This window comes from Pristiophorus japonicus, chromosome 2 (genome assembly GCF_044704955.1).
Source record: "Pristiophorus japonicus isolate sPriJap1 chromosome 2, sPriJap1.hap1, whole genome shotgun sequence".
Taxonomy (NCBI): domain Eukaryota; kingdom Metazoa; phylum Chordata; class Chondrichthyes; family Pristiophoridae; genus Pristiophorus; species Pristiophorus japonicus.
In genome coordinates, this window is record NC_091978.1 from 294,353,598 (window position 1) to 294,425,686 (window position 72,089).

Genomic DNA, 72,089 nt, shown 5'->3' on the forward strand with positions numbered 1-72,089 from the left:
GAAAGGAAGGTGAGGTGCATGGCCGCAGGTGTTGTCTTGGTCATAGTATTTTTGTGTTGTTGCTGCTATTTTATTGGGAGGTTTGAGGGAAGGGGGGAGGGAGTAACTTGTTTTTTTGCATTTGTGTTCGATGTTTATGAAGTGTTTTTGGAAATGTTAAACATTTAATGAATGCTATAAATGTTATAAATTTGGTGTGGGATGGGGTGTTTTTTACAGTTATAATTATGATTTTATACAAATGTTCTCATTAAATGTTTTTTATTTAACATAACCTTGTTACGCATTGTCTCAGATAGCTGCACCGTTACACACTGGTGATTCCTTAACATGAAAGGGGATAATTCAACGTCACTTGAATCAACTTAAACTTTAACTGTCACCAAGGTAATGCACACTATTCATGTTTGAGCTGCAGACACAGCAGAGTTACAGCTTTGTAAATACAACCAACGTTATTTCAAGCAAAGCGTTCATTTATGAGCTGCTGATGTAAGAGTCTTGCAATTATGTAGCCACCACGGGCCCTTTCCTGCGGTCTAGAGGGGGGCGGGGGCATGGTTTCACCGTCAGCCTGATTGTCTGGCCCGAGGTCAGCGTCCATCTCCTCGTCCTCCTCTTCCTCTCTCTCCTGGACTGGCAGTCCCTTCTGGCAATTCTTGCCCCCTCCTGATAGCCAAGTTGTGCAGTATGCAGCACACCACCACGAATTGAGCTACCTGCTCTGGGTGGTATTATAACTCATGAGTGGTCCAGGCATCTAAAGTGCTGCTTAGGCACTGCAAAGGTATTCTCGACGATATTGCGTGTGGCTCTGTGGCTCTCATTGTATCGCTTCTTGGCTTCTGTGTGAGTATTACGCAGGGGTTTCATCAGCCAGGTGGCTAGGCCATATCCTTTGTCACCAAGCATCCAGCACTGACCTTGTGGCTGACTGATAAACATGTCAGATACAGCACTCTTGTGCAGAATGTGAGCAGCATGGATGCTGCCCAGAAATTTTGCATTTACTGCCATTATAGTTTGCTGGTGGTCGACGAGTTGCACATTCAGGGAGTGAAATCCCTTGCGGTTCCTAAAAACCTCAGCATTCTGAAAAGGTGCCCGCATGGTGATGTGTGTACAATCTATTGCTCCCTGCACCTTGGGGAAGTTTGCAATTCTGGAGAATCCTAGAGCCCTCTCCCTCTGTGCTTCCCTGGTCATAGGGAAGATGATAAAATCCATCCTGCGTGCGTAAAGGGCTTCAGTGACCTGTCGAATGCAGCAATGTGTGGCATGCTGCGATATAGTGCAAATGTCGCCAGCTGAGGCCTGAAAGGAACCTAATGCGTACAAGGCAAGTGCTGCGGTAACCTTTGACTGAAATTACGTATAACGCCCATTTAGCCACAAAATGGAAATTAACAGGCATTTTTCGGGAACTTATCGTCGAGCGTTACTTTCCCCATGTGCTTCATGTCGGGAAATGCAGCAACGTATGTCATGCTGCGATATACGTTTTTTGGGCGGAATCATCAGAATGGGCAAAATCAACGCCCATAATATCGCCCAACGTTACTTTCCACACGGAATTAACGCTGAGATTCAATAATACCGCCCGCCCATGTTTTTTTGTTGTAAAGAGCACATTTGGCGAAACTAATGCCCAGGAGATCGCCCACCCTCCCTTTCACCACCTCACACACATATCGCCCACAATATCGCTCGCCCCAAAAAACGCCCAGAAAAAGTGGAACTATTCTGAACTAAAGCCAGCGGTGTGGCTGCCATTTTAAAAATCGCAGGTCGCTTCATTCAAAAGGCTGCTTCAACTTTGGGGAAGTTTGCATTGTCTCTGGAGTTCTTCTCAGGTGAAGTGACCATCTCAACAGACATATTTTCAGACTCTGGACTATTGGGGGTTTACTCTAGCTGTATTTTAGTGAGGAAATTATTGCTTCTGATCAATCGCTATTATACTTTCATTGCAATGGGGCCAGCCATTTCTCAGCCTGCATCGATTAATACGCAGATGCTGCAGAGTGCAGATGGTTCAATGTGTGATGCACATCATTATGTTCCCAATTTAAGACATGCAAGAATGAGGAGGAGGGTCAGACCACACACACCCCACACGTACAGGGAAAAGAGGTCTTACCTCGACGTGTCCAACCACACCAGCCTTCGGAGACTGCGCTTCCACAAGGTGGTGATCAATGAAATATGTGAGCTGATCAGGCCACATATGCAGCCTGCCATCAGGACATCAGTGTCGGTCGAAGTCAAGGTCACCGCGGCATTGTTTTTCTACGTGTCCGGTTCCTTTCGGGCCTCCACGGTCGAGATTTCCCTCTGTCTCACCATGCCACACATCGCTGCATTAGACAGGTCACAGAGGCCCTGTACGGAGAGGATGGACTTTATCAGCTTCCCCATGACCACGGAGGCTCAGACTGACAGGGCTGGAGCATTCTACCGCATTGCTAAGTTCCCCAGGGTGCAGGGAGCTATACAGTGCACGCACATCGCCATACGGCCACCTTCTCAGGACCTGGAGCGTTTTCAGAACAGAAAAGGATTTCACTCCCTGAAAGTCCAACTAGTTGTTGACCACAACCAGATCATCATGGCAGTGAATGCCAAATGTCTGGGCACCTTGCCAAATGTCTGAGGCTCACATCCTGCGTGAGAGCGCTGTCTCTGACATCTTTAAGAGTCAGCCACAATGACAATGCTGGATGCTTGGTGATAACCGATATGGCCTAGCCACCTGGCTGATGACCCCCCCCTGAGTGACACCCACACCGAGGCCGAGAAGCGCTACAACCAGAGCCACAGAGACACATGCAATGTGGTCCAGAAAACAATAACTGTGCTTAAGCAGCGCTTCAGATGTCTGGACCACTCAGGATGGGAGCTACAACACAACCCTGAGCATGTAGATATATTTGTGGTTATATGCTCCATACTGCACAATCTGGATATCAGGAGGGGCCAAGAATTGCCAGAAAGTACTGATGCTCCACCTCAGGAGAGAGAGGAAGAGGACAATGAGGGGCTGGGCACTGACCTCGGGCCAGACAATCAGGCTGGCTATGCAACCATACCCATGATTTCCACCCCCCCCCCAAGACCACAGGAAAGGGCCCGTGGTGGCTACATAGCTGCAAGACTCTTAAGTGAGGAGCTGATATCTGAACAATTTGACTGAAAGAACGTTGTTATGAGTGACAACGCTGACACACTGCTGTGTGTGTGCAGCTCAGACATCAATGGTGCCTATCACCTTGGTGCCAGTTAAAGTTGACATTGATTGAAGTTAAGTTTTATTTAACCCCTTCATGTTAAGGAATCACCAGTGTGTAATGGTCCAGCTGAGATAATGCACAACAAGGTTATGTTCAATAAAAAAAAATTTATACCAACATTGGTCTGAAATCATAAGTACCACAGGCAAAAACACACAACCCCTGCCCACACCCAACTTTTTCCACCATTGACATCAATCATGTCCAGCAACACAGAATACAAAGGCAAAGCAGGAGTGTGGTCCCCTCCCCCCATACATTACAACAAATTGCATACACCCAGATGGAGATATAACACAGCCATCACCTGCGTACATGCACCTCACTTTCCTTCCCCCCTCCCCTTCTCCCCACCTCTATCCCTTCCCCTCCTCACTACACGCGCCTGGCCGAGGAGCTCCTCAGCAGGTGCCTCATTGGGGGGGGGGGGGGGATGAAGGCAGAGGCGGTGGTTGCACGGGTACAGGAGCGAGGGGTGCCAAGGGGACAACATTCTCTGATGCAGAAGCAGGATCTTGATCCTTCCTCTCATCTGTCATTCGCAGTGGTGATGCGGAATCTAGGCATGGAGTGCTGCGCTCTGAGAACACTGGGAGGCCTGTGCCAGCAGTGTTCCTGGCTATCGCATCCAGGGCCTCCGCCATCCATGGAATGTACTCAGTCATGGTAGCCAGCTATTGGGATATACCCCCCAATGCTTCGATGAGCTGGTTACCAATGTCTACAGTCCTCCTGGACAACTGTACCATCTCTCCCCAGTCACTTGGCACTCGTGGACCAGACCTGCCGTGTCCACGAGGCCTCCGCCGGGTCGGCGCCGTCCTAGGGACAAATGGGGTGCTCTGTGATGAGCTACTTGGGGTCGGTAGCTCCAGAGTGGAGGCGGGAATGACTGGAGGACCACTAGATGGCCTTGGGGTCGAATGGCTTCTGGATGCAGGTTCCTCGAAGTCTGCGCTCTCATCCATAGAGAACAGACCCAGCAGACTGATGAGTGAAAATTGGAGCTCCAGATGTCCAATCGTCTGGAGAGTCCGGCCCTGCACCCCCACCTTCTGGCCTCTATGGCCTTGCCTGGGGCCGCACTGCTGGCTGAGCTGCAAAACACAAATGAGGTTTAGAAGAGAAGGGGGTGCTAGAGTGACAAGGTGAGTCCAGCGCTACACACAGTATATGCATGACAAAAGCACTACCGCTAACAAAATCATCATAGACATCACATTTCATGACCATCAACACAATTTACATTGCAAAGATTTTCATTAGGCCAGCATTATTTCTTGGACAATTTTAGAAATCATATGGTTGTTCGGATATGAGTGGGTGTGACATCTATTGACTTTACATCACGCAATGGTGTAAACTTTACTCATGTGGCATCACTTCAGGGTCTGCAGATGCTTCTGTAGCTATCAGGGTATGCTTCCCAAGAGTGTGAGCACCCACTCCTCCATCTCAGTAATGTCGCTGGGGATTGGTGGCCCCCCCCCCCCACCTGTTCGCCTCTGCACAGACCTCATTGTCGATAGCTTCTTCTGTAAAAGGTGACAGGATGACATGGCATGAGATCAGTGCATGATATCATTGCTGGGTACTGTCAGAGACTGATACAACACAGAATAAGTATGATTACATTTGTCGGTTATGATATTTATCATTCTTTATGTTGTGTATGCATGCCTGTTTAATGTGTGATGTCTGTAACACTATTATGCCACATTGAATGTACCCTTATACTGTACACACCTTACCGTTGCACCAGAGGGTGCTGCTGCTGGAGACCTACGGGTTGCCTGCACACGGCAGGTAACCCAGTATAAAAAGGGAACTTACAGCTTGTTGTTGGCACTCAGGAACTGCAAATAAAGGACTACAGGTCTGCACAGTTTAAGTATCATACACTGCCTCATGGATTCATTACTAAAGGTGCCTACATACACTACAACTGGTGACGAGAATACGAGGTCACGAACTACACGCTCAACATGTCTAACCTCAGCAACTTTCAGCAATTTACAGAGGGGGAAGATTGGGATGCTTTTGTGGAAAGATTGGAACACTTCTTTCTAGCCAACGACCTGGACGGGGACACACCGGCCACACTACCGAACAAACGCAGGGCCATCTTGCTTAGCAGTTGTGGGCCCACCATCTACGGTCTCATCAGGGACTTACTAGCCCCGGAGAAGACAACCACCAAGAGCAACTTGTAACAATCATACAGGAACAACTAAAACCGAAAGAAAGCATCCTCACAGCCAGGCACCAGTTCTACACTTACCCGCGACCTGAGGGCCAAGAAATTGCCAAGTATGTTGCACACTTAAGAAGACTAGCTGCACCGTGTGATTTTGGCAATCACCTTATGAAGCACTAAGGGACATATTGGTCATCGGAATCGGCCACGAAGGCCTCCTACACAAATTGCTCTCGGCTGACATCACAGTCACCCTGCAGAAAGCAATTCAAGTGAGCCAGACCTACATGGTTTCGGCCGGCGACTCCAGGCGAATACTGACCCAGGACTCTAAAAAGGCGTGCGCAGTGCACCGCATGGATACTTCTAAAGGCAGAAATGCTGCCCAGAGTCCCGCAACTCTGAGTCCACCACATGGGGCAAACCGGATGGCCCTTGCTGGTGCTGTGGAGGAAACCACAGGGTCCACCAGTGCCGCTACAAAGACTATGCATGCAAAGGCTGCAAAGAGAAAGGGCACCTTCAGAGAATGTGCAGAAAAGGCTGTACTCACTGTGTCTCTGATGAGTTGGCTGATCACCGGGGCTCCGACACAGATGACGATGAAGCTGCTCTAACCCTGGGAGAGGAGTATGGAATCTTTACCTGCTCCACCGGAAGTTCTCCGTGGATGATGGAAGTGGACATCGATGGGGTCCCAGTCTCCATGGAGATCGACACAGGGGCGAGCCAGTCTGTGATGAGCTAAATGACCTCTGAAAAAATTTGGATGAATCCATCCACTCAACCAAAACTGTCTCCTGTCCAGTCAAAGCTGCTCACCTATACCAAAGGTAAAATTCAAATCGTTGGCAGTGTAGACGTCCAGGTCTCCCAGGGTGGCGTGTTGAACAAACTTCCCCTGTGGAATGTAGCCGCCGATGGTCCCATGCTGCTGGGCAGGAATTGGATGAACCGGGTCCACATCAGGCAAAGTGGCCCTTTGGAAGAAAAGACCACAGCTCTCCTGCAGGAAAGCCAGAAAATGGCTGCAGCACCAGCAGCACAACACTTGTAATCAAAATGGCCTCCGCCATGCCACGAGTGAACATGGAGGAGCATCATATGACTCTCAGTGGCCAATCGGATTTGAAGGCTCCCTTAAAGGAGACCGGTAACCAACGAAATTTAAAGGGGAAGTTTCAACTATTTGAGTACACGGACTTTAAAGCTAAAGATGCGATTAAAGGATGCAAGTATGAAAATGTATGCAATGTAACAATGAATTGTGATGCTGGTTTAATTAATGTGACTAATGACATGAATGTAGGCATCAGTAAGGTTAAGAACAAGTTTATTATGCTTATCAGTAATGATAGAGATTGTGAAATGTAACCATGTCTGTTGAAACCAGGACACCCAAAAGTGATGCAAATGCTAGAATGTATAATGCAGGCTTGACTATGTGTGATCAGAGCCAAGGTGTCATGTATACCGGTAGGACACTGCCAAAGGACATTGGGTCCTACAGGGACCATGCTGATGCCAATGGAATCCCCCTGTGGGAGACCCCCAGGTCCAATAGGCTACCTGACCATGTAGCCTGGACCTTTGGTACGAATGTGATGCCCCTTGCAGGACACACACACTGCCAGTGGGAGCAGACCCACTACAGGGACAGTGGTCAATGGGCAGCCCAGCCACCACCAATGGCAACCTGCACCAGACCAACCCTACAGCCCCTGGCCATCAGGGCGAACACCAGGAGCATGAGGCCAATACCCTCCAGCTTCCCTGGCAAACCCTGGGATGACCTGACCCTCATCCCAATTGGTGGACAAGGAGCCCACCCAGTCTTGTGGCCCTGCCCACCACCCCACAAATCACAGTGTATACACACCACCCACTGCTGCCGTGGCTACCTCCCCGAGGGATCCCACAACAGTGACACCTACTTGGTTTGTGTGTGAGGGAGGGGAAACGCACGAGGTCAGCCTCAAGCACAAGGGTCACACCTGGCAACCACACAACCCTCACCACAACCTCCCATAGTCCACCACTGATCACCTCCCCTGGTCATGACAATAAGGATATGAAAAATGCTCAGGGGGGAGTATTGTTGTGTATGTATGCCGTTTACTGTGTGATGTCTGTAACACTTATGCCACATTGAATGCACCCTTATACTGTACACACCTTACCGGTACACTAGAGGGTGCTGCTGCTGGAGACCTAGGGGTTGCCTGTGTACGGCAGGTAACCCAGTATAAAAGGGAACTCACAGCTTGTTGTCGGCACTCAGAAGCTGCAAATAAAGGACTACAGGTCTGCACAGTTTAAGTATCAAACATTGCCTCGTGGAGTCATTACTAAAGGTGCCTACATACACTATACTTTTAGGTAAAGACGCGCAATGTGACATTAGGCTTTGAGTAAAACATTCCCGGTAAAAGATCTCACATCTGCTGATAGTTGCTCATGACTGTTGCAAATCAAATTATATAAATACATAAGTACATGTAAATAAATGTAATATTTACTCTTGCGGATTCCACAAGGTCGTTCCATCGTTTGCGGCATTGGTTGCCCTCACGCACCTCATTGATCACAGACGAGACCACCTCTGCTATCTCGGTCCATATCTTCTGGTAAGCCTTTGGGGTGGGCTTCCCACACCTTCCTTGTGTCAAATCAACCCAAAGTAACTCGACCTCTTGCAGGAGGGAAGCACTTGCCTCGTCGGAGAACCTCCTGGCTCTTTTGCGCCCTCCAATGTGCTCCTCTCCCACCTCACTGCTCTCTCCAGCATCAGTCTCCACAGCATGCTGTGATGCCTCCTCCTCTCCCTCCATTATAGGCCAAATATCTGGCTGGTAACAGCTAATTTGTTTCCTCGATTTGCTGTAAAGCTCTAAACTTTCCCTCCTTCCTCCCAAAGTAGCCACACCACACTCACACACGCCTTCAGTCCCTCTCTCTGTCTCCTCTTCTGTGCATGTCATGATGACACTTGACCTCCTGAATCACAGGAATCGAGCATTGCCCTGCCATTGCTTAGGATGACGACACTTTGCGGCAGAAGGTCAGCGAGATTTAACGCTACCGCCCATTTCATATCGCTCGTGGTAACGCCCAATTTCAAAATTGGAGACTAGGTGCTTTGAGAATGGGCAAGAAGCCAGCGATCTGAAAATCCATTTTTATCACCCACACCGGAAATAACGCACATTTTTGACAATAAGCACAAAAGTGTAAAATCTAGCCCATAGTCTTAGAATAAGGGGCTGTCCATTTAAAACTGCGATGAGGAGAAATTTCCTCTGAGAGTTGTAAATCTATGGAATTCTCTGCCCCAGAGAGCTGTGGAGGCGGAGTTATTGAATATATTTAAGGAGGAGATCGACAGATTTTTGAGCGATGAGTGTAAGGGTTATGTGGAGTGGAGCTGAGTCCATGAACAGATCAGCCATGATCTTATTGAATGGGGGAGCAGATTCGAGGGGCCAAATGGCCTACTCCTGCTCCTATTTCTTATGTTCTAATAGCAATCTAACATGGTGCTCTCTACCAACTGGCTTTTACACTCCTTGAATGCTGCATTGCATTCTTCTGACCACTTCCAATGGACCTGTTTTTTCAACAGCTCATTCAGTGGATGTAACACCGCAGCCAAATTTGGTCAGAACTTCCCATAATCGTTCAAAAGATCCAAAAATGATCAAAGTTCAGTGACATTCGAGAGTGTGCATTTCTAATTGCATCCAGCTTTCTCTTCATTGGATGTAAACCATATTTGTCTACTCTGTGCCCTGATTACTCCACTGAGTTTTGAAATAACTCACACTTGTGAACAGTCACTCATACTCTGTGCTTCTCTAGCCATTTAAGCACTTAATTTAATATGTTATTATGGATTTGCCTGTTTGGTGCTGAAATTAGTATCTTATCTAAATAACATACTACCCCTTCAATGCCTTGCAAAATTTGGTTCAGCACTCCTTGGAATATGGCACATGTGGAAGACATTCCAAATGTTAGCCTATTAAATTGAGATAAGTATTTATAGTCAAGCATGACTTGGACTCCTCATCTAGTTCATGTTGTAAGTAGGCATTTGAGAGATCTAACTTTGAGAAGGTCTGACCACCTGTCAGCATTATGAACAAATCTTCTACATTTGGCAATATATTATTAGGTAGATTATGGTTACTTTATAATCACCATGTAACCTTACCATCTCACAACAACAATGGGTGTAGCCCAATTACATAGATCTATCTTAGAGATAAAGTTCTCAGTCTCTAGTCTTTTGAGTTCTTGCTCAACTCTCTCCTTGTGTGCATATGGTACAGGAAGTTGCTTGCAGTTTGAGGATGTTTCCAGTAGAGTGGATAAGGGAGAACCAGTTGATGTGGTATATTTGGACTTTCAGAAGGCGTTCGACAAGGTCCCACACAAGAGATTGATGTGCAAAGTTAGAGCACATGGGATTGGGGGTAGTGTACTGACATGGATTGAGAACTGGTTGTCAGACAGGAAGCAAAGAGTAGGAGTAAATGGGTACTTTTCAGAATGGCAGGCAGTGACTAGTGGGGTACCGCAAGGTTCTGTGCTGGGGCCCCAGCTGTTTACACTGTACATTAATGATTTAGATGAGGGGATTAAATGTAGTATCTCCAAATTTGCGGATGACACTAAGTTGGGTGGCAGTGTGAGCTGCGAGGAGGATGCTGTGAGGCTGCAGAGCGACTTGGATAGGTTAGGTGAGTGGGCAAATGCATGGCAGATGAAGTATAATGTGGATAAATGTGAGGTTATCCACTTTGGTGGTAAAAACAGAGAGACAGACTATTATCTGAATGGTGACAGATTAGGAAAAGGGGAGGTGCAAAGAGACCTGGGTGTCATGGTACATCAGTCATTGAAGGTTGGCATGCAGGTGCAGCAGGCGGTTAAGAAAGCAAATGGCATGTTGGCCTTCATAGCAAGGGGATTTGAGTACAGGGGCAGGGAGGTGTTGCTACAGTTGTACAGGGCATTGGTGAGGCCACACCTGGAGTATTGTGTACAGTTTTGGTCTCCTAACCTGAGGAAGGACATTCTTGCTATTGAGGGAGTGCAGCGAAGGTTCACCAGACTGATTCCCGGGATGGCGGGACTGACCTATCAAGAAAGACTGGATCAACTGGGCTTGTATTCACTGGAGTTCAGAAGAATGAGAGGGGACCTCATAGAAACATATAAAATTCTGACGGGGTTAGACAGGTTAGATGCAGGAAGAATGTTCCCAATGTTGGGGAAGTCCAGAACCAGGGGTCACAGTCTAAGGATAAGGGGTAAGCCATTTAGGACCGAGATGCGGAGGAACTTCTTCACCCAGAGAGTGGTGAACCTGTGGAATTCTCTACCACAGAAAGTTGTTGAGGCCAATTCATTAAATATATTCAAAAAGGAGTTAGATGAGGTCCTTACTGCTAGGGGGATCAAGGGGTATGGCGAGAAAGCAGGAATGGGGTACTGAAGTTGAATGTTCAGCCATGAACTCATTGAATGGCGGTGCAGGCTAGAAGGGCCGAATGGCCTACTCCTGCACCTATTTTCTATGTTTCTATGTTTCTATGTAAACTGGTCTAGTGTTCTTTTGTATCCGGACACTTGCTTTGGATCTACTACTACTACTACATTGATCCTTGTATTTCACTGGTACAGTGATACAACCTACCACAGGAATGTTCTCTCCTGAGCAGCCTCACAGCTCTATCTTTGACTTCTCCAATGGGAAATCACGCAATTTGTTGAGATATAGCGAATCCGATATTACACTCATGGATGCGCCAGTGTCAATTTCCATAGCTATCCTTGTTCTTGCAACATCTACTTGGATGACAATACTTTCAAATCACTGTTAGATACCCTCGTGCTCCTGATGACGTGTAGCTCTTCATCATCTTGCTTTTCTTCCATGCTTTGTAGCCTCTGGGGATTTCAACTTATAGCCTTGAAAGTTGGTTTACCCTTCAGCTGGCATGCTTTCACAAGCGGCCCAGTTTTCCTGCAGAAGAAACACTCTGCCTTCACATATAGACAACTTTGAGCAATGTGTTGTCCCAGGCACCGATAGCACAACTTCAATGCTCTGTTACCTTGGCCAGTTGCTGAGGCCTTGGAGCCCAACTGCCTTTTCCTTTTAACCTGCAGGCAATTCACCTCGGTTGTCTTATGACTCAAAATTCTTGGGAATATTGGTCAACCTTATCCATTGACCTCACTGCCTGACAAGCTAAATCAAAAGTCAAGTTAGGAGTTGTCAACAACTTTTTTCTGATTGCTTCATTTTACATCTCACAAACAAAGCGTAATACTCGGTCCTGAAAGTGAACCTGTGGAATTCTCTACCACAGAAAGTTGTTGGAGCCAGTTCATTCAATATATTCAAAAGGGAGTTAGATGTGGCCCTTACAGCTAAAGGGATCAAGGGATATGGAGAGAAAGCAGGAATGGGGTGTTAAAGTTGCATGATCAGCCATGATCATATTGAATAGTGGTGCAGGCTCGAAGGGCCGAATGGCCTACTCCTCTACCTATTTTCTACATTTGTATTTTTCCATGTTTCCGAAATGACAGTGAATGTAGCATTAAAATAGCTAGCCAATGTACTCACTGATACTTTCATCAATGAATTGATCTTGTGTTCCAAAATGATAACTTTCAGCAATTTCCTGGGGCTCAGGACTATAGTGTTGTTCTATCTCCGTAAGTGATGTGTTCTTCAGCTTGATGGGAACAAGCACATTTTTCAGGCTTTCATACACCTCATGGCCTGCTTCAGCTAAGAAAATAGCCCATTTTCTTTCTAAAACCACCCGGTTACTGTTTTCATCATCGGGGATTTCAATGATACAATTTGCAGTGAAAACCATTTCCAGCCACTCCACATACACTCTGAAAGTCTCTCGGTCATGTTGAAATGCACCCAAGCACCCTATTATTCCCATAGGCATGGCCATGTGGACTCTGGAAGTTCAGCTAAGTGTGCTTGCAATTTACCTTGGATTTTTAGCTGTTCTGTAACACAAAGGACCTCTCTAGTCATCCACCAACAAAAATTTCAGCTCGGGTATCTAGGAATCCGATCCTTCATCACCAATGCAGTATCTTCCTAACGACCTCATAACACGCAGACTTTACAAGATGGCTCTTAACACAGGAACTTGTCAGGTGACCTGTCACCTGATGCCTTTATCGTATTTACAGCAACGACTGCATTACCACAGTAGTCGACTAGGTGGGGCAGTAGTCCACTAGATGGAGCTATATATTACAATGAGAAGCATCCAGGAGTTCCCACAGAACTGAGCTGCCCTGCCATGCCTGTATTTAATAGACTATGAACTAACTTGCCAGAAACAAACTTTAAGCTGAACAAAAAATACTCACCAATCAGCTCCCTTGTGCCGGCATCTCCAATCAGGTCAATGCTGTTCTCCCGCTGTTTTATCCTCCGCCACTGCTGGAGTCTCCAATCAGGTCGGCGCATGTCTGACCATTCACTACAACTCACTAAGCCACATCCGAAAGGTGCACAAAAATCTGTCCAAGAACACAAAAGTGCTCAACATAAAGATTTCAATGTTTAACAATACACTAGCAGAAAGTCTACATGAACATTTATTAAAACCCAAGTGCCTAACCTTGTGTGTTGTTAGTTAGTATGATTGGAACAGGATAAGGGAGAGAGTGTGAGGGGTCGCTAGTGAGAGAGAGATGGGTGGAGGTGCAAGGTAAGTTGGTGTGAATAAGGATGTGCAGGAGTAGGGTAGGGAAGGCAGAGTGATGGGGATGTGATGAATGGCACAGCAGGATCAGGGTGAATGTGGCTTTGCAATAATGTTTTGTGATCTACTGAGATCATTGAAAGGTTTGCCCCACTGCAGCCAGGTCCTCCTGACAAAATCCCTGCTTGTGCCCTCTTATGCATTATGTAACCAGGATGCTGTCCACCCCCAACTCACATCCATTGGCGAAATTGCGGCCTGTGTGTCCTGGATAGCAGCAGTGGGCTTCCTTTTTGTGGAGCAGTCCTTGCTTGGAATTTAGCCTGCATAACTAATGAGCTATGTCACAGGAAAGCAGATTAGGGTGATAGCAGGGTTGGGGCAATGAACAAAAGTCCCACCCTGACCTTGTCCTATGGTAAAGGTGCCCTGGAGAAAAATGCAGCTCTAAATCCAATACAATGTGAAAGTGTTCAGGGAATCTCTTGGATTTGGGCTGTGCTTAACCTTAATTTATATTTTTTGAAGAGCAGGAATTCTCCCCTCCCGGCTATCTAAACTTTTTAACTGTTGGGAGAAAGCTCTCTCCTAGGCAGGACTATTAAGAGTTTCAGCCAGGCTGGAGCCAAATAACATAAATGGGATTGTGCATGGCAGGAACCTGAACTGCAGCTATTGGTCTCAGACTGGCAGCTGCAGTGCAAATGTATCCTTAGGCTGTTGGCAAGACTGGTGAATTGAGGGTCTTCTGAGGTGCCTAGATTCATAAGTATTCAGATTGTGCTATGTCATGCAGAAGCAAGAAAGAAAAAAAACAAACTTGCATTTATATAGTGTACTTCACAATCTCAGAACATGTTAAAGTGCTACACAGCCAATGAAGTACTTTTGAAGTGTTGTCGCTGTTGTAACATAGGGAAATGCAGCAGTTAATTCATGCACCCCAAGTTCTGACAAACAGCAATGAGATAAAGGACTCATAATCTGTTTTAATGATGTTGCTTGAGGGATAAATGTTGGCCAGGACATTGGGAGAACGCCACTACTTTTCTTCGGTAGTGACATGGGAACATGCATAATCATTCAATCAAAAAGGACAATTCTTAGACAGCACAAGTTCATTCTCTGCACTCAGACTCATGCAGAAAATGTCCACCATGCAGTCATTTCCATCCATTGCAACTTAACCCAAGCATCAAACGGCATAATCAATCATATCTGAATTAGATGTTTTGCTCAGCAGTTTGAAAGAATACAATTTTCTTTCAGACACTTTCCAAGAACTACTTGTAACAGAGAAAGGGGCTGAAATTGCCTCTTCCCTTAAGGCCTGTTACCACCGGAAATTGGCGGTCACGCTGCGGAGTGGAATGGTTGCCAACTTTTCGTGGTATGGCTGCCGATAGCCCAATTGCCCTGCCGCAGTTTCCCAGCAGTGAGCATCACCGCATTGCTTCCCCCCCACTTCCGCGGCGGTGCTGGCCAGTACTACTACGTGTGTCATCACTGCGCGCATTGCCGAGGTCCCAGGCTGGAAGCGACATTCCGCTTTAAAACTCGTCTGACTCCTCGGCAGTGCCAAGAGTTGTTTGTTTTTTTTTTTCGGGTGGTGCATAGTTCCTGATGCACACTGCCAGAGTGCCATCCTGTCCAAAGAAGTACAGCCACGTCATTCCCTAGTGTCTGTCCTCAATGGCAGCTGTCACTTCTGCCAAGAGACGAGTCATCGCAGCTGGATCCGCACGGTCACTCTGGGAGTCCACCAACGTCTGCACACTGACAGTGATGGCCCCCATGGTGTGCACAGAGCTGCCTACAATGCGGGAGGCGGACACCTCCACGCTCCTCACCACTTGCGGCAGCATCTCGGGCACCTCTTGCATTGCCAAGAGCTCCAATTGCATAGCCTCCACCCTTTGCTCATAAGCCCCAACATCGATGGGTTCATCGGAGTCCTCCTCAGCAGGACTCGGCTGTGCACTCATCCCCCCAGAGAGATGGCACATGTGATTCCATTGGTCCTGCACCATGCTACAGCCGGCTAGGCCCCGGTGCTTCACCCAGTGCCAACCCCTCTCCTAAATCTATGGTACCCGATCGCGGACTCCCAGTATCTGGCACTGTTGCTGGCAGAGCTCGCCCCCTCTCCAGTTTACTCATCCGAGATGCCGCCAAGATCATCCAGGGTGCCAACGGTCTCCTCCTGATTGTGGCTGCCAGTTGCGTCAAGGGTGTCGCTCATGATGGCACTGGGGATATCATCTGGAATTGTCAAAGGGAAAAGGAGTGCCGTGAGGCTGCGGTGTTGCATTGCACCCCATCATCATAGGCAGTCCCTTGAAATGAGGATGACTTGCTGCCACACCAAAAAGGAATGAGTTCACAGGTGTTTCAATGAAGGACCTAATATTCCAGATCCCGAACTACATCTTGGAAGATGCCCGTGCTTGGATTTTTTTAAAAAAACGTGTGGTGGCCGTTGCACACCAGCCACCATACGGGCTTGACAGAGTTAGTTATTGGTCCAGTGGCAAGGATTACCCAAGATGACTGGAGACCAGTTCTGCTGCATGGACCTAGTGCATAGACATATAGCATTGTGGGCTGGTCAGTGCTGCCCCTGGGCGCTCGCCTCTTCTGGACCCCAGACTCACGCCTCTCCTGGGCCCGGTCACTTCCTTCTACAAACTCTTGCCGCTCCTTCACCCCTCCTGCTGTGCCTGTCCGCACTGCAATCATTGACCTGGCTTCGCAGCCGTCGCCCTCCTGCAGTGGTATGCCGCTACACACTGCTCCCTCTGATGGCCCCGGCCTGCTGATGGTCTTGCAGGCCGGGACTGCGCTGATTTCCAGGCCGGGCCACCACACTCTGCTCCCCTTTCATGCACCATGCAGCAAGCAGCTTGCACAGAAGCATAAGTAATAGCCAGGTAGGCCAATGCGCTGTGAGGGAGAGTTGGCATTACACAAAGGCCTTCACTTACCCATGCTGCCTCCAGTGCCATCGGAGGAACCAGCAGCCAAAGGGTGACCAACGTGTGCGGTCACTAGCCGCTGCACCCTCTCCTCAAGATCTGCGAGCTGCACATTTTGCGACTCGCCCCCACCAGTGGCTTGTTTGTCACCTTGGCCTGCAAAGCAACGCAGGATTGGTAAGTGGGAGCTTCAAGAGACCTCGGCAAGTCTGGGTCGATTACATGCAGCTGTGAATCTCAGATGCAAGGGATCCTTCACTGTGAGTGTACACACATACAGGCCTAGTAATCATCAGCTGCTATGTAGTGTTGGTGAGAAACAAGTTCAGGTGAAGGAGAGTCTGGCAGATGTAACGTGAGGAGTTAGGTGGACATGTACTCACTCTCATCACTCGAATAAGGTCGGTTAGCCTTTTCCTGCATTGGTTGGAGGTCCGCTGATGAATGGAGGTCCCCAAACCTCCTCCACAATCTCCCACCAGGCTTCGGTGAAGATGCTCCGAGTAGGATTCCCACCACTTTCAGGGAAGAGTAGCCACCTCCTTTCCTCCTCAGCTTCCATTAGAGTCTCGAGCTCTGCATCGCTGAAGCAGTCGGCCCTCCTTAAACCATCCCATGCAGCTATCGCCTTGGATGCAAGTCAGAACAAACTCAAGACACAGCTGCAAAACCTGCCTTTTAAGAAGGCCAGGGAGCAGCTGCATCATTACCATCATCGTTAGCAATAAAGGGTAGAGCGGAATTTTGCGGTCCAAACGCCACTCCGCTGTCACAATGGAGCGGGGTGGTAATGGCAGCCCTTACCACCAGTCATTACCACCCCGCTCCATTTTGGGTCCGAAAAAACGGAATATCCCTCTTAACACCACCCCATCCATCTTGGCAGTCAGCCACACTTAATTGCAGTCCGTGCGCCCTGTTTCGGGCAGACGGCAATTTCGGTCCTGAATTGTTTGACAGTACTCTGTAGTTTCTGTGCTTTAACTATGTTGTGAATATTTTTCCATTCATTGAATACGCGATACACAAACTCTTATTTAAAGTGAGTTTTGTGCTAAATGTAAATAATGTTAGTGCTTTGGAATGGAACACTGTCCACGGAAGCCATAACAGTTAAATGCAGACTGAGGTGCTCTCCATTCTATTCCAGCATGGTTCAGCTTCATCTCAGAAGATCACAGCTATTGCATCAATGGGATATTTTTCCATTACCCACCACAAAACCCTGCAGCCTTTAAGTGAGATTACCAATTTAGTGCCAAAGTAGAGGCAGCTGTGTAGGGTGGATCTGGGCCAGCAAGGAACTGATTGAAACTACTAAAGTCTTTTCGCAATCTTTCTCACTTTACAGCCAAATGTAAGAAACTTTCATTCAATTATTCTGTGCCAGATTTGAATCCAGGTCACAAAGGTCAAACGATTGTACACTTAGCCTGACACTATACTCAAATGTTAGAAGGAGCTTTATTATGTTAATATTAACTATAAAATTAAATTAAACACTAAGGGGCAGAAATTGCCCTGTTCTGCACCTCCCGTTAACACCCCCTAATGGGGCGCAAAACTGTTTTGGCCCAGTAGGGGCTCCGGTGAAATTGCGCGGGAGCCAGCAGAGGCACATATACAGTAGCGCCATGCCTACTAGTAGTGCCCCGCGATGCTGCCGCGGGCATCGCAAACCGAGCTGACCTCCGCTCCCGGGGTAGAAGTTAAAGGGTGGTGCGCTGCGTCGCGCGCCACCATTTATTTTCTTCGACCAAATACCAGTCGACCTGTGCTCCATCGATGTCGCGTGGTCTGGGCTGCAATCGTGCAGCTTGGCACTCCGTTTGGGTGCCATGGCACCACGCTGCTCAGGTGGCCCAGTGGAGGCCATCAAAGGGCCTGCAGAGTTCACAACGGCCCTCCCCTTTAACGGAAGGAGAGGGGCATTGAAACGCTATGCAGTGCTGCCGATCCCGCCCACGTAGTGCCTCGGACACTGCACCAACAGGAAGTGGAAGCACGACAATGCACTCCACTTCCTGTGAGGGGCGGCAACCCGAATTTCATGGCCAGGCTAGGAAGTCCAACCCCGACTTGTTAACCGCCCTCAAATGGGGTGTAACCCAATTTCGCCCCCTAAAAATCTTCATGAGAATTAAAAAATGTAAAGGGCTCGACTTTCCACTTCACATCATTGGCCTAGTGCCCATATATCGCCCAAAATGGCCTGCTAGCGCCCAGTTTGACTGAAAAGTAGAAAGTTAGGCTGGAACATTGCCAGAAAATTCTCCTCCCAACTTTCGGCTCACATTGGCGAGGTGATCGCTGAGGTGATCGCCCGCACATTGTCCAGCCCAAATTTCGGCACATCGCCGGCATATCGCCGGGCTGGTCGCTCACTGAGAACATCACTGGAGAATAGTAGCTTTTCCAGGGCCTTCCTCACAGAGCTGGGCACAATGGACGCCATGTTGAATGTCGGAGGAAGGGAGGAGGCTTCTAAAAAACGCGAGCTTATAAATGGTGAGTTATTTAAGGGTCTTTTACAGATAGATCCACTCACATTTATACTTATATTTAATAATTATAATAATATTAGCTTTTATTTTAATAGATTAGGTGCTTTTTTTACTATAAAGTGCATTTATAGCAAGTGATAATATTAGTGATAGTGATGGGGCCTATGGCTTCTCTGCCATTACTTGTAACTGCTCACACATTGGCGTCTGAAAGGATCAATCGAAGAGGTGGCAGATTGGCATTGCCGGCACCTTGGCATTGCCAGCTGCATGTCGCTTGGTCCCGGTGCCTCTTCTGTCTCAATAGAGATGTCCAAGGTGGCTGCAGGTTCATCCCCTTTTGTAAGTTCCATAAATTGGTCCTCCTCCTCCTCTGGTTCCGTGATGGTAGATATTTCTTCCTTCTCCTCCTCCTCCTATTCGTCTTCCCCAGGTGTGACCTCCACTGTCATCTCTGGTTGACCTTCAAAGCACATTTAAGCTTATTACTGAGCTTATTAGAACATAAGGGTACACATTACCGAGAGATGTTACATGTGAATACATCATGTGGATTTCACTGCCCCAGAAAGCTGTCGTGGCTGCATCCCCTGCTCTTATTGCTTCGTATGCATAAAGGCTGCATGCATGACATGACATGACACAATTCGTATATTGCATTATAATTTCAAGACGTTACATTACTTTTTAAAACTGTTTGACACATTACTCACGAGACACATAGCGGGGTTCCGCAAGACCACGGGTGGTGGCCGAACGGCTTTCATTTCCCACGAGTGCGGCTACACGATCCTCGCGGTCGTCAGTGGTTGCAGCTGAGCCGTGCCCCCTCCGGTGCGTCTCTGCTCGCTGCGATTGTTAGATATCTTCTTCTCCAAATGAGAAAAGAGCATGGCATAAGCTAATTCACAAGGTAGTATCATGGAAACACAACAGTTTAAAATGTTACATGCAAATAGGATCAACAGTTGTAACAAAGCTCAGCATGTTTAGGAGCTACAGCTTGACACATGCATCTCTCTATACTGCAGCAGCTAAAGGGCACAGGTTCATAGCCCTGACCAGACACTAGCAGGGAATATATATATATATATATATATATATGTGTGTATGCATATATGTATGCATGTATGCATTTAGGTATGTATGTATGGAAATAATTTACAACATTTACAACAGTTAATTAAATCATTACAATATAAAATCTGTACTTACTCTTGCTGACGCCACCAGGCTGTTCCAGCATTTGCGGCATTGGTCAGGCCCCCTCGCCTCATGGGACACTGAGGGGACAACGTCCGCGATCTGGCTCCAAATTTTCCTGTACGTCCAGGGTGGAGGTTTCCCACTGCCACCCTGGGTTAATTCGACCCACCTGGAGAGCACCTCCTGGACGAGGGCCTCATTCGCCTTGTCGGAGAAAGGTTTTGCCCTCTTCCGATCCCCTTCCACATTGTCCGATGATGACATTTTTATTCTACTTTTTATCTGTCACTCTCTTTATATATATATAAACTGCTTTTAATATATATAAACTGTGTTTATATATTTATATATCCAATCTGTCACTCTCTCTATTCTCTATTTTTGTCTCTCTCTCTAACTGGTTTCCTCCTCTCCTTTCTCTCTCTCTCACCCTCAGCAACAGCCTTCTGTGCATGTGTGGATGACCCCTGACCTCCCAAAACGTGGGAAAAGCTGTCCACCAAAAAAAATCGAATGCGCAGAAGGCCGTTGCTAGGGAAGCTTTTGCCTTCCACATCGTTGGCCGTTCGCTGGGCCCACAGAACATCGCTGACCTTTCGCTTCACCCATTTCATTTTGCTGGCCTATCGCCGAGTGGAAAATTGTGATCCATAAAATGGGCGATGTTCTGGCGATCAGTAAGGCTGACACATCGACCGTCGCTGGAACATCGCCCACTTTTTGGTCGATAGCCAGCAAAGTGGAAAGTCTAGCCCTTACACTTTGGGTTGAATTTCTGTGGGGGTTATTCTGATTGTCCACTAAAACTTCAGCAGAAGCTCTGAAGAAAACTGGAGAAGTGGTGTAAATGATTTTATGCTGTTTCTCAGGGGTTTCTGTTGATCTTCTGACAACGTTACATTCGAAGATCAGGAGAACACTCACGGAAAGTCAACCCCTTTAATTCTTCTAGCCCTATCCTTTTACACCATATCTTTTCTTTTGCATTGTTCTACATTTTCTGTAATATTTTGTTCCTTAAAACAAACTTTAAAGCTTTTTATTTACCTTGTTACTTTTGTTAAACTTTGCTGTCCATTTGGAGTTGGTAGAAATTTTGCAAAATTGGGCCTTAATTGACTAAATACAAGTTTTCTGTCAATCAAAAGCCCAACCCATGAACAATTGATTTGGTTTCAGAATGTGAATCCTGACGTATGAAGACAGCAAGAACTACCAACAAAAAAAGCAAACTTGTCATATTATCCACACAGGTAGCTCAACATGCTTAAACAAGTAAACTGTTCTGTGGCACATGAGTAGTTAACATGTCAGGTGATTTATATTCATCACACAGGGACTGCCAGTGAATTGTTTTTATCACATAGATACTGACATTTCTGGTAAAATGTTCATTATCATAAGACAAACTTCCAAGTTATGTCAGAAATGTTAATCTTCACTGTGGAATTTTATGCACCAACTGCTACGACAACAGAACAAAGGGCCAAAAAGGAACAAACCACCCATAAGCTCTGAGTACATGGGGGCCGAAATTGCTCACCGCCCGAAAAGAGGCGCATTTACCGCTTTTTGCCGTTCATTACAATTGCAAGGGATGTGACGGCCATTAGAGGGAAATTCAGCATTTTTGCTGGAAAAAAGGAGTGGGGCAATATTGGTGGAGGGAATGGGCTGTTTGCAGTGTGGGGGCGGAGTGGCCGATTGGGCCGCGAAATTCAGCTGTTGCCAATTTACTCCGAATGAGCCAGCTGCTCCCTGGCCTTCTTAAAGGGCAGGGTTTGCAGCTAAGCCCTGAGCACTGAGTTGCTCGCAGAGGTATGGCTAATGCCAGAGGTCTGAGGAGGGCCAGCCGCTTTTCTGATGTCGAAATCGAGAGCCTAATTGAAGCTGTGGAGGGAAGGAGGCGCAGAGTTGGATAAAGTAGACTGGGAAAATAGATTAAAGTGCAGGACAGTTGATGAACAGCGGTGCACGTTTAAGGAGATAGTTCACAACTCTCAAGAAAAATATATTCCAGTGAGGAGGAAAGGGTGTAAGAGAAAAGATAGCCATCCGTGGCTAACTAAAGAAATAAAGAATGGTATCCAACTAAAAACAAGGGCATACAAAGTGTCCAAAACTAGTGGGAGGACAGAAGATTGGGAATCTTTTAAAAGCCAGCAAAGAATGACTAAAAAAAAATTAAGAATGGGAAGATAGACTATGAAAGTAAACTAGCACAAAATATAAAAACAGATAGCAATAGTTTCTACAGGTATATAAAAAGAAAAAGAGTAGCTAAAGTAAATGTTGGTCCCTTAGAGGACGAGACCGGGGAATTAGTAAAGGGGAACATGGAAATGGCAGAAACTCTGAACAAATATTTTGTGTCAGTCTTTACGGTAGAGGACACTAACAATATTCCAACAGTGGATAGTCAAGGGGCTATAGCGGGGGGAGGAACTTAACACAATCACAATCACTAAGGAGGTGGTATTCAGTAAGAAAATGGCAGATAAATCCCCTGGACCTGATGGCTTGCATCCTAGGGTCTTAAGAGAAGTAGTGGCAGGGATTGTGGATGCATTGGTTGTAATTTACCAAAATTCCATGGATTCTGGGGAGGTCCCAGCAGATTGGAACACTGCAAATGTAACACCCCTATTTAAAAAAGGAGGCAGACAAAAAGCAGGAAACTATAGACCAGTTAGCCTAACATCTGTGGTTGGGAAAATGTTGGAGTCCATTATTAAAGAAGCAGTAGCAGGACATTTGGAAAAGTAAAATTCAGTCAGGCAGGGTCAGCATGGATTTATGAAGGAGAAGTCATATTTGACAAAGTTGCTGGAGTTCTTTGAGGATGTAACGGACAGGGTAGATAAAGGGGAACCAGTGGATATGGTATATTTGGACTTCCAGAAGGCACTTGACAAGTGCCACATAAAAGGTTACTACACAAGATAAAAGTTCACGGGGTTAGGATAATATATTAGCATGGATAGAGGATTGGCTAACTAACAGAGAACAGAGAGTCAGGATAAATAGTTCATTCTCTGATTGGCAACCAGTAACTAGTGGGGTGCCACAGGGATCAGTACTGGGACCCCAACTGTTTACAATCTATATTAACGACTTGGAAGAAGGGACTGAGTGTAACGTAGTCAAATTTGCTGACGAGCAAAGATGGGAGGAAAAGCAAGGGTGAGGAGGACACAAAAAATCTGCAAAAGGACATAGACAAGCTAAGTGAGTGAGCAAAAATTTGGCAGATGGAGTATAATGTTGATAAGTGTGAGATCATGTACTTTTGCAGAAAAAATCAAAGAACAAGTTATTATTTAAATGGAGAAAGATTGCAAAGTGCCGCAGTACAGCGGGACCTGGGTGTATTTGTGCATGAAACACAAAAGGATATTATGCAGGTACAGCAAGTGATCAGGAAGGCCAATGGAATCTTGGCCTTTATTGCAAAGGGGATGGAGTATAAAAGCAGGGAAACCTTGCTACAGCTATACAAGGCTTTGTTGAGGCCACACCTGGAGTATGGCGTGCAGTTTTGGTTTCCATATTTACGAAAGGATATACTTGCTTTGGAGGCAGTTCAGAGAAGGTTCACTAGCTTGATTCCGTGGATGAGGGGATTGACTTATGAGGAAAGGTTGATTAGGTTGGGCCTCTACTCATTGGAGTTCAGAAGAATGAGAGGTGATCTTATCAAAATGTATAAGATTATGAGGGGGCTTGACAAGGTGGATGCAGAGAGGATGCTTTCACTGATGGGGAAGACTGGAACTCGAGGGTATGATCTTAGAATAAGGGGCCACCCATGTAAAAGAGAAATGAGGAGAAATTTCTTCTCTCAGAGGGTTGCAAATCTGTGGAATTCGCTGCCTCAGAGAGCTGTGGAAGCTGGGACATTGAATAAATTTAAGACAGAAATAGACAGTTTCTTAAATGATAAGGGGATAAGGGGATAAGGGGTTATGGGGAGCGGGTGGGGAAATGGAGCTGAGTCCATGATCAGATCAGCCATGATCTTATTGAATGGCAGAGCAGGCTCAAAGGGCCGTATGACCTACTCCTGTTCCTATTTCTTATGTTCTTATGTTTTCAGTATCCAGACACAGGCAGACCGACTTGGACTGTGTTTGTGAATGCCTGGAGAGAGATTGTCTCGGGGACCTCCATTCATGACTGCATCACCACCCAATGCCACAAATGGCTGAACAACATAATTCGACTGATGAAAGTGAGTTCAATCTGCGAGCCTCTCCTTCACGTTCTGTTATTTCCCACCTTCACTATATAACCACTGATGTCGGTCTTGAACCCAGTGTCAGGCCCAGGAACACTGTGATTAACCTTGTTAAACATTCTGTATAAAATGCTTAAAATACGAAAGCTGTACATACTGACTTCCTGTAATATGTAAGAACTCCTGGAGACTCCTGCTTACAATGCTTACTGTTAATCTGTATTAACGAGGAGAAACCACTGTAGAGAAAACCCTGTAAGAAACCTTTTGTGAAAATGTAAAACCACACAAACTGTAATGAGAAGAGAAACCTCAACACAATGAAAATGATACTACTGTAAGAAATCTTTTGTACACATGTAAACACCAATACTTGACCAAACCTTTGTAGAAATGTAAACACCGATACTGAACACAGTGAAGACCATGATAGCACTAAACTAGACACCTCAAGTTGCTGCAGAAATACCATCAACGATGCCTCCGCAAGATCCTACAAATCCCCTGGGAGGATAGACGCACTAACATTAGTGTACTCGGCCAGGCCAACATCCCCAGCATTGAAGCTCTGACCACACTTTATCAGCTCCGTTGGGCAGGCCACATTGTCCGCATGCCAGACACGAGACTCCCAAAACAAGCCCTCTACTCGGAACTCCTTCATGGCAAATGAGCCAAAGGTGGACAGAGGAAACGTTACAAGGACGCCCTCAAAACCTCCCTGATGAAGTGCAACATCCCCACCGACACCTGGGAGTCCCTGGCCAAAGACCGCCCTAAGTGGAGGAAGTGCATCCGGGGAGGGCGGTGAGTGCCTTGAGTCTCATCGCCAAGTGTATGCAGAAAACACACGCAGGCAGTGGAAAGAATGTGCGGCAAACCTGTCCCACACTCCCTTATCCTCAACGACTGTCTGTCCCACCTGTGACTCTCGAATTGGACTGTTCAGCCACCTAAGGACTCATTCTAAGAGTTGAAGCAAGTCTTCCTCAATTCCGAGGGACTGCCTATGATGAGACTAGACAATCGACCAGTTTCCGAAAGTGCTAAATGCGTGCTCACAACGAGGATAGATCAATGATGGGTCAAAGGAAGGATTCGATGAGTAGCAGGTAGCCATGGAAACAACACCGGAGAAAAGGCAGGGACACATCACACAGACGATGGAACAGCAGCCGGCAGTCATTACCTGGACCTGATGGCTTACATCCTAAGGTCTTATAAAGAAGTAGCTGCAGAGATAGTGGATGCATTGGTTGTAATCTACCAAAATTCCCTGGGTTCTGGGGCGGTCCCAGCGGATTGGAAAATGGCAAATGTAACTCTCTTATTTAAAAAAGGAGGTTGACAAAAAGCTGGAAACTATAGACCAGTTAGCATAACATCTGTTGTTGGCAAAATGCTGGAGTCCATTATTAAGGAAGCAGTAGTGAAACATTTGGAAAATCATGATTCAATCAAGCAGAGTCAGCATGCCTTTATGAAAGGGAAATCATGTTTGACAAATTTGCTGGAGTTCTTTGAGGAGGTAATGAGTAGGGTGGATAAGGGGGAACCAATGGATTTCCAGAAGGCATTCGATAAAGTGCCACATAAAAGTTATTGCACAAGATAAAAGTTCATGGGGATGGGGGTAATATTTTAGCATGGATTGAGGATTGGCTAACTAATAGAAAACAGAGAGTTGGGATAAATGGGTAATTTTCCAGTTGGCAAACCGTGATTAGTGGGATGTATCAACAGGAAATTAGGGACGCATGCAATAAAGGTACAGCAGTTATCATGGACGACTTTAATCTACATATTGATTGGGCTTACCAAACTGGTAGCAACACAGTGGAGGAGGATTTCCTGGCGTGTATTCGGGATGGTTTTCTAGACCAATATGTCGAGGAACATACTAGAGGGCTGGCCATCCTAGACTGGGTAATGTGTAATGAGAAAGGACTAATTAGCAATCTTGTTGTTTGAGGCCCCTTGGGGTAGAGTGACCATAATATGGTAGCATTCTTTATTAAGATGGAGAGTGACACAGTTAATTCAGAGACGAGGTCCTGAACTTAAGGAAAGGTAACTTCGATGGTATGAGACGTGAATTGGCTAGAATAGACTGGCGAATGATACTTAAAGGGTTGACGGTGGATAGGCATTGGCAAACATTTAATGATCACATGGATGAACTTCAACAATTGTACATCCCTGTCTGGAGTAAAAATAAAATGGGGAAGATGTCTCAACCGTGGCTAAAAAAGGAAATTAAGGATAGTGTTAAATCCAAGGAAGAGGCATATAAATTGGCCAGAAAAAGTAGCAAACCCAAGGACTAGGAGAAATTTAGAATTCAGCAGAGGAGGACAAAGGGTTTAATTAGGAGGGGGTAAATAGATTATGAGAGGACGCTTGCTGGGAACATAAAAACTGACTGCAAAAACTTCTATAGATATGTGAAGAGAAAAAGATTAGTGAAGACAAATGTAGGTCCCTTGCAGTCAGAATCAGGTGAATTTATAATGGGGAAGAAAGAAATGGCAGACCAATTGAACAAATACTTTGGTTCTGTCTTCACGAAGAAAGACACAAATAACCTTCTGGAAATACTAGGGGACCGAGGGTCTAGTGAGAAGGAGGAACTGAAGGAAATCCGTATTAGGCGGGAAATTATGTTAGAGAATTGATGGGATTGAAGGCCGATAAATCCCCGGGACCTGATAGTCTGCAAAGAGAGTACTTAAAGAAGTGGCCCTAGAAATAGTGGATGCATTGGTGATCATTTTCCAACATTGTATCGACTCTGGATCAGTTCCTATGGACTGGAGGATAGCTAATGTAACACCACTTTTTAAAAAAGGAGGGAGAGATAAAACAGGTAATTATGGACCGGTTAGCCTGACATCAGTAGTGGGGAAAATGTTGGAATCAATTATTAAAGATGAAATAGCAGCGCATTAGGAAAGCAGTGACAGGATCGGTCCAAGTCAGCATGGATTTATGAAGGTGAAATCATGCTTGACAAATCTAGAATTTTTTGAGGATATAACTGGTAGAGTGTACAAGGAAGAAACATAGAAATATAGAAAATAGGTTCAGGAGTAGGCCATTCGGCCCTTCGAGCCTGCACCGTCATTCAATTAGATCATGGCTGATCATTCCTTCAGTACTCCTTTCCTGCTTTCTCTCCATACCCCTTGATCCCCATTAGCTGTAAGGGCCACATCTAACTCCCTCTTGAATATATCCAATGAACTGGCATCAACAACTCTCTGCGGGAGAGAATTCCACAGGTTAACAACTCTCTGAGTGAAGAAGTTTCTCCTCATATCAGTCCTAAATGGCTTACCCCTTATCCTAAGACTATGTCCCCTGGTTCTGGACTTTCCCAACATCGGGAACATTCTTCCTGCATCGGTGAGACTCGGGAGTCGGCGAGAGGCGGAGCGGGGAGATCGAGGCGGCTTATGTAAGGCCCAGCATCGGTGAGACTCGGGAGTCGGCGAGAGGCGGAGCGGGGAGATCGGTGAGGCCCAGCATCGGTGAGGATCGGGAGTCGGCGAGAGGCGGAGCGGGGAGATCGGTGAGGCCCAGCATCGGTGAGACTCGGGAGTCGGCGAGAGGCGAAGCGGGGAGATCGGTGAGGCCCAGCATCGGTGAGGATCGGGAGTCGGCGAGAGGCAGAGCGGGGAGATCGGTGAGGCCCAGCATCGGTGAGGATCGGGAGTCGGCGAGAGGCGGAGCGGGGAGATCGGTGAGGCCCAGCATCGGTGAGGATCGGGAGTCGGCGAGAGGCAGAGCGGGGAGATCGGTGAGGCCCAGCATCGGTGAGGATCGGGAGTCGGCGAGAGGCGGAGCGGGGAGATCGGTGAGGCCCAGCATCGGTGAGGATCGGGAGTCGGCGAGAGGCAGAGCGGGGAGATCGGTGAGGCCCAGCATCGGTGAGGATCGGGAGTCGGCGAGAGGCGGAGTGGGGAGATCGGTGAGGCCCAGCATCGGTGAGGATCGGGAGTCGGCGAGAGGCGGAGCGGGGAGATCGGTGAGGCCCAGCATCGGTGAGGATCGGGAGTCGGCGAGAGGCGGAGCGGGGAGATCGGTGAGGCCCAGCATCGGTGAGGATCGGGAGTCGGCGAGAGGCAGAGCGGGGAGATCGGTGAGGCCCAGCATCGGTGAGGATCGGGAGTCGGCGAGAGGCAGAGCGGGGAGATCGGTGAGGCCCAGCATCGGTGAGGATCGGGAGTCGGCGAGAGGCAGAGCGGGGAGATCGGTGAGGCCCAGCTTGTGCAGCTGCAGCAGGGAGGCAAAAAAGAAGTAGAAAGAAATCAAAAGGTGACGTCACAGCCAAGGGAGTAAGTGATTGGCTGGCCATTGGTAAGTAGCTTTTCTTTTTTCTTTTCTTTATCAGTAAGTAACCTTTAGCATTGTTTTTGCCAAATTAACTTAATCTAAGGGTTAAGTCATGGCAGGTAAGCTCGGACACGTGTTATGGTCCTCCTGTACTATGTGGGAAGTCAGAGACGCTTCCGGTGTCCCTGACGACTACATGTGCAGGAAGTGTATCTGCCTCCAGCTCCTGACAGACCGCATTGCGGCACTGGAGCTGCGGGTGGATTCACTCTGGAGCATGCACGATGCTGAGAATGATGTGAATAGCACATTTAGTGAGTTGGTCTTACCACAGGTAAAGGGTCCACAGCCAGATAGGGAATGGAAGACCAACAGGAAGAGCAGTGCAAGGAAGGTAGTGCAGTGATCATCTGCGGTCATCCCCCTGCAAAACAGATACATCGCTTTGAATACTGTTGAGGGCGATGACTCATCAGGTGAGAGTGGCAGCAGCCAAGTTCATGGCACCGTGGCTGTCTCTGCTGCACAGGATGGCAGGAAAAAGTGTGCGAGAGCGATAGTGATAGGGGATTCAATTGTAATGGAAATAGATAGGCGTTTCTGCGGCCGCAACCGAGACTCCAGGATGGTATGTTGCCTCCCTGGTGCAAGGGTCAAGGATGTCTCAAAGCGGGTGCTTTCTGAAAAGGGAGGGTGAACAGCCAGTTGTCATGGTGCATATAGGTACCAACGGTATAGGTAAAAAACGGGATGAGGTCCTACAGAAAAATTCTAAAGAGGCAAAGTGTGTTAAAAAGACAAGCCTGAAGGCTCTGTGCCTCAATGTGAGGAGTATTCAGAATAAGATGGACGAATTAACTGCGCAGACAGTACTTAACGGGTATGTTGTAATTGGCATCACGGAGACATGGCTCTAGGGTGACCAAGGCTGAGAACTCAACATCCAAGGGTATTCAGCATTTAGGAAGGATAGACAGAAAGGAAAATGATGCGGGGTGGCGTTGCTGGTTAAAGAGGAAATTAATGCAATAGTAAGGAGGGACATTAGCCTGGATGATGTGGAATCGGTATGGGTGGAGCTGCGGAATACCAAAGGGCAGAAAATGCTAGTGGGAGTTGTGTACAGACCACCAAACAGTAGTAGTGAGGTTGGAGACAGCACCAAACAAGAAATAAGGGATGTGTGCAATAAAGGTACAGCAGTTATCATGGGTGACTTTAATCGACATATTGAAAGAACCTTTGCGAAATATAGGTAAATTCTACAGTCCCCCACTGTGATACCATACCATTTATGGTATCATCTTTCAAAATTCCTGACTCCCAAGAGATAATCTTCCCCATAAATTAACTAAACTAATACCCCAAATATGCATTACACTTATGCAACATCACCATAGATGCACACTTTTCCCTTTATAGGTACCCTTGTTGGTTTTGGCGTGGAATGTATATATCTGCTTTGTCTACGTTACCAAAGTCTAACTTGTAACATTTTTTAAACATGTCTCGTAGCAATGCTTGGTATAATAGTTCTGTTTCCTCAGGGCACCATCCAGGTAAGTGCACCTCAGTTTGGTTTAGGATGACTGAAGCTACGGCGTAGTGTACCGCCTGGTAGAGTAACTTGTCGGTTGGTATGAGGAATAGCCCATTTCCTGGTCCCTCAGTGGTGGTAGAACACCTATCAGTTACTGTATGTCCAGTCGGGATTGTAGGCAGGGGTTTTTTGGGGCGTGCTAGCAGTTCAGTGGCGTTAACTGGGACCGGGGCGTATAGGACCTCACATGCAAGCAGACTTGCGTCCCATCCCATCTCTTCCCCGTTATCTTGCCATCTTTTGGCAAAGGCGATCAACATGCCTGCGGGACAGACCCTCTTTGATCCCCACATGCACACATAGATCCCTTGTTCCGATTCCCACCACTTATCCCAACACACACTCACTCTCCCCTGTGTCTCTGTGATAGTCCGGTAGGTATCGTTCCCCAGCCATTCCCAATCGGCTGTGAAGTCTCCCATGTCACTGCTCAGTTTTCTGAGCCACCACCACCTATCCAGAGGAATCTGCCCTTTTCAGGTAAGGCATACCCGTTTTCCCTCGGTCACACTAACCCGCGCCGCAACGACCTGTACCCTGGGGCATGGGATGGAAGCCTCCCCGTAGGTGAACCCGTCCTGGCTGGAGTATCAGGTGGAGTTAGAACCCAGCCACCCTGGCCACGTCCCTTGTGGGAATAAACAGCAATCTCCTCCACCCGCTCTGTGCCACCTCCGGTAGTCACCATTGGTGCTCTCCCTCCCGAGCACCCATAAATGCGGGATTCCTCCACGTCACCTCGGTCCCCGATGCTTACCCCTGCCAGGGCGAGCAGACACAGGATCCTTCTCATCTTGGTTCCTTCCCTCCTTTCCACTCCTGTAAAACACACAGAACACACCGCCCTGCCCTTGAGAACTGCTCTCAAGCTGGCTGACACACAAGACAAACTCAAAACAATCACCTAAACATTACTGCAACATTAACCTTTGTGGTGTATGTAACACCCAAATCACTGACGCCACACGGTCTGGTGTTAATCTAACTGCTGTGACCTTACTCCTTTATTGAACAGCCTCAGAGTGACTCTCAGGTGTGGTAGTCATCCTTTTATACTGCCTCTTGCAGGTACTTTCAGGTTTCCCACCACAGCGCCCTCTGTGGTGCACCATTGTTGTTATATTACACTTAAGGTACCAGGACGATACACACATCGATACATAACATCTCAATACACACATCGATACATAACATCTCAATACACACATCGATACATAACATCTCAATACACACATCGATACATAACATCTCAATACACACATCGATACATAACATCTCAATACACACATCGATACATAACATCTCACTTCCCCCCCCAGTCCCGAAGCCGTTGCCGGGTATCTCAACCTTGTTTGTCCAACGGAAGGCAGATAGGCATAGACAGTGCGTTAGTATGGTACATGTTATCTGGCACATTAAATAATTATTGACTGTTGATAGATCCCTGATTTCCTTGTTAGCTCTTATCATTAATTGTACTTCATATCCATTATTTTGCACAAACACAGTGACCATTCAGCATGAAAATATTAATTCTTATTATAAATCCGCCATCTCAAATTAACGTAGCTCATTTTAGACTCGCTCTTGCCTTACAGAAGTCCTTTGTGGGGACCACCACGTGGTAAGGCCCTTTTAAGACTCCCGGGTGCATTTCCTTTTTAAGGTACCATCTTTGATGCAGCAGGATTCCACGAGGCTTCTTCTTGGGCGCCGCCATCTTTGATGCTCTGCTGCTCTGGACACGAGGCCGCCGCCATCTTGCTCTCCGTCGCTGCGGATGCCCTCCGCCGCCGCAGCCTCCGCTGCCACCTGACTTGCCGCCTCCCCTGCGGCCATCGTGGCCTCTCCAGCGGCCGCACTTGCCGCCTCCCCTGTGGCCTCCATAGCGGCCTCCCCTGCGGCCGTCATGGCCGCTGACCTCCTGCTGCTGCCGCCGCCCGACTCTACCTCTGCGTGGGCCTCTCCGATCCGCCAGCCATCCTGGATCTCTTGCACCCTGCCCGCAGCGCTCCGCCGGCTCACCCCCCTCCCCCACTAGGCCCGCCTCTGCAGGGCTGCTTGCCTGTGGGGGCTGAGGCTGCAGGATCTCTGTGGCTTGAGGTCTGGGGCTGGGGCTTGCTCTGCTTGCCTGTGGGGGGATTGAGACTGCAGCTCCAGCTCGGTCGGCACTGCTCTCTGGGGACCTGGGGCATGGCAGCACCCCGGGGAGCAGCAGCCTGTGGAGTGGTGAAGTCTTTCCAGCTCCCACGGACCGTCCCCATCCACCTCCGGCCGAGGAGTGTCGGCCCATCGCCTGCAATGACCCACAAAGGTAAAGCGTGCGTCTCGTCCCGGTGGGATACCTGCACCATCGCTCTGCCGAGAACAGGTATCAGTTCCCTGGTGTAGGTACGCAGCTTCGCCGTGACCGGAACCAGCTTGGGTCGTGCAGCTGGGTTAATCCACAGTTTATCAAAAGTTCTCCGACTCATCAACGACGGACCCGAGCCAGTGTCCACTTCCATACTCACTGGGACTCCGTTGATTTTTACTTCCATTATCACTGGGGGCGAATCGTCGGTGCACGTATACAGTCCAAGCATCTCATCTTCTTCTACCTGCTCCTCGCTGAACAGTGGATCATCCCCCATCTCCTCAGCCACACGGTGAGTCCGATTTCTTTTACACATACGCTGAAGGTGGCCTTTAACGTGGCAGGTATTGCACGTGTACTCTGCAAACCTGCACCGGTGAGCCCCATGGCTTCCTCCACAACGCCAGCATGGTGCTGCTTGATTGGCCCCCCTCAGCAGACTCTGAGCTCCAGGACGCCGAGGTCCGTGCTCTCTGCCCTGGGCAGAGCCACGTTCTGCAGTTTTGTCCGTGGTGGGCGCTATCCTGTGGACAGTGCCTGCCGGGTTCGATACTGTGTGGATTATTTGCTTGGTGCTGCAAGTCGAGGCTGATGGCGATGGCCTTTGTCAGAGTGACTGTGGGTTCCGTAGCCAGCAGCTTGTGAAGGAGGCCCTCGTGGCCAATCCCCATAACGAAAACGTCCCGCAAAGCCTCGTCAAGGTGTGCCCCAAAATCACACGGCGCCGCGAGTCTCCTGAGGTCCGCAGCATATTTGGTGACATCCTGGCCCTCAGGTCTGCAGTGATGGTAAAATTTGTATCTGGCCGTGAGGATGCTCTCCTTCGGTTTCAACTGGTCACGAATGAGTTCAGTCAGCTCCTCGTATGACTTGTCCCTGGCTCTCCCAGGTGCCAGCAAATCCCTGACAAGACAATAAACCTCATCTCCACAACTGGAGAGCAATATCGCCTTTCGCTTATCTCTCATTGCGTCCGTGTCCTCCATCAGGTCATTTGCTGTGAAGTAGTACTCGAGCCTTTCCGTAAAGGCCTCCCAATCATTGCCCACGGTAAAATCCTTTAACGAGCCCAGAGTAGCCATGGTTGCGTGGAGTTCGTCTGCTTCCTTGTCGCCAATGTGGTGTATGTAACACACAAATCACTGACTCCACACGGTCTGGTGTAAGTCTAACTGCTGTGACCTTCGTCCTTTATTGAACAGCCTCAGGTATGGTGGTCAGCCTTTTATACTGCCTCTTGCAGGTATTTTCAGGTTTCCCACCACAGCGCCCTCTGTGGTGCACCATTGTTCTTATATTACATTTAAGGTACCAGGACGATACACACATCAATACATAACAACCTTAATTCTAAACTAAACTTAAAATGTAAAACGGTGCAGTCAGTGGCCTTAAACTAAAAATTAGAGCTATATACAACCGCTACCCATCTCCCGGTGGCCTGGTTAATCCCTGTCAGGCCCATGCCTTGTGCGGCCTGATAGCCGCCTGGATGTTAGGGTTTCCCCGCAGCCGGTGAGCTGGAGACCCTTGTCTCTGGGACAGCTCGTTGCTACTGCTCCTGTGAGACCCTCACCGCTGGAAGCGGCTGGCTGGGGGTCCCTACTCTGAGCGACCTCTGTACTTCTGACCTTTGGCCTTTCCTGTCGGGCTGCCCTTCTCCTATGGGGAATACCCCGTGCTCTTTGACTGGCTGGCTCGGATTCCCATTAGGACCAACGGTAAGACCTCCACCCACTTTTGGGGTGAGTCTCCCGTCTCCTTCTGTAGCCTTTCTTTAATGATGCGGTTTAAACGCTCCACAATGCCCGATGACTGTGGGTTGTGGGCAACGTGCCATTTCCCCTCAATGCCGAGCACCTTAAAGGTTGCCTGCATTACCTGCCCGGTGAAATGGCTCCCCTGGTCCGACTCCACATACTGTGGGAGTCCCCACCGGGAGAACACTTCCCTCACTAGAATCTTAGCTGTCCCTAGTGCGGTGGCTGTTTGGCAGGGGAAGGCTTCAACCCATTTTGAGAACACGTCCACCAGGACTAGGCAGTATTTGTAGCCTCTCTGGGCAGTGGGTAGGGGCCCAATGTAGTCAATTTGGATTGACTGCCATGGTCCCTCTACCCTCCTGACGTGTCCTAGGGACACCTTCCTTTTCTGGGGGTCAGGGTTGTTCGCAGCACACACCAGGCAGTTCGCACAGAACTCGCAGACGTCCTCCCTGAGTCCCGGCCACCATCCTGCCTGTTCCACCCGTTGCCAGGTGGTCTCAGGCCCGGGGTGTCCCGCTCCTGGACCCTCATGGGCCAGTTTCAGGAATGCCCTCTGGTGCTGCTGTGGCACGACCCATTGTCCCTCTTTAAACAGCATGCCTTCCTTAACGGTAATGGTTGCTGTGCCGTACGGACCTTCTACTCTCTCTCCTCTAGCTAGCACATTCAGGACAGCTTTCAGGACCGGGTCCTGTAGCTGAATTGTTTTTAAGTCCGGGGTCAAAGCTATCCCTGTACTCTCTGCTGCCCTGTTCTTATTCTTGACCGCTGCTATGCGGCCGGTGTCATAGGGGTCCCAGAACTTTCCCGTGCGGGCACCTTCTTTGGCCAGTTTGTCAGCCTGTTGGTTTCCCTCGGCACAGGGTTCGGTTTTTGAATGGGCCTTCACCTTATGTATGTAGACCTTTCCCTCTTCCCCCACCGCTGTCATGATTTTCTCCAGCAGGGGCTTGATTGCCAGGGGTCTCCCGTCAGCGGACATGTATCCGCGACGGGACCAGATAGCCAGGTACTCCGTACATGAATTGCAGGTGAACATACTGTCCGAGCAAATCGTGTACAGGGTAGGGAATTCCTCGGAGTGGGTCACCACGTACATTACGGTGGACAGTTCAGCGTGCTGGGCGCTCATGGTGCTGGGGAGCTTGATTGCCAGGGCAATAGCTGCCCTTGGATCATAGACTCCGCACCCAGTGAGTCGTTGGCCAGCAGATACCGTGCTGGACCCGTCCACGTAGATGTCCCAGTCTGTAGGGTGTACTTTTCGGAATGGCAGGCAGTGACTAGTGGGGTTCTGTGCTGGGGCCCCAGTTGTTTACACTGTACATTAATGATTTAGACGAGGGGATTAAATGTAGTATCTCCAAATTTGCGGATGACACTAAGTTGGGTGGCAGTGTGAGGTGCGAGGAGGATGCTATGAGGCTGCAGAGTGACTTGGATAGGTTAGGTGAGTGGGCAAATGCATGGCAGATGAAGTATAACGTGGATAAATGTGAGGTTATCCACTTTGGTTGTAAAAACAGAGAGACAGACTATTATCTGAATGGTGACAGATTAGGAAAAGGGGAGGTGCAACGAGACCTGGGTGTCATGGTACATCAGTCATTGAAAGTTGGCATGCAGGTACAGCAGGCAGTTAAGAAAGCAAATGGCATGTTGGCCTTCATAGCGAGGGGATTTGAGTACAGGAGCAGGGAGGTGTTACTACAGTTGTACAGGGCCTTGGTGAGGCCACACCTGGAATATTGTGTACAGTTTTGGTCTCCTAACTTGAGGAAGGACGTTCTTGTTATTGAGGGAGTGCAGCGAAGGTTCACCAGACTGATTCCCGGGATGGCGGGACTGACATATCAAGAAAGACTGGATCAACTGGGCTTGTATTCACTGGAGTTCAGACGAATGAGAGGGGATCTCATAGAAACATTTAAAATTCTGACGGGTTTAGACAGGTTAGATGCAGGAAGAATGTTCCCAATGTTGGGGAAGTCCAGAACCAGGGGTCACAGTCTAAGGATAAGGGGTAAGCCATTTAGGACCGAGATGAGGAGAAACTTCTTCACCCAGAGAGTGGTGAACCTGTGGAATTCTCTACCACAGAAAGTTGTTGAGGCCAATTCACTAAATATATTCAAAAAGGAGTTAGATGTAGTCCTTACTACTAGGGGGATCAAGGGGTATGGCGAGAAAGCAGGAATGCGGTACTGAAGTTGCATGTTCAGCCATGAACTCATTGAATGGCGGTGCAGGCTCGAAGGGCCGAATGGCCTACTACTGCATCTATTTTCTATGTTTCTATGTTTCTATGTAACTCAGCCCGAAGGCCAATGTTCACCTCCCATACTCCTTCTATGGAGCACCTGTGGGCTTTCCCTGGGTAGACTAGGTTGGCTGCGAGCCTTGGCTCGCGGGGGCCTTCTACTCTGAGGTCCATCTGGGAGAGGAGCAGGGTCCAGCGAGCAATGCGGGGACTGCTCACCATCCCGTCCTTAATCCTCCCATCTAGGAGCATCTGAGTAGGTGTTTGGTGGGTTAGGAGTATTAGAGGAGACCCTCCCGTGAAGATCAAGGATCTTTTCACTGCCCAATGTGTGGCTAGGAGGTGTCTCTCACAGTTGGAGTACCCCTTCTCCACATCTGTGAGGGTTCTGGAGGAGTAAACCACCGGTCTCAGCTGGCCGTGCCGCTCTTGAAGCAGCACTGAGCTCAGGCTGTCCCCGCTGGCTGCCACCTCCAGGAAAAACTCCTTTCCCTCATCTATCGCTCCTAAGGCTGGCGCGGTCTGCAAGTCCTTTTTGAGCTGATTAAATGTTGCCTCGCAACCCTCATCCCAGTCCCACTCTACACCCTTGTGTAGGAGCCTGAGCAGAGGGGCTGCGATGACTGCATAATCCTCAATAAAATCTCTGCAGTACCCGGTGAGTCCTAGAAAGGATCTTACCCCTGTCACTGTGTTGGGGGCCGGTAACTCTTGCACTGCCTCCCTTCTAGCCTTGTCTATGGCCCTTTCCCCAGCGCGCACAGTCAGCCCCAGGAATTAGACTTCCTTCTGGCCGATTTGTGCCTTCTTGAGGTTTACTTTAAACCCTTCTTCTTTTAGCAGCTCCATCAGCTCGGCCAGCAGTGGGCCATGCTCCTCCCCCTGATCGGTAAACAGGAGCAGGTCATCCACTGCTGTGGTCTGCTAAAGCCCTTTAAACAGTTCGCCATGCATTGTTGAAAAATGATGGGACTGTTGTGGAAGCCTTGGGGAAGACAGTGCCACGTGTATTGTTGGCCCTTAAAGGTAAAGGCGAACTTGTACTGGTCCTCCCATTTTAAAGGAATGGACCAGAACCCATTTGAAATGTCCAGCACCATGAAAGTGGTCGCAGATGCTGGAATACTCCCTATGAGATCCGCTACGGCTGCTACAGTGGGTGCACGGTGGCCCTCCATGAGTTGTCCGGTTTCTTAACCGGCCACAGTGGAGAGTTCACATGGGTTGCTATCGGTCTTAACACCCCTTGCTCTACCAGTGATCCCAGCGCTGTTGTCAGGTCTGCCTCTGCCTCCCTGGGGAAGTTATATTGCTTTTGTGGTCGGGTCATGGGGTCCCCTTCTATACTAACTTCCACCCCCATTGCCCTACCACAGTCATGTTTGTGGGTGGCGAATGCTGCAAGATGTGCCCGTACATATGCCTGGTACTCCACTGGGGTGTTACTGACCAGTAATTGCAAGTCGTAACCCTCCTTTGGCTTCACGGTACACAACGTTCCTTTGGCCCCTTTTTCTGGGATCACCACCACCTCACTTTCCCTGTCTGTCCCTATGGCTCCCCATAGACAGTGGTTCCTGAGATCCACTAGGATCTGGTGGCCAATGATAAAATCAGCCAGAATCCCTTTTCCCTTCTGCTCCCATTTCATCAGGACACATTTCCATTTGGTTTTGAGTGTCCCTAACTGAATGGTGAGCGGGATGGAAAACGAACCAGTTTGCTCATTGCCTGTGAACCCCACTAGACTGTACAGGACCCCGTTCGATAGAGGGGAGGTAGCTGGGTTATCTGCATGTACAAGGGTGCTGGAAGCACCAGTATCTAGCAGGTAGGTCCCTTTCACTTTCTCCACCTCCATCGTAACGCGCGGTCTCTTCCAGGCATCGTACTCTAGGGAACACTGGTACACAGGCTTTTGTCATGCATCTGGGTGGGTTGGAGCAGAGGGTTTTACCGTATCTGCTACTGTACCATTTGTGGTAGCTACTGTTCCCTGTCCGTTTATGAGTGTCTGTAGGGCGGCTACGAGTGTCTCATATGAGTCGGGTGTTCCCGCCCCGGCCTTACGGGCTGGGGCTGGAGTGGTCTTTCCCTTAGTCTCTTTCCAGGGGTTCTTACAATCCTTCCTCCAGTGCCCACTTTTCCCACCCCCAAAACACTCGCCCCCTTTGTGGGAAGGATTCCCACCTTCCTGATGCCACTCTCTCTTGCCTTGGCTGGGTTTAATCTCATGGACCCTCTCTTTAGAGGAGGGCTCCTCTGTCCCTCTACCGTTCCGGTAAGCCAAGGTCAGCTATCTAACCACTGTCTCCTCGGTGGTTCTGGGATCTCTTGGATCGAACCAGACCTCGGCTTTTGCCTTTACTCCAGGTAGGCTGTTTGCCACCAGGCTGCGGAGCCAGTGAGCCAGCTCGTTAGGGGTCAGGTGGGCCCGGTCAAGAACCCCACTACAGGCCCTTTCGTAGACCGGCCACAACCTGTCGGCGAAAGCCTGTGGAGTCTCCCCATCGAGCTGCACTGTCTTCTCCACTTGGGAGAAAGAACTCCCGTCATTCATACCCATGGCCTCGAGAACCTCCTCCTTAACCGTAGCGTACGTGTTTCGCCCCTTTCTGCTGTCTGCAGAGAGGGAATGGCACAGCTTGGTGTCTAGCGAGAAGAGCAACAGCTTAGCCTGCTCTGAATCATCGCACCTGTTAATATCCCCTGTGTGTTCCACTTTCAGGAAGTGTACCGGGGTATCCCCCTGTTGGGTGAGATTACTTAGGTGGCCTATCATAGCCCTCAGTTTTTGGGGGTCGTGGGGGACTACGAAGTTGCTTTCTAGGGGCCCTGTTGCCCCATTGGCATCAGGCGGGCCAAACTTTTGCTGCCGGACCGGGTGCATTGGCCCTGGTTCCGGCCCTTCTTGTATTGGCTCGCCCTCTTCCCCCTGCTGCCAAGCCGAGTTAAAACTCGGAACCGCCCGTGTTGGTAGTTTCACAATTCTTGCCTGCTCCGCACTCTGGCTGACACCCCTGCTGCCCCGGGCCATTCCTGGGAGCTGCAGGCGGTGACTGAGGGGTTTCTCCTTGCTCTACCAGGGGTTCCTGGGCTAAACCTGGGTTTACCAGGCACACAATGCCTTTAGACCGGGATAGAGCAAGGTTCAAGCTTTGGATCTGCTGCTGGCAGGGTCCGTGGTCTCCTGCCTCAAATTCCCTGGTACTGGCTACCTTATAGGCTACCTGAATGTCTCTCACCCTCTCCCCGTACTCTTTAACTTGCTTGGCGAGGCAGGAATTCTCTTCCCGCAATGCCAGTTCGCTATTCTTGGCTTCAATAATCTGACACTGTAAAAGGTCCAGTTGGGTTTTGTGTCTTCCTTTAGTGAGCTCTCTACTTTCCTTTAACTGTCCCACCTCTGTCCACAGCCATTCCCTGACTTTGGCCCTTGCGCTGGACCTCTCTTCTGCCTGCCTCAATACACCCTTTAATTTCTCATTCTCCTCATCTAGAAGCCGGATCTGTTGCTGAAGGCAAACTAGCCAAATGGCCTTCTCTATCGACTTTTTATGGTCCTTGCTCTCGGTCCATTGAGCTGCAGCATCTTCTGGACGCTCAGCATACAATAGATCGAGTACCCACTCCTTAGCCACATTTATCCTCTTAAACACAAACGAGGAAATTCCCTCTTCCATTTTGCTTCTTTTCCTGAAACCAGTCTCTCTCTTATCACGTCATTTGCCACAGAGTCCCTTCATGGTCGCCATTATCTGTAAGGGGTGGTTTTCAGGGGGTCAGCTTTCCCTTCTGACCTTATATGAGCGGTTCCGACTCGCTCCCACACCCTTCGTTCTAGACTCTCGAATTATGAGGAGACTATGACAGACTTGGACAGACAATCGGTTTCAAGGTAGGAAGCAGGTATTGCTTTATTATGTTTAAAAAGAAGTAAAAGGCACACCTTTAATAACACACAGAGAATAGTGATACCAATACACACTGAGGGGTACAACACATTGAATAAATTGTCAAAATGCAGCCTGTGGGGAAAAGAATACAGCTCAAACTCTAAATGGGGTAAAGAGGAGAGTGCAGATACATTTGCACAAGTTATCCCAGCCTCCCCCCTCCCAATTCCCCTAACTAACTAAGTTATAGCTCTGGGGGTTCAGGAGCTATGCTCACCAATCCCTTTTGACAGTTGCTGGTGAATCACAGTTTCGGGGTTCACTGCACTTTGCCTTCTAGGTGAGCCGTACCCTGGACGGAGGAGAGAACTTCGGACTGCCGAGTCTTCAGTTGGGGTGAGTCCGCTGATGTGGTGAGTCGCGTTTTGGATGTATGAGGTAAATACACACTTTCTTTGGTTAGGAATAGTTTTAGTCAGTCCTTTTAGGTAATTTCTCACCCATTGGTCATTCAGAAGTAGATTGTAGAGTGGAAATAAATGTCGATTCTTTGTTTTTTGCTGAGTTGGTTTTGGTTGGTCGTTTCACTGGTTGTGGTGGCCCTGGTTGTCACTTTGGTTGCTGACAACCTTCCATTTCATGGGCCTCTTGCTGTCGGTGTGCTCGGTCGATCCTTGATGATTTCTTGTAGTTTTCTCCACTACTCCATTTCTTCACTCCTCACCTCCGGTTGCTTGTGTTTTTCCTTTGTAAAACTGGGAATAGATATACCCCAAAAAGGCTTCCTTATCTCCCACCAAATCTGGCCTAGCTTTTTGTTTCAAGGGAGCTGCTCATTAGTTTTGAGCTCTCTTCTTTGTCAGAATTTGGCAGGCTCGTTCAGCAGTAATTTGATTATGATGTGGTAATGTGGAAAATCACCGGTTGGCATTGTTGAAACAGTGTTTAAACTCTTGGGCCGTTTGTCTGGGCCCATGATTTCTATTGGCCTATTTGCACATGCATACCACTAATGGTCTCCGGTGATTACCTGATAGCTCTTGATGCGTTTATGTTCTAGGGAGCGAATTTTTATGCCTCACAGTTCTTGTTAGTTATTGATTGACTCATTCTCCCAGACAAATTGAATTAGCTCCAATACCCAATTCCTGAGTGAAGTCCCACCCTGTGTTCTGGCAATCTGTTCCAACATGTTCCTTTAGAGATCCTAAACTTGTAAAGCTCTTAGGTATCTTCCTCAGAGTTTTTCCTAGGATACCAAAATGTTCATCGAGTTCCAATTTCCCTTTCCTATGAGTCCAAACACTGGGGATTGTCTCCATGAACGCATCCCCTTTTATCCCCTGCAGGCCTCGTCTGCCCTTTAAACTCATTTGTGTCCCAAAATTTTTCCTTCCATTTTAAAAATCTAAAAAGGGATTCTTCTCCTCTGCAGGGGAAAGGTACATGGAATCTTTACAAAATATTGGTAAATTCTTCAGGGAGCAGGCTCAAGGGGCCAAATGGCGTACTCCTGCTCCTAATTCTTATGTTCTTATGTCAGAAAGGGGTGATGTAGTCGGTCATCAGAAGTTGTGTTCCACGAACCCGTGAGACCACCGGGTCGATCGTGAGTGCGCAGGGAAACTGAGGCAGAGACTCAGCAAAGATAAGTGGGAACACGGCTGCTGTCAGGAGGGGTGACCCGGTCATCAGAAGACGTGCATCATGACCACTAGGATGATTGTGAGCATGCAGGGAACTGAGCAACTGGTAACTATAATGTAGCTTAGCAGCTCAAGGGTCAGACTGATAGGTGTAATATTGATAACAGGTTGATCTGACTCAGTAAAGACTGCCACGCAAAGTGGGAACTATACTTATTGGTGTCTTGTCATTATTTTCCAGAGTCGAACTCTGAGAAGTAGCCAGTTGTGTTAGCTAATTGTTCTTGCCCACTACAAATTAATCTGGGACGAAAGCATCATGCTACAGATTTGGCGCCCGAAAACTGGGACACTGGCAAAATAATGAAAGGCAAAATCATGGAAATGGTGACCAAATACATGGCAGGGAAGGAGGTGTGGGCTAGGTGCATCCTTGAAGGTGATGACCCAGTTAAAGAGGCAGATGTGTGGATGAGGGGATCCACATACATGTCAAGCATAAGTCTTCTGTTTGGCTGATGGCCTTACAGGGACAGAACAGAAGAAATGCGTGTGTGAATGCTGAATTACAAAGGGAGTTAGAGGAGTTAAGAAACAAGGCTTGCGATTGCGAAGCAGTAGTCAGTTGGCTTATGAAGGTGCTAGAGGAGGAAAGAGAAGGAAAGAAATGGTTAGAAGAGGACTGTGAACGAGAAAAGGAAAGGCGGTGCAGTGGAACACAGTTCTTAGAAAGCCAGTGAATTAATAACCAAAATCAGTGCGATGTATGGGCCATGAAAGAAGCTGACATACTGATGTTACAGAAAAGGCAACTGAGGATTTAAAGGCAGCTTTTCGCGTGGCTCAGCAATAGTTAAAGGAAGACAGGGTGACACTTAGTGTAGATTAGTAATTAAGGAACGGAAAGAACAGTTGAAGTTCTAACGGTGCATAGTTTGTGCCATGGGAGCCTAAAAACAGAAGGTAGTGTATAGTCAGTGAGTTGAAGAGGAAGTAGGTAAGATATTGGTCCAGGGTCCAGAAATCCCAGTTTCTCCTTCCTGCAGGCATTCGACTGGATTCTAGAAAAAAGAAGCGCACCTACCTAAAGCTGCTGTGCCCATGCGAGATCCCAGTCCGGAGCCCTCTCCTGACTGCGCGTCGCAGCGCGTGCACGTCGGGACGTGCGCAGGCCTGGAGCTGGAATCACATGGCTCTGGGCAGCCAATCAGGTATAGTATATTCTCAAATAGGAGTTTCATAAGTCCGAAACTCCTATTACTAAGAATGAGAAACACTCCCAAACACCCAAACACTACATAAAACATTAAATAAACACTTCACATAAATATACTGTAGAAATTAAAGTTGATAGAAAGGTTTTTGAAAAATTATTTGCCGATTTAAAAAAAAACTTTTTAATTATGGTTTAAAATAAAATTACCTGAGCGAGCAAAGTTTTTAACATAAATATGTATTTTTAAATTTTATTTGAATATGTTCTTGATAAGTTTTTAAGCTCTTACACTGGTAAAAGTAGGCTATGCGCCTGCTTTTGCCAGGCGTAAGGGTTTTAAGGACATTCGCAGGGCAAGAGATGGGCAAATAGCCCAATCTCTGCCGTGGGTATGTCCTTGCTCCCGAGATGCGTGCGATCTGTCAAGCCAGAAACTTGACAGATTGGAAAAGCTGGTTTTCAGCACATGCGCATTGTGCGCCAAAAACTGGCTTTTCCGAGGCCTTCCTGGGTCAGTAGAAACTCCGTACGGACCCGGGGAGGCCGCAATTTCTGGGCCATTATACAACCCCTTGGGTGACAGAGGGGCACAATATGGGGATCCCGGGGATTGGTGTCCTCCACACAGACACGGTATCATCCACCGGCTATGGTGGTAAATGGGCTTGGGCAATTAGAATGGGAATTCATCGGTCCCTACGATACCAAGGATCTGAGGAAAATGGCATCCGGCTTGCCAAAGCTGGAAGGGGACAAAGACCTTGTCACAATTTCCTGGAGATAGACCAAATAGCTGGTTTGAACAACCTGGATGTTGAGGAATAGAAATGTTATTGCACACCATCGGAGCCTCGATATATTCGAGTCTCCGGCAGAAAGCAAGATGGGAAGGGGAACCTGGGATAACCTGAAGCAGAGTTATGCTGGCCAGGGGGAAAGGAACGGGAGATCCTTTTACAGATTTGGCAGTAACCCAGCAAAACTCGAACGAAAACCCGACTTCTTTCGCGGATAGGATATGGCCAACTTACAATGTGGCCATGGGAAAGGCTCTGGTTTGCGAGAAGAGCCGCTGAACCATTGGCTACGGACCCTCATATCCCATTCACTGCCATATTTGCAAGCAGCCCTCTCGGACTTTGACCCCAAGAATAACAACAACACCGAGGCTGGGATGATAAGGAAGATAACACTGCGGTTCGAAGCCCGACAGGCAGACAAAGCCAGTGTAGGAAACCTGGCCAAGACAAAGGGGAAGATCTGTGAGGTTAAGGGACAGGCTGAAAAGAGGTGGCAGGAAGAAGGTTTTAAGGAACAGAGCCAAGGAACTTGTTATAACTGCCGGAAGCCAGGACATTAAAAAAATGTTGGTTGCCTCTTAAAGGGAGAGAGAGGGCTCAAAGGGGAAGGCAGGGAACCCAGCGCCCCCAATCATCAAGAGATGATCGAGATCTTGTCCCAACGGGTCCAAAAATTAGAGCCTCCTAACAGAAAAGTCCATGCTGTGAAAGGAGAGGGCCTGGGGGAGGAAAATCAGAAATGAAGGGGCCGTGCCCAGTCCGGGTAGCTGTGTCCTCTCAGGTATGATGATTGGGGGAGACCATGTGTGGACATTACGGCAGAGGGGACGGGGGGGGGGAGGTATCTGGTAGATACAGGGGCATCGAGTACGGTAGTACACTCTCCCTCTCCCATGACATCCCCATGGTCCAGCGGGACTCCTTACATCTTGGGAGGATTTACGGGCAACCCAGTGGCTGGGTGGTATCCAAACCTCTAAGCATTGAAATAGGACCTTTGCAGACAAAATGGAAATGTATGTTAATGAAATGGGATTTACACTGCGTAAGCATTCTGGGGGCAGATTTGATGTTGACCTATGGGATAGCGGTAGACATGACCAACCATTGTCTGTGGGGAGGGGTAGAGGGTGGCGACAAGGTATTAGTCATACCCCCGCGCCACGGAGAGGCATGGGTGATCACGTCCACTGGGAGGTACGATTTAGAGACCTTGATGGCCCGAACTCCAGCACAGTATCAGGTAGTTATTACTAGGGCCCTGGAGGCTTTTGCGATGCACAAACATGATTGAGGGAGAGTTTGGTCAGTAGAAGTAAGGATCAGGGGTGGACCCATGTCCCATCCACAGAATCAGTACTCTTTTCCTAAGGAGGCAGAGAGGGATTTAGAACATGCAGTCCGTACCCTAGTGGAGCAGGGGGTGTTGAGGACAATGGCCACCCACATTAATTCTCCAGTAAAGAAGCCCAACAACTCGTGGAAAATGACCATCAACTATCAGGTTTTAAACAAGAACATTCCAGCCTGTGCACCTACAGTAGCGACAGTGGCCAACATTCTAAGTAATATTCCCTCATCGGCCAAAGTTTTTACAGTTAAGGATATTTCCAATGGGTTCTGGTCAGTACCGGTGCATCCGGAAGACCAGTACAAGTTGGCCTTTACGTTTAAGGGACAGCAGTATATGTGGGCCTGTTTGCCACCAGGGTTCCATAACAGCCCCTCAATATTCCATCAGTGTATGGTGAATTGCTCGTCTGTCTTCAGTACACCCCCTGGATTAGTGCAGTATGAGGACGACCATGTTACTGTTCATAATCACAGGAGGAGCACCAAGAGCTGCTTAAAGAGCGCTTGGAAATATTAGCTAAAGCAGGTTTGAAAGGAAACCCAAAGAAGGCACAGATAAAGCGTGAGAAAGTCCATTTTCGAAGACCCGGAGAACAGGGGACAGATGAGGCAAAACACAAAACTGTCCAAGAGTTGCCACGTCTCGGATCGGTCACAGCTATTCGATCGTTCTTTGGATTGACTGGGTACTGCAGAGAGTTTGTTGAAAGGTATGCAGCTATGGCCACACCCTTGCTTAGGTTGTTCAGGAAAAGGGTGGAATGGGAATGGGACGAATGGTGTGAGAAAGCTTTTGACCAGCTAAAACAAGACCTGCAGCTAGCACTGGCATTAGGGACCATAGACCCAGTGAAAGAATTCTCACTAGAGGCAGGTGCAATTGAAGTTAGTCTAAGTGCAGTACTGTTGCAGGAGACTAATGGGAAACTTCGAGCGGTAGCATACACTTCGAGGGTCATATCAGAGTTAGCAAATTCGATTTGTGAATCTTGCTACCTTCTGGGCAGTAAAACATTTTGTGTTGTTTGCAGGAAACTAGCCCATATCGCTGCTCCATTATCACACCCACTCGATTGTTACTAGAGGGTAGAATCAAGGAGGCATGGTATCCAGTACTAGGATAGCAACTTGGATGTTGTTACAGGGAGGGATGAAACTAAGGGTAAAATCTATGTCACAACCCAAACTGGCCGCAAATCTCCATTACCCGGGAGAACCACACATTTGGGTGGGTTCAAGTCAGGTATCTATCCCAAGAAAAGGGACATTTATGTAGACAGGTCTAGCTTTATGGAGACGGGGGAGTGAAAAACGGGATGCAGGATATATGACCCGCAAATGAAGGTAGAACATAAGAACATAACATAAGAACATAAGAATTAGGAACAGGAGTAGGCCATCTAGCCCCTCGAGCCTGCTCCGCCATTCAACAAGATCATGGCTGATCTGGCCGTGGACTTAGCTCCACTTACCCGCCTGCTCCCTGTAACCCTTAATTCCCTTATTGGTTAAAAATCTATCTATCTGTGATTTGAATATGTTCAATGAGCTAGCCTCAACTGCTTCCTTGGGCAGAGAATTCCACAGATTCACAACCCTCTGGGAGAAGAAATTCCTTCTCAACTCGGTTTTAAATTGGCTCCCCTGTATTTTGAGGCTGTGCCCCCTAGTTCTAGTCTCCCCAACCAGTGGAAACAACCTCTCTGCCTATATCTTGTCTATCCCTTTTCATTATTTTAAATGTTTCTATAAGATCACCCCTCATCCTTCTGAACTCCGAGTAAAGACCCAATATACTCAATCTATCATCATCAGGTAACCCCCTCATCTCTGGAATCAGCCTAGTTAATCGTCTCTGTACCCACTCCAAAGCTAGTATATCCTTCCTTGAGTAAGGTGACCAAAACTGCATGCAGTACTCCAGGTGCGGCCTCACCAATACCTTATACAGTTGCAGCAGGACCTCCCTGCTTTTGTACTCCATCCCTCTCGCAATGAAGGCCAACATTCCACTGGCCTTCCTGATTACCTGCTGCACCTGCAAACTAACTTTTTGGGATTCATGCACAAGGACCCCCAGGTCCCTCTGCACCGCAGCATGTTGTAATTTCTCCCCATTCAAATAATATTCCCTTTTACTGTGTTTTTTTCCAAGGTGGATGACCTCACATTTTCCGACATTGTATTCCATCTGCCAAACCTTAGCCCATTCGCTTAACCTATCCAAATCTCTTTGCAGCCTCTCTGTGTCCTCTACACAACCCGCTTTCCCACTAATCTTTGTGTCATCTGCAAATTTTGTTACACTACACTCTGTCCCCACTTCCAGGTCATCTATGTATATTGTAAACAGTTGTGGTCCCAGCACTGATCCCTGTGGCACACCACTAACCACCGATTTCTAACCCGAAAAGGACCCATTTATCCCGACTCTCTGCTTTCTGTTAGCCAGCCAATTCTCGATCCATGCTAATACATTTCCTCTGACTCCGCGTACCTTTATCTTCTGCAGTAACCTTTTGTGTGGCACCTTATCGACTGCCTTTTGGAAATCTAAATACACCACATCCATCGGTACACCTCTATCCACCATGCTCGTTATAACCTCAAAGAATTCTAGTAAATTAGTTAAACATGATTTCCCCTTCATGAATCCATGTTGCGTTTGCTTGATTGCACTATTCCTATCTCGATGTCCCGCTATTTCTTCCTTAATGATAGTTTCAAGCATTTTCCCCACTACAGATGTTAAACTAACCGGCCTATAGTTACCTGCCTTTTGTCTGCCCCCTTTTTTAAACAGAGGCGTTACATTAGCTGCTTTCCAATCCGCTGGTACCTCCCCAGAGTCCAGAGAATTTTTGTATATTATAACGAATGCATCTGCTATAACTTCCGCCATCTCTTTTAATACCCTGGGATGCATTTCATCAGGACCAGGGGACTTGTCTACCTTGAGTCCCATTAGCCTGTCCAGCACTACCCCCTTAGTGATAGTGATTGTCTGAAGGTCCTCCCTTCCCACATTCCCGTGACCAGCAATTTTTGGATTGGTTTCTGTGTCTTCCACTGTGAAGACCGAAGCAAAATAATTGTTTAAGGTCTCAGCCACTTCCACATTTCCCATTATTAAATCCCCCTTCTCATCTTCTAAGGGACCAACATTTACTTTAGTCACTCTTTTCCATTTTATATATCGGTAAAAGCTTTTACGATCTGTTTTTATGTTTTGCGCAAGTTTACTTTCGTAATCTATCTTTCCTTTCTTTATTGCTTTCTTAGTTATTCTTTGCTGTCGTTTCAAATTTTCCCAATCTTATAGTTTCCCATTAACCTTGGCCACCTTATACGCATTGGTTTTTAATTTGATACTCTCCTTTATTTCCTTGGTTATCCACGGCTGGTTATCCCTTCTCTTATCGCTCTCCTTTTTCACTGGAATATATTTTTGTTGAGCACTATGAAAGAGCTCCTTAAAAGTCCTCCACTGTTTCTCAATTGTGCCACCGTTTAGTCTGTGTTTCCAGTCCACTTTAGCCAACTCTGCCCTCATCCCACTGTAGTCCCCTTTGTTTAAGCATAGTACGCTCATTTGGGACACTACTTCCTCACTCTCAATCTGTATTACAAATTCAACCATACTGTGATCACTCATTCTGAGAGGATCTTTTACGAGGAGATCATTTATTATTCCTGTCTCATTACACAGGACCAGATCTAAGATAGCTTGCTCCCTTGTAGGTTCTGTAACATATTGTTCTAAGAAACAATCCCATATGCATTCTATGAATTCCTCCTCAAGGCTACCCCGTGCGATTTGATTTGGCCAATCGATATGTAGGTTAAAATCCCCCATGATGACTGCCGTTCCTTTTTCACATGCCTCCATTATCCCCTTGATTATTGTCCGCCCCACCGTGAAGTTATTATTTGGGGGCCTATAAACTACGCCCACCAGTGACTTTTTCCCCTTACTATCTCTAATCTCCACCCACAGTGATTCAACATTTTGTTCATTAGAGCCAATATCGTCTCTCACAACTGCCCTGATATCATCCTTTATGAACAAAGCTACCCCACCTCCTTTCACTTCTTGTCTATCTTTCCGAATTGTCAGATACCCCTGTATGTTTAATTCCCAGTCTTGGCCACCCTGCAACCACGTTTCTGTAATGGCCACCAAATCATACCCATTTGTAATGATTTGTGCCGTCAACTCATTTACTTTATTTCGAATGCTGCGTGCGTTTAGGTAGAGTGTTTTAATACTAGTTTTTAAACCATGATTTTTAGTTTTGACCCCTCCTGCAGCCCCTTTATATTCATACATATTGTCCCTTCCTATCACCTTGTGGTTTACACTTACCCCAGCGCTACTCTGCTCTGTTGCCTCCTGCCTTTTGCATTCTTTCTTGGTGTCCTGTTCATCTGAGCTCCAACCCACTCTAACTAGCTCAGAGCCCTCTCCTGGGTTCCGAATACTCCTTGCATTGAGGCACCGAGCTTTCATGCTTGCCTTTTTATTACACTTTGACCTTTTAGAATTTTGCTGTACAGTGGCCCTTTTTGTTTTTTGCCTTGGGTTTCTCTGCCCTCCACTTTTACTCATCTCCTTTCTGTCTTTTGTTTTTGTCTCCATTTTGTTTCCCTCTGTCTCCCTGCATTGGTTCCCATCCCCCTGCCATATTAGTTTAACTCCTCACCAACAGCACGAGCAAACACTCACCCTAGGACATTGGTTCCGGTCCTGCCCAGGTGCAGACCGTCCGGTTTGTACTGGTCCCACCTTCCCCAGGACCGGTTCCAATGCCCCAGGAATTTGAATCCCTCCCTGCTACACCACTGCTCAAGCCACGTATTCATCTGAGCTCTCCTGCGATTCCTACTCTGACTAGCTCGTGGCACTGGTAGCAATCCCGAGATTACTACTTTTGAGGTCCTATGTTTTAATTTAGCTCCTAGCTCCTTAAATTCATCTCGTAAGACCTCATCCCTTTTTTTACCTATATCGTTGGTACCAATGTGCACCACGACAACTGGCTGCTCACCCTCCCTTTTCAGAATGTCCTTCACCCGCTCCGAGGCATCCTTGACCCTTGCACCAGGGAGGCAACATACCATTCTGGAGTCTCGGTTGCGGCTGCAGAAACGCCTATCTATTCCCCTTACCATTGAATCCCCTATCACTATTGCTCTCCCACTCTTTTTTCTGCCCTCCTGTGCAGCAGAGCCAGCCACAGTGCCATGAACTTGGCTGCTGCTGCCCTCCCCTGATGAGTCATCCCCCTCAACAGTACTCAAACGATTAAATTGCCAGATGCCCTCAGCGTCCAGCAGGTGGAGCTGGCAGCAGTGACTTACATAGTCACACATCCGAAGGAGATCCCCCTCCTTACACGATTTGCTCTGACTCGATGTTCGCCTGTAAATCCTGTACAAAATATCTGGTAATCTGGGCCAGGCGAAGGTTCACATCAGCCGATGGCAAACGTTGGTGACAGCTCCCATGTTAGCTACTGTAATGGGAATCACAGGATCAGGAAAGGAACAATTTTACATTCATGAAGTCAAAGCCCATTCCAAAGCTGAACTCAGGTGGGAAGGGAATAAGACAGCTGATAAGCTGGCTAGGAGAGGGGCAGAGAAGGGGATTTCGTGGGATCCATACCACTCAGGGTTAGTAGGTTCAATGGCCCCTGAAACCAACCAGATTTGAAAAAAGTTCGGAGGAGGATGTGGTATTAAGGGCAGTCATGCAAGCCAAGAGGGAAGGAAAACCAATCGAGGGATAGAAACATAGAAACATAAAAACATAGAAAATAGGTGCAGGAGTAGACCATTCGGCCCTTCAAGCCTGCACCGCCATTCAATGAGTTCATGGCTGAACATGCAACTTCAGTATCCCATTCCTGCTTTCTCGCCATACCCCTTGATCCCCCTAGTAGTAAGGACTACATCTAACTCCTTTTTGAATATATTTAGTGAATTGGCCTCAACAACTTTCTGTGGTAGAGAATTCCACAGGTTCACCACTCTCTGGGTGAAGAAGTTTCTCCTCATCTCGGTCCTAAATGGCTTACCCCTTATCCTTAGACTGTGACCCCTGGTTCTGAACTTCCCCAACATTGGGAGCATTCTTCCGCATCTAACCTGTCCAATCCCGTCAGAATTTTAAACGTTTCTATGAGATCCCCTCTCATTCTTCTGAACGCCAGTGAATACAAGCCCAGTTGATCCAGTCTTTCTTGATAGGTCAGTCCCGCCACCCCAGGAATCAGTCTGGTAAACCTTTGCTGCACTCCCTCAATAGCAAGAATCATATAGGGCTAATGATATTGATATCAAAGAGGAAATTCTGTTCAAGGGAAACTTGTGGATAGCACCGGAAAGGTATCAGGAGGAGTTTATGCAACTGGTGCACAGGGGACCTGGGGCTAGTCATCCTGCAACAGGATCAGGGAGGTAGCGTGGTGGCCCCATTTCAAGGAAGATGTGGAAGATTATTATAGAAATTGCCTGATCTGTGCAGCTAATAATTCGGATCCCCATAGGAAGAAAATACCTTTAGGCCACACCCGCCGATTGAAGGACCTCGGCAATGTATCCAGATAGATATTGTCCCCGGCATGGTATGGGAAGAGGCCGGGACTGGGTAAGAGGAATTGACTGTTTTAATTGTGGGCAGGAAGGACATTGGAATAAAAATTGCCCCTACCGTCAGCATGGAAAAGGAAGAGGAGGAAGAGGAGGGGGGCAAGGGGGGAGAGGAAGATCTTACACTAACTTCTCCCAGAACAACCCCTTTCGTCAATTGTCCCCCGATTGACTACGCAGCTTGATTGTGCAGGGATCCTCCCCGGACGACGAACCCATTCTGAATGAGTGGCAACCCTTTTTGATAGATACGGGAGCCTTCATGTCTTCTGTACAATCAAAGCTTAAACTCCCTGCTTCTACTGAAACACAGGAACTTTCAGGATTCCTGGGACAAATCTCGACATTCCCAGTGTCAGAACCGGTTAAAATGGGTTACCAGGAAGAATCGGTGGAACATCGAGTTGTTATCACAACCAATCTGGACTGTAACTTGATGGCTAGAGACCTCCTTTGCAAATTCCAGTTGCATTTGGAGTGTGGAGATAATGGGATTATTGTAAAACAGGAAACCCTTAAGCGGCAGTATTATACCACTAGAACCCCTCAGTGGTGGTCTCTGGACCTGCCGCAGGCACCCTGTCACGTGACCCTAGCATACGATCCCAGTGGAAAGAATCAGGACCTGCAGAACTTTTATCAGGATCACGAAGGGGAAGTGAAGGGAATTCTATTAAGGGCTAGAGTGACTGGACTGGAAAGAGAGGCAGATTTTGTGGAAGTGGATAAGAATCTGTGGAAACAGCCCCTAACAATGGCACCGCATATTGCTCGTGAAGTATTAGCCCCTCACCATGCTAAGGATTTGGGAGTTATGGTACGCAAGGCCATAGATGAGGCTGACCCTACCAGCCGGGATGTGCAAATAAAACATGGCCGAACAGTCCAATTTAATGGGGACCCCGAGAAAGTATTAACAACTCTATGGCATCATACTGGCTCGGACATACCTGACTATGTGGATCCTCATGTGTGGGCAGAGGACCCCTCCCAAGTGGGTTATACTCCCATTAATTGAGATCCCAGTGCAGGGCAATGTGGACTGGCCCTCTATCCGACAGAACCCACTGAAATCACAGGCAATCCTAAACTGACTTTTCGGCACTGTACTGCAATTAATCCGGCCTGTTTTCTTACTGAGCCACCCCAAGATGAGGAAGAACCCAGTCATGATTGCTTATCTTTAATTTAAGAGGCCACATCAGTCAGGGAAGATTTAGTTGATGGAAGATCCAGACTGTATTCTTACTGAGCCACCCCAAGATGAGGAAGAACCCAGTCATGATTGTTTATGTTTGTTGACGGAAGTACTTCTATTAATCCAGAAGATACACGAATCTCAGGATACGCCATAGTAAACCAGGAGAATCAGGTCTTGGAATCTGCTGCTTTGAAACCGCCTATTCTGCTCAACAAGCTGAACTATTCGCCCTCACCCAAGCCTGTATCTTGGCCAACGATCTCAAAGTCAATATCTATACCGACTCTAGGTATGCCTTTGGGGTGGCGCATGATTTCGGACAATTATGGAAAAATAGGGGATTCCTAACCTCACAGGGGAATGAGATATCTCAAACAGCTAGTATCTGATTTGTTGCAAGCCCTCATGTTCCCCAAACGCATTGCCATTGTACCAAGAGGCCAAACAGGCCTCTCATGACCAACAGATGGTAGTGCCCAAAATTATGAGTCAGACTAAAAATCCTGCGAAGGATAAGTTAGCCTCGGAAAAACCAATGCCAACCATCCAAGATGTTATAAAAGCACAGGGGGACGCTCCTGAAAAAGATAAACTGTTGTGGAAATATTATGCATGTACTTATGACAATGTTTCTAAACTCTGGACCACTCCCGCGGAACAGACTTGCATGTCTGACGAGTTGGCCTCATGGGTTATAGAATGTCTGCATTTTGCTACTCATTGTGGAGCAAGGGCAACAAGTGATACACTTTTGGCTACTTGGTGGCACCCTAAACTCCAGGCGCTCACCCAGAACATCAGTAGTCGTTGCCTGGTTGGCCAGCAACATAATCCAGGGAAGGGAGTCCCCTGTGATTGGGGTAAAACGCCCCTACCCGAAGGTCCCTTTGAGATATTTCAGTTGGACTACATTGAGTTGCAAAAAGTTCAGTGTTACAGATATGTGTTAGTAATAGTAGATGTGTTTAGCAGATGGATTGAAGCCTACCCTAACCTGGACAATAAGACTCAGACTGTTGTTAAGGTGTTAATGAGGGAAATTGTTCCTAGATATGAGATCTCAGCTAGACTGATGACCACCTATGTTCTTTCTCTGACTCAGGCTCTGCGACTAGTTCACAACCAGGTTCAAGATGCTCACCTCGACCTCCCAGTTTTACCCGAATTGTCCCTCGTGGCACCAGGGAAGTATGGATTCGGAAGGGATTAGAGCCACAATGGGAGGGGCCTTTTTAGGTGTCACTCACTACCCCCACTGCAGCCAAGGTTGAGGGGAAAAGTGCCTGGGTTCACCTGCACCACTGCAAGCTCATCACCATTTAAACAAATTTTGCTGGTTAGTCTAATTCCTGTTTCTGTTCCAGATCTCCTCCACCCTATAGCTGAACAAGGCAGTTGAAGGAGGATCAGTTTGAACTCTTACCTGTCAGACAGCCAAATACACTGACGGAGACCTGAAGGGAAACGTGAAAACAGAACTCTTTTTATCAGCTAAATAATGGGACTATTTATAAGATGAGACTGTGTCTGTATGCTACTGTCTGCATAATAGTGTTGATATATGACAGTTTTGGTGCACGGGAAGGAAGACAAAGGCGACAGCTCCATGTAAACACCTTTTTGTTTATGTCTTACGTTTATGCGGAAAAAGGGCACTTCACTAGATGCTGGGTGTGTTCACATATCCCTATACATTCCAAAGGGGGAATTCCTTTGCGCACCGTTCCCCTGACCCTAACTGAGACTGTTAGATGGATTCAAAGAAACGATATTGGAACAGGTAGCTAACCGCACTGCTGAGGCTCTGGAGGGCATCACAGCTGAAATGGTAGCGATAAGGACCGTAGCATTACAAAACCGAATGGCCCTCGATTACCTGTTAGCTGAGAAAGGGGGAACGTGTGCCCTGATAGGATCTGAATGTTGCACTTACATTCCTGATAGTTCAGAAAACATAACCCACCTTGCCGATCACATAAGGAGGGAGGTGAAAAAGTTATCCACACCAGCAAAAGAACTTAGCAGGTTTGATTGGTTTCTGGGTGGATCTTGGAGATCCTATCTAATACATGGCGCAATTGTTCTCATCATAATAATTACCTGCTGTTTGATTGTTGGTTGCCTTAACCTCTGCTGTAAAGCAATGACAAGGTTAGCAGACCCTCTTGTGGTCAAGGGTTCCCGGGTTATGATCCAACAAACTAGAGAACTACTCAACAATGCAATACTCTTAGAATGATCCTAAATGTTATCATAGAATGATAAAAGGGGGGATGTGGATATCTGAACGGAATATATGGAATTAAGGACAGTAAAGTAAACGGGATATATGAAAATGTATAAGCCATGGAAGAATAGCTGGGAGAATGTCAGATTGCAAATAGTGCAACATCAGCATAGCTAACAATCTGTCTCAAGGTTTCAAGTCACTAATCCTGCCAATAATATATAATTGTAACATGAAATACATCTGCAGAATTGCAAGGTCTCAGTAAATAAATAGTCACACCATTAGATTGAAACATTTGGAGGCAATACTTAAGCTTTCAAGAAGAACATCTCATATAGATTGACTAATGAGTGACTGAGTTAGACTGTCAATCCATTTGTATTTTGTTATCTGATTTCAAAACTGTATAACTGTTAACGCTTTACGATGTAACTTCACCTATCCGTAGGGAGTGTGTACGCTCTATCCAGAGAGTATATCTTCTGTCTGATAGGTCTTACTGGCCGGTAATAAAGACTGCTTTGTTCAAAGCACAAGAGGTATTCGACTCAGTAATTTTACTGAACCAGATTGAAGTAAAAGAATCCAGGAATTAACACCGCCACCCCAGGAATCAGTCTGGTAAACCTTTGCTGCACTCCCTCAATAGCAAGAATCATATAGGGCTAATGATATTGATATCAAAGAGGAAATTCTGTTCAAGGGAAACTTGTGGATAGCACCGGAAAGGTATCAGGAGGAGTTTATGCAACTGGTGCACAGGGGACCTGGGGCTAGTCATCCTGCAACAGGATCAGGGAGGTAGCGTGGTGGCCCCATTTCAAGGAAGATGTGGAAGATTATTATAGAAATTGCCTGATCTGTGCAGCTAATAATTCGGATCCCCATAGGAAGAAAATACCTTTAGGCCACACCCGCCGATTGAAGGACCTCGGCAATGTATCCAGATAGATTTTATCGGACCATTGCCCACCTCCGGGAAAGATAACAAGTTTTGCCTGGTCTTGGTGGATAATTTCATGAAGTGAGTGGAGCCTTTCCCCTGCAATTCCGCAACCGCGTTAGGGATTGCTAAGATTCTAGTTAGGGAAGTGTTCTCCAGGTGGGGGCTCCCCAAAATGGTAGAGTCCGATCAGTGAAGCCATTTTATGGGACACGTGATGCAAACTACTCTGAAGCTGTTAAGTACTGAGGGGAAATGGCCCATAATTCCCAGTCGTCCGGAATTGTAGAGAGAATGAACCGGACCCTCAAGCTAGCCCTTTGGAAAGAATTAGAAGAGCAGCCCAAGAGGTGAGATGAAATGCTTCCTCTGATACTCAAGGGGATATGGAGCAACAAGTCCAAAGGAACTGGGTATTCTCCACATGAGTTGTTAATGGGGTGACCCATCCGCACGCCTACCCATTTACTGGTCCCTACTCTTACTGACAAAGAGCAGAAATATGTAAACAGAGACAAGTTTGTGAAGGAGTTGTGGGAGCTCTTAAGGGAACTCAACCTGAATGCTGCGCATAACATCGCGAAAACATATTGGTTGTATTTAGCTCCAAGTAAACCACGGAAATGGCATGTAGGAGACTAGGTGATGGTGCGTAACTATGCGAGGGTGGGGGTGTTTGAACCCTTGTAAAAGGACCATATAATATAGTGGAGAAAATAGTAATACATTTAAATTAAGTGGGAGAAGATTTAGAGGGGATTTGAGGGGAAATTTTTTCACGCAGAGGGTTGTGGGGGTCTGGAACTCACTGCCTGTAAGGGTGGTAGAGGCAGAAACTCTCACCACATTTAAAAAGTACTTGGATGTGTCATGTATTCTACAGTCATTGTAACCCATGTATAAACTGACCTAAGTTGTACACCGTGAGAACACTGACCACTAGGTGGTGAACTTGTGGGAGACACTCCTAACCTGGACTTTCAGATATAAAAGGGGAAGCTCCACCCATCTTCTCCACTTCAGTGCTGGCGAATAAAGCTTACTGGTCACAGAGTGACCTCTCAAGTATGGGCCTCGTGTGCATTTATACTCTATAGTAAGGACATATTAGGATGTGCACTTGAAGTGCCGTAATCTGCAGGGTTACGGACCTAGAACTGGAAAGTGGGATTAGGCTGGATAGCCTCTTATTGGCCAGCACGGACACGATGGGCCGAAATGGCCTCCTTCCGTGCTGTAAACTTCTATGCTTCTATGACTCTATGATTCTGCTAGCCCTATGGTATATGCAGTACAGCTCCCAAAGTGGGTAAAATGGTTCCACATTAATCAGATGAAGCTGAACCAACCAGAAGCAAGGTCAAAAAGGCAACAGGCCATCATTCTGAGTATGATTGGCCGAGTTCCACCCATAGTTTGGGATTGTGAGGAACTGGGGGACCAGCTGGTAGATCACCCAGTCCTGGATAATCAGAAACCTGACAGGGAGGAGGCAGAAAGCAGCAGAACTTAAGCGTCCAAGGGAAAGACCCCCTAAGCAGTTTCTAACAGGAACGCGAAGAAGCGCGAGGAAACGAAAACCTCTACAGTCATATTGTCCGTCATAATTTAAATAAGTAATGTATGTTCAGTCTGTGGGAGGTGAAATCCATCACAGAGCAAGTTTTATTTTTGTTTAATTTCAGATAATCGACCAATGGAACGGAAGGTGGGAGGAATCATTGTCTAGACACCAGGAGCACCAGGACTCAGGTTCCATTTGTGTCAAATATCGCCAGAGGGTGGCGAGTCACTAAGGGTGGGAAGAAATCCAGGCGGTCGTCATACCCCCGTGGGGGACTGATACTAACTTACTTCTTTAGAAGGTTCCCGCTTAACGGGACATAACAGATAAGGACTGTGTTGTATATGCAATAGCTGTTAGACTGAGTACTGTTTAACTCCAAGAGGTATGACCTTGGCTCTGCTTTATTAAGGTCCAAAGTGACTAATATACAAAATGGCTGGCCTTTTATACTTGGGCTACATACACGTGCGTGCAGCCTAATGGCTTCTAACAGTGACATCATCTAGTAGCTAGTGATCCCAAAAGTATATACATGACAATACCCCCCCTCTGAGATATTAACACAGTCTTTTACAAATTGAGACGGTCCGGTGTTTTATGCTTCCGGGTTGACCGTCTCAGTTCAACTCCAGCCTTGGGTGAGTGTTCAGAGTCTGTTGTGACTGGTGGCTGACCTGGTGGGAGTGGCAATGGCCATATCAGGGATTGAAAATCCATTTTCATTGAACATGTCAGTGATTGAAAGTCCCGATTCGCTGATGACCACTAAGTCCTCTGATGACTGGGGGTAGGTTAGTTGGTTGTCGATTGTCTCTTCCTCCAACTGTTCCGGTTCGTCTGTGAGCCGCAGCTTTGTCTGATCCATATGTTTCCTGCATGTTTGCCCATTTTTGAACTTGACAATAAATACTCTGTTGCCCTCCTTGGTCATGACAGTACCAGCAATTCACTTGGGACCCTGACAATAATTCAGAACATCTACAGGATAATTTACAGAACTATCGCATGACACAGCTGCGCGATCGTGATATCCTTGCTGACTTTGTCTTCTACATTCAACATGATTATTCAAGTCAGGGTGTACAAGAGATAGCTTGGTCTTAAGACCTCTCTTCAGCATTAGTTCAGCCGGCGAGACCCCGGTAAGCGTGTGTGGTCTTGTCCTGTAACTCAGCAGTATGCATGACAGGCGGGTCTGCAGTGACCCATGGGTTACTTGCTTCATACTTACGATTTGGACAGCACGCTATGCTTGCACATTGGATGCAGGTTTGAATGATGCTGACCTTACATGTTTGATACCATTGAGTTTCATGAACTCTTGAAATTCCTGACTGGTGAAGCACGATCCGTTGTCGCTAGCAACGATGTCAGGCCGACCATGTGTCGCGAACATGACACTGGGATTCTCAATGGTAGCTGTGGATGTGCAAGATGACATGATTATACACTATATCCACTTTGAATATGCATCTACCACAACTGAAAACATCTTCCCCAGGAAGGGACCTGCGAAGTCTATGTGAATCCTGGACCATGATTTGGACGACCACGACCACATACTCAGCGGTGACTCCGCTGGTGCTTTGCTGAGCTGCATGCAAGTGCTGCACTAATGCACACATGATTCCAACTCAGAGTCAATTCCCGGCCACCATACATGAGACCTGCCGATGGCTTTCATCATTACAATGCTGGGGTGTGTGCTATGTAGCTCACGTACAAATTTCTCTCTCCCTTTCTTGGGCATAACAACATGATTGCCCCACAGTATACAATCCGACTGAATAGACAGTTCGTCTTTGCGATGAATGTAAGGTTTGGTCTCCTTGCACATTGCTTGGGTATGGCAGACCAATCACCTTTGAGGATGCAACTCTTCACCACCGATAAAATCGGGTCCTGGCTGGTCCAGGTCTTAACTTGTTGAGTCGTGACAGGGGTTTCTTCACTCTCAAAAGCATTCATAACTAACAATAGGTCTGCCGGTTGTGGCGTTTCCACCTCCGGTGTGGGCAACGGCAGACGGGTCAAAGCATCGGCACAATTCTCGGTGCCAGGTCTATGGTGAATGACATAATCATAAGCGGATAGTGTCAGCGCCCACCTCTGGTTGCGGGATGAAGCATTGGTATTGATACCTTTGTTTTCAGAGAACAGTGAAATGAGCGACTTGTGATCTATCTCCAGTTCAAACTGAAGACCAAACAGGTACTAATGCATCTTTTTAACCCCATACACACAGGAAGTGTTTCTTTCTCTACCATGCTGCAGGCTCTTTCCACTTTAGACAAACATTTTGAAGCATACACAACTGGTTGAAGTTTACCCGACTCATTAGCTTGTTGGAGTACACAACCAATTCCATATGATGAAGCATCACAGGCCAATAATAAACGTTTACATGGGTCATAATGTACCAGCAGCTTGTTAGAGCAAAGCAGATTAGTGGCTTTTTCTCAAAAGCTCTGTCTTGAGACGCATCCCAAACCCAGTTGTCACCTTTTCTTAGCAGCATGTGCAGTGGTTCTAATAAGGTGCTCAATTTAGGTAGAAAGTTACCGAAGTCGTTGAGTCGACCCAGGAACGAACGTAGCTCTGTCACATTCTGCGGCTTGGGTGCATTTTTGATGGCCTTGGTTTTCGCGTCCGTGGGCCTGATGCCATCAGCAGCAATTTTCTTCCCCAGGAATTCGACCTCTGGTGCCATGAAGACGCACTTCGAGCATTTCAGTCTGAGTCCCACTTTGTCCAGACGATGTCGAACCTCTTCCAGGTTGTTTAGATGCTCCTCAGAGTCACGACAGTGATCAGGATGTCATCTTGGAATGCAACTGTTCAAGGAACAGACTTCAGTAGACTCTCCATGTTTGTCTGAAATATTGCTGCAGCCGAGCGAATTCCAAAAGGGCACCTGTGATAAATAAACTGTCCTTTATGCGTGTTAATACACATATGTCTCTTCGACGTCTCGACCAGCTCCTGTGTCATGTAGGTCAACGTCAAGTCCAGTTTGGTGAATGACTTCCCCCTGGCTAGCGTTGCAAACAAGTCATCAGCCTTCGGTAATGGGTACTGATCCTGTTTTGAAACCCTGTTGATCGTAGCCTTGTAGTCTCCACAGATTCTGACTGTGCCATCACTTTTCAGCACAGTGACAATGGGGCTGGCCCATTCATTAAATTCAACCGGTGATATGATCCCTTCACGCTGGAGTCTGTCCACTTCGATTTCAACCTTCTCCCTCATCCTATACGGAACTGCCCGAGCTTTATGATGGACGGGTCTTGTATCCGAGTCCACGTGGATCTGCACCTTGGCTCCCGTGAAGTTGCTGATGCCTGGTTCAAACAGCGAGGGGAAGAGGGGAACTTGCTCAGAATTTGAGCACATGTATCTTTCTCCGATGACAATGCCTTGATGTCGTTCCAATCACATCTGATTTTTTTAAGCCAGTTCCTGCCGAGCAACGTTGGGACATTGCCTGGGACAATCCATAGCAGTAACTCGTGAACCGCACCATCATACAACACTTTAATTGTGTCACTGCCAATCACCGTTATGAGTTCTTTGGTGTATGTGTGTATCTTGGCATTGACTGGACTCAGCCTGGGCCTCACAGCCTTAGTATCCCACAGCTTGTCGAATGCCCTCTGGCTCATTATCGATTGACTTGTCCCTGTGTCCAGTTCCATCGATTAAATGGAACCCCATTAAATTTCACATTGATCATTATCGGTTTGCTCTTAGTTAGGAATGAGTACAGTCCCTCCTCTGGTATCTCGGATTGCGAATCCGGATCCGCGCTAATCTGATCATCATCCTCCACATGGTGTGTTGTAGCACGCTTGCTCATCTGCGGACACTTGCGCTGGAGATGCCCCACTCTCAAACAGCCTTTGCAGCTATATTGCTTAAATCGGCACTGCTGGTGCCGGTGATTTCCCCACAAAGCCAACATGGCGAAATCGGATGTAATCCCGCTGGCGGACTTTGGGCAGCCACAGGTTTCGCGTATGCAGTCAGGTAGGCTCTGCCATGTGCCACTCTGTCGAACGCCGAATCAATCACATTTACAGTACTTGCCGAGTTTCGATTTTTCATTGATATCTGCTTTAGACTTCTATCCGTCGTCATGCATGATCGTGATGGCCCTGTTCAAGTCCAACATCTCCACCTCCAGTAGTTTACGCAAGATCATCTTGTGGTTAATGCCAATTACAAAGAAGTCCCGCAGCATGTTTGCCAACACAGCCCTGAACTTACACGGTCCCACTAGACGTCTCAGGTCGGCAACAACTTCCGCCGCATTCTGGCACTCTGAGCGAATGTGCATGTAAAATCTGTATCTCGAAATGATGATGCCTTCATCTGGCTTAAGGTAGTCCTGTACCAGTGTGCACAATTCTTCATATGTCTTCTCTGTTGGACACACAGGCAGGAGCAGATTCTTTATCAAACGATAAATTTTTTGACCGTAAACCGTGAGGAACACCGCCCGGTGACGATCTGCGTCGCCGACCTCCTCCATTTTGTTGGCCACGAAGAACTGGCTCAAATGTCTCACAAAGTCTGCCCAATGTTCTCCTTCCACAAATCACTCCAACAATCCAATTGTGCTCATTTTTGCATACAAAGGTTCTTGTTGCCTCGTGGCCAAATGTTGTGTATGCAATAACTGTTAGACTGAGTACTGTTTAACTCCAAGAGGTATGACCTTGGCTCTGCTTCATTAAGGCCCAAAGTGACTAATATACAAAATGGCTGGCCTTTTATACTTGGGCTCCAATAGTGACGCCATCTAGTGGCCAGCGATCCCAAAAGTACATACATGACAGACTGAACCTCCACTGGAAAGCAAGAACCAAAAACACATAATAAGGTTTGAGGGAATCAAGGGTGGATACCAAAAATTCATGCCCAGGACAGGTATCAGTGACCAATTATAAAGTCTTGGACGGAGACACTTTATGTTTGGTCTGCGAAAAGCCTGGGTAGTGGCACCCTCAGACTCAGTGGGTGCAGTGGAATAATGGCATTTGAGAGGGGATACCTAAGAAAGGAATCAATCCTACTGTTGTGTATGGAGAAAGAGTCAGACTGAACACTGTGAGCTCAAAGTAAAGTGTGACCATAGTCTTTTATTGCAGGTCTCCAGAGTGCCTCCCCAACCTGTGAGGCCTCCTCAAATGCCTATGCTCCGAAGGGATTATGGGATCCCTTGGGACTCCAGGGGATGAGCCCTCTGGTGACTGTACAGAGTAAATACAAGTTCACATATATAACAACACCACCCCCCCCCCAAAGTCAACAGTGTAACTATTTACAATGTGATTCGATCTGGGACCCTTCTTGCCCTGGTTGACCATCTCGGTGTGAAAGCTGGTATTGTTGAATCATTTGTTGGGCCCTCGCTGGGCTGCTGTGCAGCTGGCCTTGCTGGGCTGCCTGGTGTGTTGGGTCCTGCTGGGCTGCTGTGGATGATGAGTTCGGCTTCGTGGTCAACCCTGGTGCCGGTTGCCACTGTGTGTATGTTGGGGGATCAAAAAGGTAGGGTCCAACGTGGGTTGCTCAGGATAGTCTGTGAATCTGAGTTTGATTTGGTCCAAGTGTTTCCGGTGAATGAGTCCATTTGAAAGTTTGACCTGAAACACCCTGCTCCCCTCTTTGGCCATGACAGTGCCGGGAAGCCACTTGGGACCTTGTCCATAATTTAATAAAATACAGGATCATTGATTTCAATCTCACGTGACACATTTGCGCTATCATGGTATGCACTTTGTTGAAGCCGCCTGCACTCTACCTGTTCATGTAGATCAGGGTGGATTAATGAGAGCCTTGTCTTAAGTGCTCTGTTCATGAGCAGTTCAGCAGGTAGGATCCCAGTGAGCGAGTGGGGTCTCGTGTGGTAGCTAAGCAGGAACCGGGATAGGCGAGTCTGCAGTGAGCCTTCAGTTACCCTCTTCAAGCCTTGCTTGATGATTTGCACTGCTCTCTCTGCCTGACCATTGGACGCTGGTTTAAACGGGGCAGATGTGACATGTTTGATCCTGTTACGGGTCATGAATTCTTTGAACTCAACACTGGTAAAACATGGCCCGTTGTCGCTCACCAGGACATCGGGTAGGCCGTGTGTGGCAAACATGGCCCGCAGGCTTTCAGTAGTGGCAGCGGACATGCTATCCGACATTATCTCACATTCAATCCACTTGGAGTACGCGTCTACAACCACAAGGAACATTTTACCCAAGAACGGGCCTGCATAGTCGACGTGTACCCTAGACAACGGTTTGGAGGGCCAAGAACCTAAACTTAGCGGCGCCTCCCTGGGTACATTGCTTAACTGCAAGCATGTATTACATCTGTGAATGCAGGACTCTAAGTCCGCATCGCTACCGAGCCACCACACGTGGGATCTGACTATCGCTTTCATCATTACGATACCTGGGTAGGTACTGTGGAGGTCATTGATGAAGGTGTCCCTGCCCTTCTTGGGGACCACTACTCGATTGCCCCTCAGAAGGCAGTCTGCCTGTATAGACATTTCATCTTTGCGCCACTGGAACAGCTTTATATCTTCCTGCATTTTCACTGGGACACTGGAAATGTCTCCCATGAAGCACACAGCTTTTGACTCGAGATAATAAGGGGCCGTGGCTTGTCCAGGTTTTGATCTGCCGGGCAGTGACGGGTGATTGCTCACTCTCAAATGCTTCCATAACCATGGCTAGATCTGCGGGCTGTGCCATTTCCACCCCCGTGGTGGGCAATGGCAGCCTACTGGGAGCATCGGCGCTGTTTTCTGTGCCTGGACTGTGGCGGATGGCATAGTTGTATGCGGACAACGTGAGCGCCCATCTCTGGATGCGGGCCGATGCATTGGTATTTATCCCTTTACTCTCGGAGAGCAGGGATATAAGTGGCTGATGGTCATTTTGCAATTTGAATTTAACCCCAATAGGTATTGATGCATTTTCTTTACCCCGTAGAAACACGCTAACGCTTCTTTCTCAATCATGCTGTAGGCTCTCTCAGCCTTAGTCAGACTCCTGGATGCATAAGCAACCGGTTACAATTTCCCAAAATCATTAGCTTGTTGCAATACACACCCGACGCCATATGATGACGCATCACATGCTAGTACCAAACGCTTACATGGATCATACAACACAAGCAATTTGTTTGAGCATAACAATTTTCTCACTTTTGTGAAGGCATTTTCTTGGCTTTTGCCCCAAATCCATTTGTCCCCTTTTCGTAATAAGACATGCAGTGGTTCTAACAGTGTGCTGAGACCTGGTAAGAAGTTACCAAATTAGTTCAGGCATCCCAGTAACGACCGCAGCTCCGTTACATTCTGTGGCACCGTTACGTTCTCGATTGCCTCCGTCTTCGCGTTGGTGGGCCTGATGCCTTCCGCCGCAAACCTCCTTCCCAGGAACTCCACTTCAGGTGCCAGGAAAACGCACTTTGAGCGTTTTAACCTGAGCCCCACGCGGTTGAGTCGACTAAGAACCTCCTCCAGGTTCTGCAGATGCTTGACTGTGTTCCGACCTGTGGCCAAGATGTCGTCATGGAAGACCTTGGAATTTCCCGATGCCTGGTTTGAACAGCAAAGGAAATTTGTTTAAGACCTGGGCACACGAAGTGTTGTCAGCAGGCGATAGCATTTAGACATCGTCCCAGTTCCAACGTATCTTTCCCAGCCAGCTCCTGCCGAGCAGCGTGGGATCATCGCCCGGTACCGCTCCATCTTTCATGTCAGTTCTTAGTTTTGTGCGAACTGGAGTTAAGACTGACTTTGAGGCCTTGTTGCACCACAACCTTTCGAAAGTCTTTTTGCCCATGATGGACTGGCTCGTGCCCGTGTCCAGCTCCATTGACATTGGGAGTCCATTTAGTTCAACATTCAGCATTATCGGGGGACAATTCGTGGTGAATGTGTGCACCCCATGTACCTCGGCTTCCTCAGTCTGAGGCTCTGGTTCATCGTGACCCTCCGTGGCTCTGTCCTCCTCTGCAACATGGTGGTTTGCAGGTTTAAAAGGCTTTGCAGCTCGCCTGCACACTCGTTGGAGGTTTCCCATTGTTCCACAGCCCTTGCAAATGTACTTTTTGAATTGGCATGAATGGAAACGATGATCACCCCCGCAGCACCAACAAGGTGTTAATGGCCTTGCATTCATCACCCTTGATGGTGGACTCTGAGACATCTCGGACGTGCAGCTGCAGGTATGTGTGACCTGTCCTGTACGTTATGATTCAAAAATAACATCACTTTGTTCACAGTACTTGTAGCAGCACTTGTGTGCTGAGAGATTTGCTTTGTATTGTCACTGGTGGCAATGAACGCCTGGGCTATCACTACGGCCTTACTCAAGGTTGGGGTCTCTACAGTCAAAAGTTTGCGAAGTATGGTTTCGTGGCCATTGCCAAGTATGAAAAAGTCTCTGAGCATGTGCTCCAAATGTCCTTCAAATTCGCAATGTCCAGCAAGGCGTCTTAGCTCAGCGACATAACTCGCCACTTCCTGGCCTTCAGGCCTTTTGTAGGTGTAGAACCGGTAGCTCGCCATCAGAATGCTTTCCTTCGGGTTCAAATGCTCTCAGACCAGTGTGCACAAATCGTCGTATGATGTCTCCGTGGGTTTCGCTGGAGTGAGCAGCTTCTTCATGAGGCCATACGTTGGTGCCCCATAGATGGTGAGGAGGATCGCCCTTCATTTGGCAGCGCTCTCTTCCCCATCTAGCTCATTGGCCACGAAGTATTGGTCGAGTCGCTCCACAAAAGTTTCCCAATCATCTCCCTCCGAGAATTTCTCCAGGATGCCCACTGTTCTCTGCATCTTTGGGTTCACTCTCTGTATCTTGTCACCAGTTGTTTTGTATGGACTGAACACTGTGAGCTCAAAGTAAAGTGTGTCCTTAGTCTTTTATTGCAGGTCTCCAGAGTGCCTCTCCAACCTGTGAGGCCTCCTTAAATACCTGTGCTCCCAAGGGATTATGGGATCTCTTGGGACTCCAGACAATGAGCCCTCTGATGGCTGTACAGAGTAAATACAAGTATACATATATAACACCTACTATCATGCATAATTTTACACATTCCAAAATATGCTGGAACCGGTGGTTGTCAAGGGGGGAGAGAACCATTTTTACATGCATACACCCCACGCGGATAACCACAGGAGCGAGAGATGATGGTGGTGTGGATAGGAGATACAAAACGGAAGAGCTTAGGAAATACTGGTTAAAGAGGATAGCCTATTGTCATTGTATGCTTGGGCTGCCACGGGGAAATGGAACTATACTTGATACACAATTACAAACGGAACCCTGACAGCTAGTGTGGTTATTTGCACTGTGGGGGAGTTAAGGTTGGGAGGGTTTCAATTAATCTAGATTAAGAAGATCAAACCCACCGTACCCCCAAGCCTAGGAGAGAGGATAAATGTCCTACTCTCACACCGGGGCTAAGAACGGATTAGTCCTCATTCCCACATGAAAAGTCTTGTAACATGACATACATCATGAGGTGATACCCGTGATGTTGAACTTTACAGAATTAGGATTACCGGAGTGGTGTCTCCGTTCTAAGGGCGTTCTGAACTAGGCTATTGAAACAAGTGTTGGTAGACAGACAGAAGGAAGGTTCGTTAGCCACAGGAGTGAACACCAGGATAGTATTTACGGGAAAAAAAACATTGACATGGGTGGTTTTAAAAGTAGACGAAAAAGGGGGTTAATCAATGATATGGCCACAGTGTTTAATACTGGGGCATCATTGGTAAATAGTCTGGATTTGGCTCCCCTGGAGGGAGGAATCAAGAACTTAAAACTAAACTCAAGGAGATACTCGAGGGTGCTAATGACAATCAGGTTGTCCAATTAGAGGAAGATGAAATTACGACCATCCATTTGCAGGAAATTGTGGAAGGTCTGGGAAGGCATGCTAAGACAATTAACAAATTGGTCAAAGAGGATAGGGCCGCTTTGGATGGAACTGCCAGAAATGATGTTTACATAATGTATGGATCCTAGTTGGTAGAGCGGGCCCGAGAGAATCTCAAACGTATCCAAGAAGGTAAAATTCCTCTGTGGGTAACTAACGAATACCTCAAAGCATTAATGGACTTTCAGGGAGAGATGGCATAATGTCACATGTATCAGCTCCAAGGTCTAATCCAATCTGACGATACTGAGATTGGTGTTATATTTACCGGTAATTCCCCAGAGGACCGTGCCACTCCTGGTGTGTCGGACAGAAAATTGGCAGGTGAAAATAATGTAAAGTATCATGGATTCTCTCCATATGCGGTAAACCTAAGAGATTATATAGCGGGGACAAGGTTAGAAGGATGCAATACACATGGGGACCGTGAGGTGTCCATATGCTATTGAGAAACATTCTCAGCTGACATGTGGGTTCAATAATTCGGGAACCGAGGTGAATTGCACCATGGAAGCTTTGAACGCTCAGCTGCAGTCCGCGCAAACCGCATATGTGGAAAAAGGGGAATACTGTGTAACAACCAGTCACACAACCTACACTTACAACACTTGGCAATGCCCAATTACACACAGCACATTCTGTTTAACCCTTACTAAACTGGTGAGGATAGGGGCGCGCGAACTGATAATGTTTATTAGTACAATGCAACGGGATATCAAATAAAAGATGATGTAAAAGGGAATTTAAGGAGGTATGTGGCCACTGCCGGAGCATTTGGCAAAGCTAGAGGAACGGATCAAAAGATCCAGGAAACACTATTATCAGCTACAGCAAACAAACAAAAAGTTAGCGGAGAAAATTAATGAAATCCCGGAAGCCTCATGGTGGGCTTGGGCTATTGGAACTAATACACAGATCCATCCATGGATCCAAGTAGCCTCTCATGTGTTGGTGGTGATTCAACTAATTGTAGTATCATACTTGCTAATCGATTCATGTGGAAGGTGCCGGAGATGGAGAGCCAAGCGAATATTAAAGTTATTGAACAAGAAATGGTCGGCAAGAGAAACTGACCGGCTGCCATAACATGCACTAGTTGATTCCGCTGTCTGTATTCTGCGATGTCTGTACATGGAAGTGTTACAATTTCTTTTCAGAGTAAACTGTATCATTTGAGGCTGAATATTTTAGGGCTTGGGCCCATTGTAAAGCCCAGAGAATTGAATTCTGTGATTAACCTTATTTAAACATTCTGTATAAAATGCTTAAAACATGAAAGCTGTACATACTGACTTCCTGTAAAATGTAAGAACTCCTGGAGACTCCTGTTTAAAATGTTTAATATTAATCTGTGCTAACCCCTGTAGAGAAACCCCTGTAGAGAAACCTTTTGTGGAAATGTAAATCCACACAACATATAATCAGAAGAGAAACCACAACACAATGAAAACGATACTACTGTAAGAAATCTTTTGTAAATACCAATACTGACCAAACCCTTGTAGAAATGTAAACACCGATACTGAACACAGTGAGGTCCATGATAGCCGTAGGCTAGATAATAGGCCAGTTTCTGAGGTGCTAAATGCGTGCTCACAAAGAAGATAGATCATCGATGGGTCAAAGGAAGGATTCGATGAGTGGCAACAACACCTGAGAAAGGGCAGGGCCAAATCACACAGATGACGGAACAGCAGCCCGCAGTCATCAGAAAGGGGTGACGTGATCAGTCATCAGAAGTTGTGCTCCATGAACCTGTCAGACCACCGGGTCGATCGTGAGTGCGCAGGGAAACTGAGGCAGACACTCAGCAAAGATAAGTGGGAACACGGCTGCTGTCAAGGACGGGTGACCCGGTCAGTCATCAGAAGTCGTGCATCACAACATGTCAGCGGACCACTGGGACAATCGTGAGCATGCAGGGAACTGAAGAACTGGTAACTATAACATACCTTAGCAGCTCAAGGGACAGACTGATAGGTGTAATGTTGATAACAGGTTGATTAGTACTCAGTAAAGACTGCCATGCATAGTGGAAACTATACTTATTGGTGTCTTGTCATTATTTTCCAATGTTGAACTCTGAGAAATAGCCGGTAGTGTTAACTAATTGTTCTTGCCCGAAACCATCGTCCTACACTGAAGCACCATTTGATTGGTGAGCCACGTATATATATGTGTGCGTACATGCAATGGAGGCTCCCTTTCATGTCAGAGTTACACCTGCATGTAATGGACTCACATTTACACTAATTGCTGGTACCTCATGACATTGATACTCAGTAACCCTTCTTTGCTTTGCAGGCCAAGGTGTTGTAAGGCTGTCTTGCTCTTTTCACTTCATTGCTTTAAATGTCGAATTACATACACACTCAGTTGTAGTAAAGAGAGGATCGGGTCTTTTATTTAAACATTCATACTAAACAAACCAAGTATGAAAGTTACTGAGATACTTCACAAAGTGATAGAGAATTCAAACAGGCTGCATTTAGACAGACTGTGAAAATTCACAGACAACAAGTCAGAGATGCTACATGAGTGGTAGCATGTTGCATTAAGTCATCAATCAACTTGACATTTTAGGACCCTTGGGTAGCGAGCCAATTAAAAGGTTAAAAGACTATTAATTGAGCCAGTAAGGTCAAAGAAGGCGAGTTCTTTTCTGTAAATTGATCCAGGTATAAGTACAGCCATTTTGACCATGTGGTCTCAGAAGGACAAAGACCTGGCTTAAAGCCAGAAGCTTGTTGCTCTCTGCCAAAAATAAAGAAATTAAAACTACAATCGGAGTTCGTATTTCATTGGAAATTAAGAGATCTAACACAAAGGCAGCTTGCTCCGATTTCCATAGCTGCCTGTCACACACCTTCCAAGATTCCAGTGTGTGTGTCCAGTGTCAAACCCTCATCTTTATACCAAAAAAAACCTTTGAACTCTTATTTCTTTGCATAGTCCATTTCGACAATTAAGATGCAGACGATATAAAATTGCCCTGAAATCAGGCTAACTGCTTTCTGAATTACTATACACATACTAGATCGTTTAACATACAGATGATGTCATTAAATAGTAACAAGGTACACTCAAATATAGACAATGTCATGAATTACTATTATTATTCGCATAGTAACAAGGTACACTCAAATGCAGAGAATGTCATGAATTACTATACACAACTCAGATGATCAGCAGAGGAGTTTCTTTGATTCCATGCATAGGTTATTATTCGCATAGTAACAAGTTACACTCAAATACTCAATATTTCAATCGCTAAAATACACCATATTGTCCAGCAGCCTGTTTCGATCCAAACATCCTGTTTTTAATCCATACTTCAATCTTCCATCTTTTAACCCTTTTGATTTCTCCAGACTGCACCGAAGCAAAGAGTTTCAGAAATGCAGGCTTGTGCTCCCACCCAAGGTATCTCACAATAGTGGACTGGTGGGGGCGAGCCAGATATCCAGCAGTTGACTTGTATTGAAGAAAGGGTGCAATGGCTAGTGGGCCCACATGTTGCCTTCCCTGTGACTGCCAGTCATGTGGATCCCGCTGGGGGCAGCATCGGTAAGTGAAGGACTTCCTTTTATGCCATCTCTCCCTGAAAGCCCAAGCGCCTGCCATGCAATTGTTTATGATTGTGTGCAAGTTGCTTGCTGGATGGTGCAATGCCCCACCTCACCCTCATGGGACCTCTTGTGCCATTTATGATGCAAATGAGACCCTGAGTGTGAGTGAGAACCCATGAGACGAGGAGAATCTTGAGGCCACTGGGAAGCAAAGTCAGGAAGAGAACCTTGAGGCCACTGGGACGCAAAGTCAGGAGAAGAACCTTGAGGCCACTGGGAGGCAAAGCCAGGAGGACACCCTTGAGGCCATTCCAGATATGACGGCATGTCCGATGAGGTCGAGGAAGAGGGGAACACTGCTGCCAGCACCGCGTTGCTGCTTCCTACACTCGCACGCGCCAGCTCAGATACTGGGAGTACGCGGTCTGGACAGTTAGATTTAGCAGAGGGGTCTGCACTGGGTGATACACCAGGGCCTAGCGGGCTACATCATGGTCATGGGCAAAGGCAACCTCGGGTGCCATCTCTCCGGGGGGGGGGGAGAGTTCGCACATGAGTTCTGCTGCAGAGGACTCAGATGAGC